The following is a 72,089-nucleotide window of genomic DNA, read 5'->3' on the forward strand; positions in this document are numbered from 1 at the left end:
TGGTCCCGGCAGCACGGCTGTCCTTCCGTTGCAGCTCCCCACTGCTGGTCAGCTGGAATACATCTCATAGTGCTGCGATCTGTGATATCCTTGGGACCTTTAATTGCTGGACAAGATATGTGTTATGAAGAACCTGTTTACTTTCAATCTCTAGTATGTGTGTTTATCTTTTTGGGCAATAAAGTTGTGTGTTTTACTGCACTTAGAAGCGCATTCTGTTTGTTTATCCTTTCTATTTGCTGCCTATTCAAGTGCTTGTGTACTGTTTTGACACTAGACAGTTTCTACCAAACACATATCTGGATAACTGAGGAGACATAACATTGCTCTTTATTTTCCCATGGTCAAGTTAGTCTGACATACAGCTCTGAGTTTTTAGCTCAGAGCTGTATGCTGTGAGGGTTTAGGACACTGGTCAACACTAAACTATTCTTAGCCCTTGTACACACGGTCGGACATTCCGATGGACAATGGCTGACAGGACCGTGTTGTCGGATAATCCGACAGTGTGTGGGCTCCATCAGACTGTTTCCGTCAGAGTATCCGACGGACCAAGTTTTCCAGCTGGGCTATAAAATTTTCCGACAACATGATCCGATCGGACTTTGTCCGATCATGTGTAGAGAATTCCGATCAGACAAAGTGCCACGCATGCTCAGATCAACTTCCTAGACCAAAGCTATTGGCTACTAGCCTGAACATAGTCCCGTCGTAATGAAATAACGTCATCACATTCTGAACGATCGGATTTTCCGACAACTTTGTCCGACCGTGTTTATGCAACAGTTTCGGACAAAATCCGTCGGACACAATCCATCGGACAAAATCCAACGGATTTGGTTGTCAGAATGTCCGACCGTGTGTACAAGGGCTAAGATATTTGGGACCTTCTTTTAAGCAGTAGAAAGCAAAAAGCAAGAGTTTGTGGTAATAGTTTCAGTGTCCTGAAATGATAAATATTATTTAAAACATTTCCAAGAACTCTTTAAAGCTTCTTTGACCTCAGCATTCCTAAAGCTATATATCATAGGATTTAACATTGGTATACCAATACTGTAGAAGACAGAAGCCACCCAGTCCTGATCTAAAATGCTAGAGGATGGTCGAAAATACATGAAGAAGACGGTTATATAGAAGACACTGACAGCTGTTATATGAGAAGTACATGTGTTAAAAGCCTTGTATCTACCCTGGGCTGTTTGTATCTTCAGAATGGCCTGGACAATATTAGTGTATGACACAACAATGAGGATGATGCTGCTTATGCTGACCAAACTACCTAAAATAATCAAAGCAACAAAGTTCATGGATGTATCAGAACAGGACAGCTTGTAGAGTGGTGGAAGGTCACAGAAGAAATGATCGATAATGTTGGATCTGCAAAAATTTAGATGGAATGCGGCCACTGTGTGCACAAGAGAATTGAAAAACCCTCCAAAATAGGCACCAATCAACATCTGGAGACACAAGACACTGCTCATGTGAACCCGGTATAGCAATGGGCTACAAATGGCTACATAACGATCATATGCCATGACTCCTAGAAGAAGACTTTCAGTGCTTGCAAAGGACCCAAAGAAGAAAAGCTGCATGGCACAGCCAACAAAAGAGATGGCTTTGGTTTCACTTAGAAGGTCCCTCAACGCTTTAGGCAAGACCACTGAGGAACATGTGAAGTCCACAAAAGAAAGATTGCTCAAAAACAAGTACATTGGCTTGTGAAGACGTTTTTCTACTATGTTTAGGGACATAAAGCCAACATTACCAACCATAGTTGTGATGTAAACATGAAGAAATATGACAAACAATGGAATTTTCAGTTTGGTGTTGTCAGAGAGCCCCGTGAGTATAAATTCTGTTACAGAAGTCTTATTCATCTCCAATAAGTGTAGATGTTGTCCATCTGTTTAATAAGCAAGATAAATGTTGTAAATACTTGACGAAAAGTATATTATGGTAAAAGATGTTCAAGTTATTCAAATTCTACAGTGCTTTCTTTGTATCATTCACATCAACCCTGACTCACAGGAAGTTACAGTCTAATTACCCTACCACAGTCTTCTAGATGTATAAGACCAGTTATAAACTATTGGACCAGTTTATAGATTGATACTAATGAGCCTCAAATATATTATGGAGTTGAAGGGGTAAAGTAAAAGCACCCAAAGGTAATTAAACCCAGCACCTTACATAGTTGCATAGTTACATAGTAGGTGAGGTTGATAAAAGACACAAGTCCATCAAATCCAACCCATGTGTGTGATTATATGTCAGTATTACATTGTATATCCCTGTATGTTGCGGTCATTTGGGTGCTTATCTAATAGTTTCTTGAAACTATCAATGCCCCCCGCTGAGACCACCGCCTGTGGAAGGGAATTCCACATCCTTGCCTCTCTTACAGTAAAGAACTCTCTACGTAGTTTAAGGTTAAACCTCTTTTCTTCTCATTTTAATGAGTGGCCACGAGTCTTGTTAAAAAAATATATTAAACTCTGTGCTTAGGATCATAGATGGGTTGCTGCCCCCCCCCCAAAAGGCTCCTATAAGGAGCTTACAGGTAATATAAAAGAGAGATGGGGTGAGTGGTGCTACCCTAATGTAATGAGGGGTGATATTACTCTATGACCCACAGCAATATACCATCCTCCCCTTGCTTACACACAGAAGTAGTAAATATTTATATGTGACATAATAATAGCATACTGTAACAAGTATAACACATTGAAAGGTGATAAAAACCATAAAGCCTTAAACTTAAAATTCCAATAGATACCTACATCCCAAGTGTGAGATGCCGCACCATAAAAATTTTAAATTAATAAGAAAAAATATAACAGATATATAATATATATATACAGTGCCTTGCGAAAGTATTCGGCCCCCTTGAACTTTTCAACCTTTTGCCACATTTCAGGCTTCAAACATAAAGATATAAAATTTTATTTTTTTGTGAAGAATCACCAACAAGTGGGACACAATTGTGAAGTGGAACAAAATCTATTGGATAATTTAAACTTTTTTAGCAAATAAAAAACTGAAAAGTGGTGCGTGCAAAATTATTTGGCCCCTTTACTTTCAGTGCAGCAAACTCACTCCAGAAGTTCAGCGAGGATCTCTGAATGATCCAATGCTGTCCTAAATGACTGATGGTGATAAATAGAATCCACCTGTGTGTAATCAAGTCTTTGTATAAATGCACCTGCTCTGTGATAGTCTCAGGGTTCTGTTATAGCGCAGAGAGCATCATGAAGACCAAGGAACACACCAGGCAGGTCCGTAATACTGCTGTGGAGAAGTTTATAGCCGGATTTGGATACAAAAACATTTCCCAAGCTTTAAACATCCCAAGGAGCACTGTGCAAGCGATCATTTTGAAATGGAAGGAGTATCAGACCACTGCAAATCTACCAAGACCTGGCTGTCCCTCTAAACTTTCAGCTCAGACAAGGATAAGACTGATCAGAGATGCAGCCAAGAGGCCCATGATCACTCTGGATGAACTGCAGAGAACTACAGCTGAGGAGGGAAAGTCTGTCCATAGGACAACAATCAGTCGTACACTGCACAAATCTGGCCTTTATGGAAGAGTAGCAAGAAGAAAGCCATTTCTCAAAGATATCCATAAAAAGTCTCGTCTAAAGTTTGCCACAAGCCACCTGGGAGACACACCAAACATGTGGAAGAAGGTGCTCTGGTCAGATGAAACCAAAATCGAACTTTTTGCCCACAATGCAAAAGGATATGTTTGGCGTAAAAGCAACACAGCTCATCACCCTCAACACACCATCCCCACTGTCAAACATGGTGGTGGCAGCATCATGGTTTGGGCCTGCTTTTCTTCAGCAGAGACAGGGAAGATGGTTAAAATTGAGGGGAAGATGGATGCAGCCAAATACAGGACCATTCTGGATGAAAACCTGTTGGAGTCTGCAAAAGACCTGAAACTGGGACGGAGATTTATCTTCCAACAAGACAATGATCCCAAACATACAGCAAAATCTACAAAGGAATGGTTCACAAATAAACGTATCCAGGTGTTAGAATGGCCAAGTCAAAGTCCAGACTTGAATCCAATCGAGAATCTGTGGAAAGAGCTGAAAACTGCTGTTCACAAACGCTCTCCATCCCACCCCACTGAGCTCGAGCTGTTTTGCAAGGTAGAATGGGCAAGAATTTCAGTCTCTCGATGTGCAAAACTGCTAGAGACATACCCCAAGCGACTTGCAGCTGTAATCGCAGCAAAAGGTGGCTCTACAAAAGTATTAACGCAAGGGGGCCGAATAATTTTGCACGCCCCACTTTTCATTTTTTTTATTAGTTAAAAAAGTTTCAAAAATCCAATAGATTTTGTTCCACTTCACAATCACATTTAGTATAAAAAGTCAAAATATGTGTTTGTGATTTTTTTTTTATATATAGGAGCAAATTCATGCTAATCAATAGTCCCACATAAATATTGTGTAAAAGTGCTGTAAAAAGTGCCAATGATTCCAAAGTGACCACAGTGCTCAGCAGATCAGGTGACTCTTGTGCTCCCCAGGTGACTCTTGGGTCTCCACTCACCAGCTTCCACTACCCCTACAGGGGTGATTGGCATGTATAGATAACCAGGGGGGGTTAGATGTCCCTTGCTATATCCTCCAGCAGATTCAACTGGTGTGGTGTCCCCTGATGGCTCATCCGGTCAGTCCTCCAGATCAGGATGTCCAGAACCGCTCTCCTAATCAGAGCTCTCCAATTTCAGTTTCCATAAAAAATTCAATGGTTTCCAGGGATTAATCCTCACAAGAAAAGAGATATGGCTCCCATAGTGTAGTAAAAAGGTAGATTTAGTTTAAAAATTAAAACAAATACAAATAGTAGGCTTCCCACCAAGTGGGTGCAGCCCTTCAAAAACTACCCAGTCAAATACAATGTGTGCAGGTGCCGGTTCGCAGCGTGCACTCCAACTGCATTCCATCTCCCTGCTAGCGCACCGGAAGTAGCGTGAGTGCGTGGCTTCGACTTACGCGTTTTGTCATTGACGTTCTCAAAGGCAGCCAGCCAGCCAGGCAGCCAGCAATCCAACTAGGACTTGCTACTATACTTACCTTGGGTTTATGTGCTACCACTAATGCCCCCAATACTACCTTCTGGAATATGTTCCATGCTGACTAACTCTACCTCTGGACCCTCCCCCCATCGCCTAGTTTAAAAACCCCTCTAACTTTTTGGCCATCTTCATTCCCAGCTGATCTGCACCCTCCTCATTTAGGTGCAGTCCCTCCCTTCTAAAGTACAGGTTATCAACTGAGAAGTCGTCCCAGTCCTCGAGGAACCCAAACCCCTCCTTACTACACCAGCTCTTCAGCCACTTGTTTACTTCCCTAATCTCCCTCTGCCTTTCTGGTGTGACTCAATGTACAGGTAGTATTCCTCAGAATACTACCTTGGAGGTCCTTTTCCTCAATTTAGCTCCTAAGTCCCTAAAATCATTCTTTAGGACACTCGATCTGCCTCTGACTTTGTCATTGGTTCCAATGTGCACCATGACTGCTGGGTTTTCCCCAGCCCCTCCCAGTAATCTATCCACCAGATCTGTGATGTGCCGAACCTGAGCGCCCAGTAGCCAACATACTGTTTGGCGTTTCAGGTCTTTGTTACAGATTGACCTCTCTGTCCTTCTAAGAATTGAGTCCCCTACCACCAGAATCTGTCTTTGTTTTCCCTTTGCTTCTCCCCCACTATCCCTGGAGGAGTTATTCCCCCGGCAGCTAGGAGAGTCCCTCAGCCAATGTCAATGTCAGCAATGTCACTCAATGGATTGGCCTCCCTGGCACTTCCCCCTCTACCCTTCCTGACTGTCACCCATCTACTCTTTGCTAGTGCCTGCACCTCTTTGTCTCCACCCGCCTCTGTGCTGGCCCCAGCCGGCACCTGCCATCTACATTCCTGGCTCTCCTTTAGTATGGAGGGACTTCTCAGTGCTGACAGTTGCTTCCCCAGATTCAGAACCTGGGCTTCCAGGGAAACAATGCTCTTACATTTTGCACAGCAGTATTCACCCTCGATCGGATGATCAAGGAACACATACATGCCGCAAAATGTACAACGAGTCGCCTCTTCACACCCACCGGGCATCATACCTATTTAAGTTAATGAGGATTGGGGATTATACCCTGTCCAAATTACCTAACAACTAGCTTCCTGACACTAATACTCAACAAGACAATACAGAGGTACTCAACAAGACAATACAGAGGTACTCAACAAGACAATACACAGGTACCCTGCAGACCTACATGCACTCGCAGAACTACATGCACTTGCAGATCTACGTTCCCTCACAACACACTGTACATAATACACAAGCACTAACGATCCACACACACTACTCAGACAACACTCATGTACTCACACTACACAGGTACTATGACCCCCTGTTATAATCTCCTGTTTTAAACTCTGTTTTTAACTCACCACTTAGACCAGTTCCACTTGGACAGAGTTCCAGCAGACTCAAGAAGAGCAGGCTCACAATGAGTTCTGCACAAGGCAGTGTTGCCAACCTACCAGATTGAAATTTACTGGCATTTCACAAAAGTAACAAAGTTACATTTTTAGGTACAAATTTCAGTATTTAGGCTACAAACAAGTACACTAGGCAAATAGCAATGTGATTTAAGGTAGATATTAAGGTAAAAAAACATATTTTTGTTATTTTCGATATATAAAGGTGGATTATTTAGTCCAATCACCTCCTGCCTCCATTACCTGTCACAAAAATGAAAAATAAATGCACACCCAGGGATTATCTCCTCTGATTTATTGAAAAAATGAACAGCAACACAATACACAGCTCTCCATTGTTAACCTAACCTCCCCCACATATACCCACCGCACTCCATAAATGAACCATCCCTCCCTCCTACAATTTACAAAAATCACAATCCCATAAAAATCCCCCTCCTTCCCCTCAATATTATGGGACCACTATAAAACCTTTCCCTTGGAGCTGGAACCAGAAGACTGTATAGAACACCCCCAAGGTGGTATCCCTGATAATAGAACCTGTATCCAAGACCCTACCCAAGGATTGATCTAGAATGGAATGCTCCCAGAAGCCTGAAAAGAAAACTCTTTAACTTATACCCACTATGGGCGAATACAGTGGCCTTGACAGGAAATTCTGGGAGACAATCTGACTGGTACTGGCTACCTCTGTTGGAATGCCTCCTATATATGTCACAGAACCTAATCCCAACTGTGCGGGTATGTGGAAGTCCCAGTGAGCCTGTCTGGATGACCGCTGCAGGGAATATAAAGACAGACAAGCTGCTGGATGATAAGGGAAGTCCCTCATTCAAATGAAAAGGCACTGCTGAGCATGGCACGCCAGAACACCCAGGGGTTGATCAGAAGGAGACTGTTTCCACAATATGGATGCAACCAGTCAGTGTCACATAAGAGCATGGACAATTACATCCGATCCAGCCAGTATAAAAGTGGGGTGCAGTGGGTATATGTGGGGGAGGTTAGGTTCACAATGGAGAGCTGTGTATTGTGGTGCTGCTCAAATTTTCAATAAATCAGATATGAGGAGATAATCCCTGGGTGTGTATATATTTTTCATTTTCTTTTTTGTAACAGTTTGATTTTTGTGAACACACCCTACCATTATTTATGGAGGTACCCTCATGTTCTTTACTATATTAGGCTCACAGTTTTTATTTTTCTATTTCCTTTATATGCCTCCATCACCTGTCACCATCACCCGCTGCCACCAACACCCCCTGATTCCAACACCCCCTGCCTCCAACACCCCCTGTCTCCAACACCCCTTGCCTCCAACACCTCCTTCGGCCTGCCACCAACACCCCCTGCCTCCAACACCCCCCGTGGCCTGCCTCCAACACCCCCTGTAGCCTGCCTCCAACACCCCCTGTGGCCTGCCTCCAACACCCCCTGCCTCCAACATCCCCTGCGGCCTGCCTCCAACACCCACTGCCACCATCACCCCCTGCCACCATCACCCCTTGCCTCCAACACCACCTGCCTCCAACACCCCCTGCTTCCAACACCCCCTGCCTCCAACACCCCCTGCCTCCAACACTCCCTGCCACCAACACCCCCTGCCTCCAACACCCCCTGCCACCAACACCCCCTGCCTCCAACACCCCCTGCCACCAACACCCCCTGCCTCAAACACCCCCTGCCTCCAACACTCCTTGCCTCCAACAACCCCTGTGGCCTGCCTCCAACACCCTCTGCCTCCAACACCCCCTGCCTCCAACACTCCTTGCCTCCAACAACCCCTGTGGCCTGCCTCCAACACCCTCTGCCTCCAACACCCCCTGTCTTCAACACCCCTTGCCTCCAACACCCCCTTCGGCCTGCCACCAACACCCCCTGCCTCCAACACCCCCTATGGCTTGCCTCCAACACCCCCTGTAACCTGCCTCCAACACCCCCTGTGGCCTGCCTCCAACACCCCCTGCCTCCAACATCCCCTGCGGCCTGCTTCCAACACCCGCTGCCACCATCACCCCCTGCCACCATCACCCCCTGCCTCCAACACCCCCTGCTTCCAACACCCCCTGCCTCCAACACCCCCTGCCTCCAACACTCCCTGCCACCAACACCCCCTGCCTCCAATACCCCCTGAAGCCTGCCTCCAACACTCCCTGCCTCCAACACTCCCTGCCTCCAACACCCCCTGCCACCATCACCCCCTGCCTCCAACACCCCCTGCTGCCTTCATCAGATATTTATCATTTCATTATTTAAAAAACAATATGGAATATGGTAGTATTCTCCTCTAATACTGCATCATATCCTACAGCTACAGTGATAAAAATTATAAGAATAACGGTAATGCTCTCAAATGAAATGGCAGAAATTATTGGTTGAAAGCCGTATGTGCAATCAGAGCATTATTTTTATAAGGTTATATACAGTACCTCTTGGGGCTTAGCTCTTGCTATTGTTTTTACATTTGATCAGTATCATTTTAATTGAATTAGATTAGCTTTTAATTTGATTCAACAAACATTCATTAAATGATTGATAATTGCAGCAGCACCTATATATATATATATATATATATATATATATATATATATATATATATATATATATATATATATACAGGTGTGCTCATAAGTTTACATACCCTGGCAGAATTTATGATTTCTTGGCCATTTTTCAGAGAATATGAATAATAACACAAAAAAATTTCTTTCACTGGTGGTTAGTGTTTGAATGAAGCCATTTATAATCAATCTACTCTTTTTAAATCATAATCACTCCAGAAACTACCCAAATGACCCTGATCAAAAATGTACACACCCTGGTGATTTTGGCCTGATAACGCGCACACAAGTTGACACAAAGGGGTTTGAATGAAGGGGTTTAAATGAAGGGGTTTGAATGAAGGTCCGAAGAAGGAGAAAAGGAGTATCGTTGTTATGGCAGTAGTTAGCTGCCATAACCCCAATATCCTCTTCTTTAGTGAGCAGTCTGGTTTAAGATAAAAGTGGTCTCTGCGGCGGATCCACCTCAAAATCACTTTTATCGGCGTGGGAGAGGGCCCCCCTCCCGCCGCAATCCAGTGCCCCCCGCCACTTCCCGGAGCCATCAGCAGCGGCCAAGGCAATCGGATCCTTCCTGTGGCCTGACATGGAGACGAGTGAGGAGAAGACGGCCCCCACCCATCTCCAGATCATCGCAGGGTGGAAGCGACGTCAACACTTCGCTTCCGCCCATAGCTCTTAAAGGGCTTCTTTTTTTTTTAAATGACAATATATATATTTTTTTATTGCATTTTAGTGTAAATATGAGATCTGAGGTCTTTTTGACCCCAGATCTCATATTTAAGAGGTCCTGTCATGCTTTTTTTCTATTACAAGGGATGTTTACATTCCCTGTAATAGGAATAAAAGTAACACATTTTTTTATTTTTATTTTTTTAAAACAGTGTAAAAAGAATAAATAAAAGGTAAAATAAATAAGAATAAAAATATTTTTTAAACGCGCACCATCCCGATGAGCTCGCGTGCAGAAGTGAACGCCTACGTGAGTAGCGCTGGCATATGAAAACAGTGTTCAAACAACACATGTGAAGTTTCGTCGCTATCGTTAGAGCGAGAGCAATAATTCTCTGTAATTTAAAAAATGCAAGCTGTAGAATTTCTGTAATGTTGCCTATGGAAATTTTTAAGGGTAAAAGTTTGTCGCCACGAGCGGGTGCAATTTTGAAGCATGACATGATGGATATCAATTTACTCGGCGTAACATTATCTTTCACAACCTAAAAAAAAATTGTGCTAACTTTACTGTTGTCTTATTTTTTTATTTAAGAAAGTGTATTTTTTCCAAAAAAATGCACTTGTAAGCCCGCGGCGCTAATACGGTGTGACAGAAAGTATTGCAACGACCGCCATTTTATTCTCTATGGTGAAAAAAAAATTTATATTGGTTGGGGGTTCTAAGTAATTTTCTAGCAAAAAAAAATGTTTTTAACCTGTAAACAACAAATCTCAGAAAGAGGCTCAGTCCTTAAGTGGTTAATCACCATTACATGGGGGATGATGGATCTAGTAGTTTACGCAAATAAGATAATTAATAATATGTAATACTATCTTTTTCATCTCAAAGGAAGTGACAAAGGAAGGGACCTGGCCATACATGGAGGGAATTTCATCCCGTTCCTGATGAACTGGGCGAAATGTGCTCCGTGGGTAGCCCTGTCAGCACCCTCCTGCCCAACTTACATTGATTTAAATATGAAAAGAGGAGGGGGGAGTGGGAGGTCGGGGATTGTTGTCTGAACTGCCCCTGCATTTAATCAAACGCCGGACTGTTTGTGGATTATGACAGCTGATGGCGCTGACTATCAGGATACAATAGTTGCAGCGGGAGAATCATCCATCCGCATGCTAGATTTCTTTTTGTTTTTTTCAGCCAAAAAAAAACCTAATGGCTGTTTTTTAAAATCAATTAAAGAGCTATTAATTCCAAAAGAAACTGCATGTGCATTCATTCTATACAAATTTGAGAAAAATATATTGTTATTAGGATATTTTCTCTCTAGGTCAAATGTTATTCATTCACACAGACTACAGGGAATGAGGAGAATGCCACATTATGGCCCCTAGATGGAAGTAAATATTTATTCACTATGATTGTCAGCTCCATCTAGTGGCCATAATGGGGTGTTTTCCTAATTCATGCTATTCTTATGAATAAAGAAAAAAAAATAAAGGATATCTGACCCTGAGAGAAAATAGCCTAAAAACATTTGATTTTGCTGGCATGCACACAGAACGAATGTAGATACAGTTTTGTAGGACAAGGCATATTTATATAAATACACCCCTAAGTGTGATGGTCAGCTGTAGCCTTGTGCTTCTGTTTATATCTTTCCTGCATTCAAGTAAAAGGTTATCTGAAGTAGAGCAAGGTTTCTCCTACCTTCACACTGTAGCAGTAAAAAAAAACAAAAAAAAAAACAAAAAAAAAAACGTTATTGATGAAGATGTTTTTGCTCACAAATGCAACAGTATCACCTGTTATTCTCCTATAATACCGCACTGTCTCCTGTTATAAAACAACTGCAGGGAAAGACTTACTTACAAATGCTGGTTTACGCTCAATGTTATGTTAGAAATTCATAGCTTCCTTTTATATATTTATTATTCTCTAGAGGCTCAGTCCTTGTCGCATTGTAGATTGTTATAAAATTATTCTAAATCTCTGAGGATTTGTAAATAAGCTCAATGTTAAAAAAAAAATAAAAAGAATTATGTAATGAAAATCTCAATCATCCCAATATTTGTTAACAATAATCAATGTTCCATTTTGGATTTGTCATTTTATCAGGCCATTATTTGTAGTATGGTCTGAAGATCAGGGGTCTCCAAACTTTCTAAACAAAGGGCTTTAGGGGGGGGTCAGACTGTGACCATTGGGAGTAAAAAATGCCCCATCATTGGTATAATTAGGGGGGGAGTATTACCCCATTGTTGGTATAATAGGAAGGAACAGTGCCCCATTCTGAGGGTTAATTATACAGGTTAACCTTGACATCAGTTTGGCTGAGCTGTGTTAGAAGTTCTGCTTGGTCATGTGTACAGTGAAGTGCACATGACAAGTCAGAACCAGACCTGGTTGGACGTTTGGTTCCGAGAAGGCTCATACCCAAATCAGTGGGTGTGCCGGGCCCCACTGAGTAGTCTGAGAAGTGGTACTTAAGATGTGGAGGTCACGTGTTCAAGAGAGGAGTTTGTGAGGCCCGTGTGGTCTGTTCTGGTTCCAGGGCCAGGGGTCCCGGTCACGCGGTGTTCGACATCCCGCAACCTGCTTCTGTTGGTTACCCCCAGTAGACCTACCTGGTCTGGGGTAAGGATCCGTCTGTTCCAGAGTCTCGGAAGCGGCTGGTCCGAGGCGCAGTAACTGAGGGAGGATTCAAGGTGTCCGGGTGTGCTCTCGGCTTGGATGGGCACCACAGCTCGTGAAAGTGACCAGGGGAGGACTCTTCAGAGGAGGGCCAACAAGTGGCCTCCTGAGAAGTGCCTGGTTACTGAGTTGGGAAGGATATTGACAAATCCACACTTTTTCCAGTACTATCAAGGAGACAGAGAACGTTCCAGGTACTGAAGAAAAAGGTTCCTGTCCACCTCCAGTTATAACTTGTACACGTTCAGAGGTTTTGACAAGTTCCGGATCAATGTGCTGATTGCCATGGTCTCTGGCTAGAGATCTGTTCAGCCGTGAGGTACCCAGCTGCGAGTGGCTACTCTCTGGGTGATATTAGAGACTTTGTTGTGTCTGCAGTTCAAGGTGCCTGAGTTCTTCACCCTTGCCCTCTGTTCCTATACGATGGGACAGAGGATGTTACCCCTGCAAAATAAAACCTTTCAAAAGGACTTTATTGGTTTCAGCATCCAAGTTGTTGGGTATCAACCCTGGGAACCCTTAGGCGTGGAAGAACAAGTCAAGCGGAGGTAACCGGTAAGCCAAATAAGTCAAGGCCGCCTTACAAAGGGTTATGGCCGCTACACACTTTTTCTAGTTAGCCTAGTAGTCCGTTATTTCACTTGGAAAGCACGGTGTCAGGTCTGCACTCGGCATTATTATTATTTTATTATTATTCAGGATTTATATAGCGCCAACAGTTTGTGCAGCGCTTTACAACATGAGGGCAGACAGTACACTTACAATACAAATCAATACAGGAGGGACTAGAGGGCCCTGCTCGTTAGAGCTTAAAATCCTTCCTGTTGGGGTGTGGTGTATAACATTCTGCAGGTGACAAGCGGAGTCGGGGGGCTTGGTTGAAGGCGTGGAGGGGTTTCAAGCCTCCCTGACTGCCATGAGTCTCTTTCCCGGGTCTGTCTCTTATCACCCTAGATTTTATCATTTATGATTCATTTTTAATAAATGGCTGCGTACATAGGTGATGGGTTGTGCCTTTTAGGCCCTCTCTGCTGCTTTATGTAAATAGTTTTCTAAAAATGTTTTGGTAATGGACTATGTATATATTGTATATATTCTGAACATGGATGTGTTTTCCTTTGTTTTCTGTTGAAGTTTTATACTATGGTTTTGTTTTTTACTTTTGTATAAAATTGGTCCCTTGATTCTTTTTCAATAAAAGATCAATAGTGCCCCATCATTGGTATCAGTGGGAGGAACAGTGCCCCATCATTGGTATCAGTGGGAGGAATAGTGCTCCATCATTGGTATCAGTGGGAGGAATAGTGCCCCATCATTGGTGTCAGTGGGAGGAATAGTGCCCCATAAATGGTGTCAGTGGGAGGAATAGTGCTCCATCATTGAATTCAGTGGGAGGAATAGTGCTCCATCTTTGGTGTCAGTGGGGGGAATAGTGCCCCACCCATCATTGAGCACAGGTGTGTCAGGTGGAAGGTTTGTCTGTGGAGCTCCTCCAGGTGATCGGTGTGAGAGGGGAGTGGTGAGGAAATCTCTCCCAGCTCTCCTGGTCCCTTTCTGGGGAAGCCATGGAGGCCAGCAGGGCCTCTCCTGCTGGAGGTTCTCAGCCTTCTCCTGGGCCGTCGGGTGACATGCCTTCTGGTGGAGTGGTGGTGGCTGGGGAGCGAGTGGTGTGAGTGGTGGCTGGGAGCGAGTGGTGGCTGGGATAAAAGTCCTGAATCGGGAGAGGGATAAGCTGTACAAGCTGCGTGCGTAGCTGAAGCGCCTGAGAAGGCAGCGTGAGGGCTTACACAGCCAGAATCGAGGATCCATGGATCCGGAGATCCAATTGGCTAAAGTGCGTGTGGACCACCAGGAGACCATCGTGGCCATGATGGAAGGTAGAGATGGGCCCTTCAAGGAAAAGTTTGGTAACGACAGGAGGTTTGGAAGGGTGACAAAGGTGGAGGTGGAGGAGGAGACCGCCAATTCCGCCCCCCTGCCCCCCCAAGGAAAGGTAAGCAGCCCCATGCCTTCCCAGGACTCAGGAGGCATGCTGAGGGCCATCCAGGTAATGGAGTCTCCTATGCCGGGGGATCGTTTGGTATTCAATGAGGAGGACATTACAGACAATGTACCTGATAATCTAAAGCCAGTGAAGCCCCATGTTGTGGACAAGACTGTGTTTGTGTCTTTTACTGATAATGACAATGTGCCTGATAACAGTCAGACTGCTGATGTTGTGTGCAGCCCTGTTGTGCCGGATGATGTTGCAATGCAGCAAAACTTACATATAAAAAGTGTTATTTCTGTGGATGAACTACAGGTGTCAGCAGAGCCAATTAACCCTTCTTTAGCAGAGTCCAAAGCTGTTTGCCCCACTGCTGCTGAGGACTCTACAGCGCAGCATCAGGAGACAGCTGGTACTGCAGCAGAAGCTATGACCATTCCTGATGAGAACATTTCTGTGACTGATAACAATCACCCCAGCACCAGTGTGATGGACAATCGTCCGGCTGCGGATTCTGCTGATCAAGTTCAGACAGTTGATGATGCTAATAATTTAAAGACCAATGTGACTTCAATGTGGAGCCTTGGCCCTGATAAACCCACATTTGCTCAGGTGGTACGCTCAGCTCCTGGTAGCTCCGCTCCCAAGCGGGGTTTTCCCCTACAGCCTACCACTTTGGGCACCCCGGGATCTGGTCTTGGGTCTCTGGCTTCTGCTGGGGGTCCCAGATGTAATGTAGTGATTCTAAAATGGGAAGGTGGTGCAGTCCCTCCAGCGCGGCGTGCGGTGGTGGATCTCATTTTAGAAATGGGTTTTGGGGCAAATGATCTGTATGCCTTTATACATGTGTCTGGGACGAGGGATTATACAGTTAGCTTCACCAGGCCAGAGGGTCTTGACCTGTTCTGGGAACGATATGAGGCTCGGTGCAGGTCAAGACCTGAATGGGAAGGTCTGGCCCCAGTTGCAATCTCTCAGAGGTCAACTGTTAAATCACCATCATTCTGACCAATGAGAGCATCGCTGCTCGGGATTTAGAGGTTTTGATTAAGCCCAGCAAAATCCTTGATGAGCGTAACATCTGGACTGGGGGTTGGTCAGTAACAGTCAGGTTGGCCAGGGATGGGAATGTTGTCCGTCACCTGCCCTCCTCGGCTTTTATAGGGAGGGATATGATGACTATTTTCTACCCTGGTCAGCCGAAGCTGTGTCACCGCTGTGGAGAAAAGGGACATTTGAGCTCCTCCTGTTCAGCCTTGATATGTTCAGTGTGTCGGGGTCAGGGTCACATGGCCAAGGACTGCACTGATATGATCAGGTGCAACCTGTGCCTGCGCCTTGGCCATCCCTACAGCAAATGTCCTGAAGCCTGGCACAATATGGAGAAGGAGGTAATGAATGACTTGTCAGGGCTGGACGGGATGGAGGGTGAGGCCCCTGGTGTACCATCCTCCTCTGCGGTGACTGACTCCCCTGGTCCTGCTCAGGATCCCTCTCCAGTTCCTGTGGCCACCCCTCCTGTGTCTGTAAGTATTCCTTCTGTATCTGTCTCTGTGTCCCCCCAGCCTACTGTATCCTCTCCTCTTGTGTCAGAACCTTCCAAGTCTGTGCCCCCCGTGTCAGTTACCCCCCCTCTAAGTCTGTCTCAAAGGGAACACCACCCCCACCAGGAGTGGTAGTAGGTACTAAAAAGGTCGTTTCTTCCTCTATAAAGGAGTCTTCTGTGAAGACTCCAAAGAAAAAAAAACAGAGATGATGGCATCTCTGAAGCTGACCTGCAGTACCTGGAGGAGAGAAGGAAGGTTGGGAAGCGGAGGCAGGCGGTGAGGACGGAACGGGCTCCAGTGCCTGTCTCCAACCATCGTAGGTCCTCTGGATGGTATGTTTCTTCATCTGGAGCTTCTTCGGAACGAAGTTCCGATTCTGAAATGGAGTTTGAGGCTGCCTCAAGAAAGAGAGAGGCTTCTGGTGATGAGCAGCAGAGGGGAGCTAAGAAGCAATCCACCCAATAACCCAAATGGCGGTTCCCCCTCCATTAAAAATGGTGACAGTAAATGTTGCCAGCATTAAGTCAGTAAGAGCTCGTTCCATGGCCTTCTTTTTGTTCAGCCAATTAGACGCTGAAATTTTATTTTTGCAAGAGACTAGGCTCACCTCCTTGGCAGATATTCATATGGCTAAGAGAGAATGGAGGTATGGTCCATCTTACTGGCCTCTTGCGGCCGAGCCTTACGGCGGTGTGGCGGTGTTGTTTAAAACCGGTATGGTAAATGTCCGGCGGGTTATTGAGGTGGAGATTGGGAGATGTATGGTCTTAGACGTCCTTGTGGGGGGGTAGGACCTGCGCCTAATTAATGTTTATGGGCCGCACACAAAGTGGGACAGGAAAGGCCTTTTTACAAGGATCAAGCCATTTCTTTTTACATCCCGGCAAGTGGTCTTTGGAGGTGACTTTAATACAGTAACTAGGCCCAAGGACAGGAAGGACTTCAAGGACAGGCTGGGATATGATAGCATTTTTTTAAATAGTATGGTTAGGGATGCTGGTCTTGTGGATGTGCACATTAAGCACCTCCCGGATGACACCGGGTTCACCTTTCATCGAGGTAGTAGTCAGAGTAGGATAGATAGGTTTTTTTTGAAGGAGACCTCTGCTTTCTCGCCCCCAGTGGTGCAGGCAGTAGAGTTCTCTGATCACTGTATGCTATCTGTGGTCCTGAATGCTTCAGACGCCCCTCAGAGAGGCAGGGGCATCTGGAGATTGAATTCGACTCTACTCAAGGAAGAACATGTTAGACAATCCTTTGAGGAATTCTTTCAGGCTCAGGTGACCAACCTGGACTTTTGTAGCAGCAAGGCTGAGTGGTGGGAGCTGACCAAAAAGAGGATCGCTGGATTCTTCAGGGGCCTAGCCAATAGAAAGCAGTTTAATAAATACATGACCTACCAACGTTTACGGAGGAAGCTGGATATTCTTGTCTCGAGAGGAGGAGATCCTGGGGAAATCTCTGAAGTGAAACTCCTCCTCAGGAAGTGTCAATATGACCGGCATGCCTCTTTGGTTCTGGAGAGGGACTATGGGAAGTACCACTCGCCTGACCCTTACCAGAACTGCAAACAAGGTGTAGCTGTTAAAACGGTTGTTGGCCTTAAGGACAGTACAGGTTCCTTGACAAAGTCCAGGTCAGGGATCCTGGAGGTCGTGAGGTCTTTTTATGCTGACCTTCTTGGGAGGAAAGAGCTTGACCGTGACAAGATGGACAGCTTTTTGGACTCTACCCCAGGTCTAAATGGTGGAGATGTTCCATTGATGAATTTGACAGAGGAGATCACAGTTGAAGAGGTGATGAGGGCGATTGATCAGCTTGCCATCAAAAAGTCACCTGGACCGGATGGCTTGACGGCTGAGTTTTACAAAGCCTTTAAGTCTATTCTGGCACCACATTTGGTAGAGGTTTTTAACAAGTGCCTTGCTGAGGGGGTGCTTTCCCCTTCCATGAGGCACTCGGCTGTGATTCTTCTTTCAAAGGGTAAAGATCCTTCGATGATTGAGAATTGGCGTCCCATCAGCCTTCTTAGTTTCGATAGAAAGATACTGGCAAAGATTCTTTTCTGGCGCCTATCGTCAGTAGCAGAGTCTTTGCTTTCTCGCCATCAGCACTGTTCGGTCCAGGGTAGAAGCACCTTCACAGCGGTTTTAGCTGTCCGGGAGGCCTTGGAGCGGTGCAGGGCTGCAGGCTGGGGAAAGTTTTTGCTGACATTGGATCAGGCAAAGGCTTTTGATCGTGTTAACCATGAGTACCTGTGGTTGCTCCTTAGTAAGTACGGTCTGCCGGGTGGTTTTGTCGATTGGTTAAAGGTCTTGTATAAAGGGGCAGAAAGCTTTCCTCTTGTTAATGGTTGGGTTGGGCAGTCCTTTGAGGTTGGCTCCGGGGTGCGCCAGGGTTGTCCTCTGAGTCCCCTGCTCTATGTGTTTGCAATCGACCCCTTCATCAGGAGGCTAGAGAGCGGCATGTTGTGTGGGGTGCCAGTGGGGCTCCCGGGTGAGCCGCCTTTGAGGGTTGTTGCCTATGCGGACGATGTGTCGGTGATTGTCACTGGGGCAGATGAAGCAGAGGAGGTGGTCTCTCTGACATCACGGTATTCTGAAGCATCAGGCTCCAAGATCAATCAGGAAAAGAGTGAAGTTTTTTGGATGGGAAAGGAAAGTGAGGGGTTTGATCTCCCGGACACCTTTCAGGTGCCCCAGGAAAGAATTAAGATTCTAGGCATTGAATTTGGACCCAGCGATTATGGCCTCAAAAACTGGGAAGGCAGACTGGAAATTGCCAATACTAAGGTGATCAGCTGGAAGAGATGGAAGTTATCTCTGAGGGAAAGGGTTGATCTGATTAAGACTTACCTGATTCCGATCTTCTTGTATGTCAGCTTTGTCTGCATCTTGCCAGTGTCTCTCTATGCTAGGGTCAGTAGTGTGTTCTTCCAGATGCTGTGGGGGAACAGACTGAACCCCATCAAGAGGAATGTCACCTATCTATCCAGGAGGGAGGGTGGCTTAGGTATGGTCAACCCAGTTCTTTTCTTTTCACTGCTATTTCTCAAATTTAACATTGGTAATATGCTTGCAGTGGAACCTCCTGGATGGGTAGGCATATTTAGATCTTGGTTTAGGCCTTTTCTGCGACTTTGGGAAGAAGGTGGCCAAGTGAAGAATCTCAGGGGTCATCGTGGTCAGCTACCAGCCTATGTTGCTCCGTGCCTGAAGTTACTGCGGCAGTGGCGATTGTCGGCTGAAGATCTCAGATCGGTTCAGAGGAAAGTCCTTATGAGTCGAGTCTTGAGCGAAGTCTTTCATGACCCACTGGCCTTAAGGGATTGCCCAGGCCCAGTTTTGAGGGTGGGGTTAAGATTGATTAATTTGGACAGAGTGTCCCCTAAATTTAGGGATCTGGCCTGGTTGTGCTTCCATGGAAGGCTCTATGTTCGGGGCAATTTGAAATTCCGCAGTGGGGTGGATCGTAGCTGTCCTCGTGAGGAGTGTGCAGGTGAGGAGGAGACTATGGACCATTTTCTGCTTCATTGCCTCTTTAACATAGAGGTGTTCAAACAGGTGGGGCGGGCCCTCGGTGTCCCTTTCCTCTCCAGGCTGGGTTATGCTGAGTGGGCGTACGGAGCATTCAATACTGGTGGGGTTTTTTGTTTGGATACACTTTTTCTAGTTTGCCTAGTAGTCCGTTATTTCACCTGGAACGCACGGTGTCAGGTCAGCATTCGGCATAAAATCCTTCCTGTTGAGGTGGTGGTGTATGACATTCTGCATGAGGTGGAGAAGATTTGGGTGCTTGAGAGAGACAAGCGGAGTCGGGGGGCTTGGTTGAAGGCGTGGAGGGGTTTCAAGCCTCCCTGACTGCCAGGAGTCTCTTTCCCGGGTGTGGCTGTCTGTCTCTTATCACCCTAGATTTTATCATTTATGATTCATTTTTGATAAATGGCTGCGTACATAGGTGTTGGGTTGTGCCTCTTAGGCCCTCTCTGCTGCTTTATGTAAATAGTTTTTCTAAACATGTTTTGCTAATGGACTATGTATATATTGTATATATTCTGGACATTGATATATATTCCTTTGTTTTCTGTTGACGTTTTATAATATGGTTTTGTTTTTTACGTTTGTATAAAATTGGTCGCTTGATTCTTTTTAATAAAAGATCAATAGTGCCCAATCATTGGTGTCAGTGGGAGGAATAGTGCCCAATCATTGGTATCAGTGGGAGGAACAGTGCCTGGGCCGATCCTAGGGTCACATGCGCCTGGGTGCAGAAATATTTCTGGTGCCCCTACAAGGGTGTGGTCACCTTATCAAAGTTTCTATGGCAACCACTCAAACACAGAGATGCTCCCCTAAGGAGTCATCTTTACCCTGGGATCCTCCCACAATCTCTTAACAATAAACAAAATACAGTAAGAGAAGCAGAGTACTCTAATTGGACCTGGAGGGGGGTCTCTCAACAGAGAGTGCCTCTGGTAGAGAGAGTCTGTTTAGAAAGAGCTCCCAGACATAGTACAGGAGATGGTCAGAGACTGCGGAAATGATACAAGAGATCAATGCAGCCTCACCAGTGAGCATCAAATGCAGCCTACCAGTGCCCACCAAATGTAGCCTTACCAATACCCACCAATGTCAGCCTTATCAGTGCTCACCAATTGCAGCCTTTTCAGTGCCCACCACCAAATGAAGCCTTATTAGTTCTCGCCAAATGCAGCTTACCAGTGCCCACCAAATGCAGCTTACAAGTGCCCACCAAATGCAGCCTTATCAGTGCTCACCAATTTCAGCCTACCAGTGCACCTGGATCACACAGAGGAGCAATATCCTGCTGTCACAGAGCTTGGATTTGAATCGCCCGGGCAGCCACTGTGACAAAGTCCCGCCTCCTAAACCAGCTCCTATGGTACAAGTCACACTGATTCAATTTCACGGCATTGGCTCAGTGTTCTATCTATCACAAGAGCTGGTTTAGGAAGTGGGACTTTGTTACAGCGCTGCTAGACATTTCAGAGCACTTGAGACACATGGAGAGAAGGAGGAAGAATAGCACTCATGGCCGGTGCAAGGATTTCTGACTACAAAGGCAAAGATGCATTTTGCTAATCCCCAACCCATCCACAGCTTCATCTTGCTACTCCCTGTCTAAAATCGAGCTGGTACCTCCTTCACAGTGTACCAGTAATGTGATGGGGCGTAATGTGAAGGATGTCATATACCATTGAAAATAGACCTTCCACTAAATGCAGTGTGTAATGAGGGGGTGGGGTTATGTATTTCTTGCTTCCCCTCACTGGCCACAGGCAGCTGAGGCCAACTAAAACTTCCAATGGTTGGGTTCCCCCCATAAGCAACTCCCAGATCACACCCCCCCAGATACTCCCACTTTGATCACAGCTCTCCAGATTCCCCCACCCTAATTATACCCCCACTCTGCTCGCACCTCCCCAGATACCCCTACCCTGATTACATCCCCAGATATCCCCCACTCTGATCACACCCCCAGATAACTCACCCCTCCCTGATCACACCTCCCCAGATACCCCTACCTTGATTACACCCTTAGCTACCCCTCTACACATTGCAGAACACTCCATCTCTACTAATGAGAGAGGGGGTCTGACAGAGCAGACTCAGAGAGTGAGGAGGGGCTGAGGGAGATGAAGGTGGACAGAAAAGGGGGCTGAGAGAAAGGTGAGTCTGAGAGAGAGAGGTGAGGCTGAGAAAGAGGGGCTCAGAGAGAAATAGTGGACAGAGGGGGGGGGGATGAGAGAGAGATGGGCTCAGAGAGAGGACAGTGGACAGAGAGGTGTGGCTGAGAGAGAGAGAGAGAGGGTAGTGGACAGAGAGGTGGGGCTGAGTAAGAGGATAGTGGACAGAGAGGGGGGCTGAGAGAAAGGGTAGTGGACAGAAAGGACGGCTGCGAGAGAGGGTAGTGGACAGATAGGGGGCTGGGAGAGAGGGTAGTGGACAGAGAGGGTGGCTGAGAGAGAGGGTAGTGGAGAGAGAGGGCGGCTTAGAGAGAGGGTGGTGGACAGAGAGGGCAGCTGAGAGAGGGGGTAGTAGACAGAGAGGGCGGCTGAGAGAGAGGGTAGTGGACAGAAAGGGCGGCTGAGAGAGAGGGTAGTGGACAGAGAGGGCGGCTGAGTGCGAGGGTAGTGGACAGAGAGGGCGGCTGAGTGCGAGGGTAGTGGACAGAGAGGCGGCTGAGTGCGAGGGTAGTGGACAGAGAGGCGGCTGAGTGCGAGGGTAGTGGACAGAGAGGGGGCTGAGTGCGAGGGTAGTGGACAGAGAGGGGGCTGAGTGCGAGGGTAGTGGACAGAGAGGGGGGGCTGAGAGCGAGGGTAGTGGACAGAGAGGGGGGCTGAGAGCGAGGGTAGTGGACAGAGAGGGCGGCTGAGAGAGGGGGGGCTAAGAGAGAGGGAGGGGCTGAGAGAGAGGGTAGCAGACAGAGAAGGCGGCTGAAAGGGGGGACTGCCAGAGACCGCTAGCCCTGTCCCCATCCCTATCTGTATCTGTAGGTAGGTCTGTGTCAGTGATGCCAAGTGCCTTCTTGATCTGGGAGGTGCTCTGCTGCTTCTTTCAGCAGCACCCTGGCAGTTTGTGCCTCCCGCTCGTCTGATGCTGAAGCAGAGAGGAGGTTGGACGAGACGGAGTCCAGGCTTTGAGACTCCGGGGAAGCTTCTGCGTGCCACCTCAGGAGTCAAGGGGGCTGTGAAGCTCTTCTCTCTCCTGTGCTCCCAGCTGCCCTCTGTGTTCACCTTCCATGTGGACGCAGCCTTATTCTGCGAGGCTGCCCACTCACCATGTGGAGATGCTTGCACCCTGAGGATGCTATCGCGTCACGTTCCCACCTGACTTTACAACAGGGCTGGTGCAAGGATTTTTGACACCCTAGGCAAAACCTTATTTTGCAACTATGGCTCATGGAAGGCAGGAAGGAGCACTATGGTACATGGAACACAAGAAAAGTATGGCACATGGAAGGCTGGTAGACTATGGCTCATGGAATTCAGGAAGATTATTTTGCGTGGAAGGCTGGAAGATTATGGTGTGTGGAAGGCTGGAAGATTAGGGCATGTGGAAGGCTGGAAGATTAGGGCGTGTGGAAGGCTGAAAGACTATGGCGCATGGAAGGCAGGAAGACTATGGCGCATGGAAGACTATGGTGCATGGAAGGCTGTAAGATTATGGCATTTGGAAGGCTGGAAGACTATGGTGCGTGGAAGGCAGGAAGACTATGGTGCGTGGAAGGCTGTGACACATGGAAGGCTGGAAGACTATGGCGCATGGAAGGCTGGAAGATTATGACGCATGGAAGGCAGGAAGATTATGGCATGGGGAAGGCTGGAAGACTATGGTGAGTGGAAGGCTGGAAGATTATAGTGCATGGAAGGCAGGAAGGCTTATGGCGCATTTAGGGAAGAGAGAGGGGAGAGATCACTCACCCCAGGCTGCATTGTCTTTGGAAGCATAGGCAGCGACTTCAGGGCAGTGTCACTGGTCTGGCTGCTTTGAAATCTCCCGCCCACACTCCCTTCCAGGCAAAGATTGGCTGTACGAAGGGGTTGTGGGTGGGCACAGGGGGGCATGGGGAGGAGGTGGGGCAGACCTAACTTACCTCCTCTTGCCTCCTTGTACGGATACAGCAGGCATTGGACGGGGGACGTGGACACTGCAACGGGCATGCCGGTGGGCGGGTCAGTGGGGGGCAATGACGAGGTCATGGCGCCCTCTCTGACATGCGCTCTAGGATGATACACTGGTGCCCAGCCCTGATTACAACCAGGAGCAGCTCCTGTGGGCCGCAAGGCACAATTCCGACTCGATGGCAGCACACTTGGGACCAACGGTGCCCTGGCACTTTGGAGCTTCCTCCCCTGTGGTGCTCGGGTACAGTGCACCCCGTGCACCCACCCAGGATCGGCCCTGGACAGTTCCCCATCATTGGTGTCAGTGGGAGGAATAGTGCCCCATCTTGGATATCAGTTGGAGGAATTGTGTCCCATCATTGGTATCAGTGGGAGGAATAGCGTCCCATCATTGTTGTCTTTGAGAGGAAAAGTGCCCCATCATTGGTGTCAGTGGGAGGAAGAGTGCTCTGACATTGGTGTCAGTGGGAGGAAGAGTGCCCCATCATTGGTTTCAGTGAAAGGAATAGTGCCCTATTGTTGGTATCAGTGACAGGATATATGAACCATCATTGGTGTCAGTGGGAGGAATAATGCCCCATCATTGGTATCAGTGGAATTGCCTATAATGTCCTATTGTTGGTATCATTGACAGGATGTATAAACCATCATGGTGTCAGTGGAAGGAATAATACCTTGTATCACAGTATCAGTGGAAGGAATAGTGCCCCAAGGGCCAGTTAAAGGCAAGTGAAGGGACACATCCAGCCCTGGGGCCACAGTTTGGAGACCACTACTATAGTGTATGTACACACTAATAAATCAACCTCTCCTAATTGGTCCCTTTTGATCTGTTAACTATACCACTCAAAGAGTTTTGTTATACAACATATCTGTTCGATAAGTACAAAAACGCATTTGTTGATCCTGCCAGATATCTCATGAGTTAAAGCAGATCTTCAGTCATTTTTTCATCTTTCCATCTATTAAATCTTCTGCCCTTGTTTTAACTTTTGATATTAAATTTTTTTTTTGTTTGCCAGTAAATACCTCATACAGCCCACTTCCTGGCTCTTGTCTGGTCATTAGCCTAGGCTTATGACACCATGCACAGCTCTCACTCTCACTCACTCTGGTGAGAGTTTGCCAGGAAGGGAGGGGGGGGGTGAGTCATACTAGGGCCAATGAGAGCTGCAGAGCCGGAGGTGTGCCTCTGTGTAAATCCAGGAAGTGAACAGGCAGCAGCTTCAGCTGCCCACTTTAAAATGGTTACAGCAAGACTCGGTGGAGGGAGATTTCTGCAGCATATTTGGCAAATACAGAATCACAGTATATATAAAATATAAATATAAAAACTTTGTGGACAGCCTTCCCAGAAGAGTTGAAGCTGTTATAGCTGCAAAGGGTGAGACCACTCAGTATTGAACCCTATGGACTAAGACTGAGGTGCCATTAGAGTTCATGTGCGTATAAAGGCAGGTGTCCCAATACTATTGGTAATATAGTGTAAAAGCATTTTCCCAAAACTAAGGTGAATTGAAGAATTCAGGGACTATAAGAATGTATATAAATGCAGAGATAAAATACATTTAACCCCTTCCCGCCGAGCGTACGCAGATCTGCGTACTCGGCTTCCGGGGGGTATACCGGGATGATGCCCGCACCTGCAGGCATCATCCCGGTGCCGTTTTGTTCAGCGGGCGATTGGCTTTCCAGCCATAACAACCGATGCGGCTAAAAGCCGCTCGGCTGTTATGCCGGAGGAGCGGGAGGGGACGTCCCCCCCTCCCGCCGCCTCTCGCCGCTATTACCGGTGCTCCCGCTCGATCGGGAGCACCGATCAGTGGTCCGACGCCTCCGGCTGCTGCGGAGGAACTGGAACGAAGCCGTAATCGGCTTCGTTCCAGTCTCCTCATCGTAAACACGGAAGCGACGTCATGACGTCACTTCCCGTTTACTCGGCTGCCAATGGCGCCGGTTTTAAAAAAATATCCGGTATTCAGAATCGCCGTTTTCGGCGATCTGAATACATTGAAGTGTAAAGGAGGGGTGGGGGGTCTTTTAGACCCCCGATCCCTCCATAAAGAGTACCTGTCACCACCTATTACTGTCACAAGGGATGTTTACATTCCTTGTGACAGCAATAAAAGTGATCAAATTTATTTTATTTTTTTTAAAACAATTTAGTCGTTTTAAAATAAATTAAAAAAAATAAAAAAATAAAAAAAAAATTTTCAAAGCGCCCGCCGTCCCCGCGAGCTCGCGAAGCAAAGAAAACGCATACGGAAGTCGCGCCCGCGTATGTAAACGGTGTTCAAATCACACATGTAAGGTATCGCCGCGATCATCAGAGCGAGAGCAATAATTCTAGCAGTAGACCTCCTCTGTAACGCTAACCTGGTAACCGTAATTTTTTTTTAAAGAGTCGCCTATTGAGATTTTTAGGTACCGTACTTTGTCGTCAATCTACAAGTGCGCGCAATTATAAAGTGTGACATGTTTGGTATCTATTTACTCGGCGTAACATTATCTTTCACATTACGCAAAAAAATTGGGCTAATTTTACTGTTTTGTTTTTTTTTTATTCATGAAAGTGTCCCTTTTCCCAAAAAGTTGCGTTTAAAACACCACTGCGCAAATACCGTGTGACATAAAATATTGCAACAATCGCCGTTTTATTCTCTAGAGCCTCTGCTAAAAAAATATATATAATGTTTGGGGGTTCCAAGTAATTTTCTAGCAAAAAATATGGATTTTAACTTGTAAACACCAAATTCCAAAAATAGGCTTAGTCATGAAAGGGTTAAAATCCTCATAAGCAGCTGAATTAAAACGAGGAGTATAAAGCCGCGTACACACGGGCGGACTGTATGGCCTACTTGGTCCGTCAAAACACATTTCAGTGGACAGTCCGCTCGTGTGTGGGCTTCAGCGGACTTTTTCAGCGTGCAGTCTGGCGTACTAAGTATTTCGGAATTTCCGTAATATTGTCCGTCATACTTTGGTTTCAGCGGACAATCCGCTCGTGAGTAGGCTAGTTCGACGGACTAAGAATGGCGCATGCTCAGAAAGGATTTACACGGCGGAAGGTTGCATTGCTGTGTATTGGACTTCCTATTTCTAGTCCCGTCGTACGTGCTGTACACGTCATCGCGCAAGCTTTCGACGGACTGTTTGTGCATCCGTGTGTGGTCAAGTCCGTTCATTCGAAAGTATGACGGACTGTCCGTCGAATTGTATGACGGACTAAGTAGGCCATACAATCCGCCCATGTGTACGCGGCTTAAATGATTCACGTTCTGGCAAGTTCCGGCAGTAAACACTGAACCTGCAGAGCACATGCGCTGCTGATGTCAGCGGCTACATGCGGGGTCAATATCTCCTAAACCGTGCCGGTTCAGGAGATATTCTTTTTACCTACAGGTAAGCCTCATTATAGGCTTACCTGTAGGTGAAAAATGTCCAAGCAGGGAATACAATCGCTTTAAGGGAACGTGTTTATATATTATTATTAAATTTTTGATACTTTTTTTAAATACTGTAAATGTATCAGACCATTGCATCAGACGACCATTCATACAGTATATCACACAAGTAAGTACACCCCTCATATTTTTGTAAATATTTTATTCTATCTTTTCATGTGACAACACTGAAGAAATGACACTTTGCTGCAATGTAAAGTAGTGAGTGTACAGCTTGTATAACAGTGTAAATTTGCTGTCCCCTCAAAATAACTCTACAAACAGCCATTAATGTCTAAACCGCTAACTTTTCACATATTTTCCTGTAAAAAATGTTTAAAACCATTTATCATTTTCCTTCCACTTCACAATTATGTGCCATTTTGTGTTGGTCTATCACATAAAATCCCAATAAAATACATTTGTTTCTGGTCGAAATGTGGAAAATCTATCTCAAGGGGTATGAATACTTTTTCAAGGCACTGTAGCCTCCTAAAAAAGGTCAACAATGGCTAAACATTACTTGTGTCCTGTTACTGAATAAGTAAGCACGCAGGATATGGACTGCAAGGATTGTGGGAGGTAGAGTTCTGACACACTGTAAATCCCATAAGGCACTGGGGCAAAGAGGAGAGGTAGTTCACTGCTGTTTTCCCGGGCTAAGGAAGCACCTGGGAGAAAGGGAGACACAGTGGCAGCCATTCCAGAACATCAGAGGATGTCCTAGATGCTGGTTGAGTCTGCTGCCTAATCAGGGAGTCAGACACTGAGGACACTGACCTTTGTACACTTTGCCAGTAAGCAGAAGGAAATCCCCTGTTGACAGAGTGGTATGAGGCCACTGACCAAGCCTGTTTTACACCTTGATAAAGCAGGAAGAGATTTGTCTGTAAGAAACACAGTGGCATCAATTGTTAATGGGACACTGCCTTGAGTGCTTCACTATAAAGGTTGGACCCCAACAAGCTGGCCAGCAGATGAAATAGGGTAGCATAGTATTGACTGCTGAACTGCTTTTGGGGTATATAGCTGCATCACCCCTAGTAAGGGTTGCTCCATATAGGGTTCAGGAGGGGTTATGCTTTAAATCAATTATTAATTTTATTTATGCAGCATATTGCTACTATTGATTAATCATTGCAGTATATTTCCTTTGCTGTTTAACCACTTAAGGACTAAGCCTCTTTTTGAGATTCGTTGTTTACAAATTAAAATTCGTTTTTTATTTATTTTTTGCTAGAAATTTACTTAGAACCCCCAAACATTATATCTTTTTTTATAACACCCTAGGGAATAAAATGGTGGTTGTTGCAATACTTTATGTCACACTGTATTTGCGCAGCGGTCTTACAAGCGCAATTTGTTTTGGAAAAAATACACTTTTTTTAATAAAAAAATAAGAAAACAGTAAAGTTAGCCCAATTTTTTTTTTATATTGTGAAAGATAATGTTACGCTAAGTAAATTGATACCTAACATGTCACGCTTCAAAATTGCACCCGATCATGGATTGGGACAAACTTTGGCACTTAAAAATCTCCATTGGCGACGTTTAAAAATGTCTACAGGTTACCAGTTTTGAGTTAAAGAGGTTCTAGAATGATTGCTCTCGGTCTAATGATTGTGGCGATACCTCACATGTGTGGTTTGAACACGGTTTTCATATGCCGGCACGACTTACGTCTACACGCGAGCTCGACGGGACGGGGTGCTTTCAATTCTAATTATTTTTATTTATTTTTTCTTATTTATTCTACTTTTGATTTTTACACTGTTCTTTTTAAAAAAATGTTTTGGGCCACTTTTATTCCTATTACACGGAATGTAAACATCCCTTGTAATAGAAAAAAAAGCTTGACAGGGCCTCTTAAATTTGAGATCTGGGGTCAAAGAGACCTCAGAGCTTATATTTACACTAAAATGCAATAAAAAAATAAATGTCATTATTTTTTACAAAAAAAAAAGAAAAAATCCCTTTAAGAGAATTGGGTGGAAGTAACGTTTGATGTCGCTTCCACCCTCCAATGCTATGAAGCCGAATGGGGGCTATCATTTCCTCACTCGGCATCCAGGCTGTGAGGGGAGCAGACACGATAGTCTCCGCCGCTACTGACCGCTCCGGTAAGCGGCAGAGACGACCAGAGAGAAGCGGGAGTGGGGGGGCCTCTCCTGCCCCCGATAAAAGTGATTGCAGTGTTTATTGTTACCGGTAATGGGTATCATGTGATCACTATGATTGCCTTTCCATTCATGAACTGCTTGCTTACTGTTGTGATCTGTGATTGGCCCACAGCAATCAAATGCCACCTGGCTACCTGTACCATGTGATCAGCTGTAGCCAATCACAGATCACAATCATAAGCTATCTGTTCATGAACGCGAAGTCCATTCATGACAGCTAAAATTATTGCTTATGCAGTGATCATCACCATATAAGTAATGTAAAAAAAGAAGCCCGAAGGCTAACGCTGCGCTAGAATCAACTATCAAAAAACTATATGTGAATATATATATATACTGTAAATACACCTGCCAGCACCTTAAAGTCTAATACAAAACCTCAAACAGATATATATATATATATATATATATATAGATGCACTTACAAGATAAAAGACATGCTGCTGTATTGCTTGTGAACGGCTTTTATCTTGTAAGTACAACCCACTTATTTTATTAAAATTCATCTTATATATATATATATATATATATATATATATATATATATATATATATATATATATATATATTACTACACTATGGGAGTAATTCTTTTTTATATTTTCGAGTGTTACCACCATAGCTGCAGTTCCAGATAACATTAAGGGTCCTGGGGAGACCGATTTCTCTGAGCTTGGGGAGACTACTACTTTAGTGGTCATGGAGAGCTGGTATGCAGGCTATTTACTCACTTGGGTGTGGAGCTGAATGCACATTGTATGAAGGATATTTCACAGTTTCCTCCTATGCAGTTTATCATCTATACCTTACATGGATGGGTGTTGTCAATCCTTCATTTATGGACTGGAATTTTATTGGGACTCTGCTTTTGTTTTCCTTTTTTTCACTGTATAAGCAGAAACAGTGTAAAAAAAATCCCTAATCATCCACCCCAGAGTAGTACAGTGTCTCTATAGTGACAATGAATCTGATGAAAGGATGTAAAAGAAAATCAATTAAAAAAAATGTAAAGAAAAAAGAAAAAAATGTAAAAAAAAAAAAGAAATAAAAAATGATTTACAATTTTTTTTTTTTTTTTTACATGCTGTCACCAATCAGTATCCCTGATCACTGCCACACCAGTCATATGATGACACTTTACTTGGGACAGTATATATAAAAAAAAATAGTGGAACTAATTTTATTGACTTTTTTCCAAAATATAGTCACAAAAAATTACAATTTCAAAAAAACTCGCCATGCCTTTTGTGGCCGGCATGTTGGGGTCTCAAGAAATTAGATATGCCAGCAGTACATCAAGATTGATCAATTTTCAAATATACAGAATGTACCATAGTTTGGAGACGTTATAACTTTCACACAAACCAATTATTATACACTTATTGTTTTTTTTTTTTTTTTTACTAAAGGCATGTGGCAGAATACATTTTGGCCTACATTTATTAAGAAATATTTTTTTTATTGGATATGTTTTATAACGGAATAAAAAAATCTTTTTGTTTATATAATAACAAAATAAAATACCAGGTGGTGATCAAATACCACCAAAACATAACTCTATTTGTGTGAAACAATTATATAAATGTAATTTGTGTACAGTGTTTAATGACCTCACAATTGCCATTAAAAATAGCGCAGTGCCTAACAGCAAAAATGCTCTGATCGTGAAGAGGTAAGGAGGACAAGTAGTTAAAAAACTTTAATCTTGGAAAAAAAAAAACTTAAAAAAAAAAAAACACCCCCAGTAGTTCTACTGTGGCCATTTTCAGTAAGGGCAGATAGTTCACGTAGCATTTACTTCTTGGAATCCGTTTGCAATTATCTCAGACATGCAGGCAGGAGGGTGTGCTTAGCTAAGAAAGCCTCCCCTAGCATGAAAACTCCTGGGATGTGTAACATCATTTTGGCCTAGACCAGAAACCAGGAAAGCAACTGAAGAAATGTAAGAAGTTTAAAACAAGTAAAATAATATACCTTCCTATCAGTATTTACTAATGTCTATTCACCTTGAGCCTTTGGGGTGTATATACAGCTACCCGCAAAAGGTGGTGTACAGACTTTTAGGCAGAGTGGCCAGGTAGACCCTAGAGCAGTGATGGCGAACTTGGCACTCCAGATGTTTTGGAACTACATTTCCCATGATGCTCAACTACACTGCAGAGTGCATGAGCATCATGGGAAATGTAGTTCCAAATCATCAGGGGTGCCAAGGTTGGCCATTACTGCCCTAGAGTATAGTTGGGAGGAAGATCAGAAATGGTACTTATGCTTTGAAGAGTGTTTCCCCCATTTCTCACCTGTCCCTTGCCTCCCTTTGTTTGGTGAACAAACGTGATATACAGTACACAGTGCCTTGAAAATGTATTCATACACCTTGAAATTTTCCACATTTTGTCATGCTACAACCAAAAACATAAATGTATGTATAACAGGTTTTCTTCTAAAATTGCCCTGTATTTGGCTCCATCCATCTTCCCATTAACTCCGACCAGCTTCCCTGTCCCTACTGAAGAGAAGCATCTCCACAACATGATGCTGCCACAGTCACAGTGGGGATGGTGTGTTCAGGGTGATGTGCAGAATATGTTTTCCGGCACACATAGCGTTTTGCTTTTAGGCCAAAAATTTTTAATTTTGGTCTCAACCAAAGCACCTTCATCCACATGTTTGCTCTGTCCCCCACATAGTTTCTCGCAAACTGGACTTCTTATGGCTTTCTTTCAACAATGGCTTTCTTCTAACCACTCTTCCATAAAGGTCAGATTTGTGGAGTGCACGACTAATAGTTGTCCTGTGGACAGATTCTCTCACCTGAGCTGTGAATCTTGGCAGCTCTTCCAGAGTTACCACGGGCCTCTTGGCTGCATCTCTGATAAATGCTCTCCTTGCCTGACCTGTCAGTTTAGGTGGGCGGCCATGTCTTGGTAGGTTTGCAGTTGTGGCATACGCTTTCCATTTTTGAATGATGGATTGAACATTGCTTCATGAGATGTTTAAAGTTTGGGATATTTTTTTATAACCTAACCCTGCTTTAAACTTCTCCACAACTTTATCCCTGACCTTTCTGGTGTGTTCCGTGGCCTTCATGATGCTGTTTATTAACTTCTACGGTTCTCTAACAAACCTCTAAAAGGGGCTACACAAATACAGCTGTATTTATACTGGGATTAAAATGCATAGAGGTGGACTCTATTTACAAATTAGGTGACTTTTAAAAGCAGTTGGTTCCACAAGATTTTAGTTAGGGGCATCAGAGTAAAAGGGGCTGAATACAAATGCACACCACACTTTTCACATATTTATGTTTGTAAAAAAATGTTAAAATCCATTTATAATTTTCCTTCCACTTCACAATTATGTGCCACTTTTGTGTTGGTCTATCACATAAAATCCAAATAAAATACATTTACGTTTTTGGTTGTAACATGAAAAAATGTGGAAAATGTCAATATGTAGGAATACTTTTTCAAGGCACTGTATGGATGTAAGGATATTTTTCCAGAAGATACACCTTGTATTTTATATTTATTATAGGCTTGTAAATACCTTTCTGGATTCTTATGGTTGTTTTTCTTGAATAAAAAGAATTGAAACACAATTGTGCTCACTAAATTGCTGTTTTCATGTATTTTTAGGGTATTTAAAAGGGGGGGGGGAGGTAGTTAGGTTAGTTTAGTTAGTTTAATTTAGTATTATTTTGTGTTTTGTATTTTTACCTATTTTTTTGCATCATTACTTACTGTGTACTATCACTTTAAGTTTGTTTTACTTTTTTCTAGTTTTTTTTCTTTCTGTACAAATAACATAAAATAGTAAGGCCAATCACAGGAAATTTTGTTGGCCACAAGAATGGCTCCTAGATGGTTTAAATGAGTTTTCATTACCACCAGGAGCTGTTTAAACTCAAATGCACTCTTCCAAATCACCAAACACACCTTAAAGTGAAATTAAAGTTTTTTTTTTTTGTTTTTGTTTTTTTGTTGTTTAAAGATAACAAACATAATATAATTACCTGTTCTCAGCAGTGGTTTTGCCATTGGCTCAGCCAATGAGGAGGGAGAGCCCCCAACAACCGAGGCTTTCATGCAACATCGCTGGATCGAGATGGGCTGCTGCATACAGATTTTTTTCCCTTAATGCATAGAATGCATTAAGATAAAAAAAAAAAAAAAACTTCCGCCTTTAGAACCAGTTTAATCTCACTTTTCTAATTGATGCCCATATATTTTCCAAAACTGTGAAGTTGTTCAGAAATCTCCCAATTTCTGACAAATTTTGGGGAAATAAGAAACTCTGTTTCACCTATCCATAATAATTATAATGCTTTCAAATATTTCAAAGAACTCCTTAAAGCTTCTTTAACCTCTGTGTTCTGAAGACTATATATCAGAGGATTTAACATAGGTATAATTATACTGTAGAACACAGAAGCCACTCTGTCTTGCTGTAAAGCATAGCTGGTAGATGGGCGAAAATACATAAAGAGGACAGTCCCATAGAAGACACTGACAGCAGTCATATGAGAAGCACAAGTGTTAAAAGCCTTGCATCTACCATGGGCTGACCGGATCTTCATAATAGCCCGGATAATGTTGGTGTATGAGACAAGAATGAGTAGGAGGCAGCTCAAGGTGACCAGACCACCTAAAATGATCAGAATGGCTAAGTTCACAGTTATATCAGAACAGGACAACTTGTAGAGTGGTGGGAAATCGCAGAAGAAATGGTCAATAGTGTTGGATCTACAGAAGTTAAGACGAAAGACACCAATGGTGTGCACAAGAGCAGTCATAAATCCTCCGAAATATGCAGCAGCCACCATACGGAAACACAATATGCTACTCATGAGACTCTCGTACTGCAGTGGGCTACAGATGGCCACATAGCGGTCGTAGGCCATGATTCCCAGAAGAAGACATTCGATGGTTGCAAAGGACACAAAAATATACATCTGCAGAGCACAACCAACAAAAGCGATGATCTTAGCTTCACACAAGAAGTCATTCAGCATTTTAGGAGTGACTGCTGAAGAATAAGTCAGGTCTGCAAAAGAAAGATTGCACAGAAACAAGTACATGGGCTTGTGAAGACGTTTGTCCACCATACCTAGTGTAATAATCCCTACATTGCCCACCACAGTTACGATGTAAATATGTAGAAAGATGACAAACAATGGAATATTGAGTTTAGACTGGTCAGTGAGCCCAGTGAAAATAAATTCCAGCATGGAATTCTTGTTTAATGAGAACATATTTGACTGTCCTGAATTTGTTAGATAAGAAATGGAAATAACATTCACTGTCCTTTATATTTAAACAAAAAGAGAAAGAAAGGTTAAGTCACAGGCACTAATCACAGGAAAAAGCACATAATGCAATATATGTATAGCTGAACCGTGCTGCTGTTTAATGGCAAAGGATCAGACGCTGCAATGCTGAAGACAAAAAGGGTCGACAGAGCTCAGGAACTAAGCTGGAATTGATGGGTAATGGCTGCAATGAACCACATGTATACTCAAAAAGGTTGCTGGTGATTTATTCCAAAGATTAAAACAGTACAAAATAACAATGTCATTCAAATTTGTACTGTTTTAATCTTTGGAATAAATCACCAGCAACCTTTTTTGAGTATACATGTTGTTCATTGCAGCCATTACCCATCAATTCCAGCTTAGAATCTGAGCGCTGTCAACCCTTTTTGTCCTTTATATCTGAACACCCCGCTGAAGTGGCAGCACAATTTCCAAGATGTCAATACTTCAATCTTCATATATTCCTTGTTTTGCTAAAAGCAGCTTTAAAATAATATTTTAAAATTTAAAGATTTAAAAATAACAAGAAGTTATTGTATTAGATTGTCTGGGCAAAAATAAAATTTTGTTACATATCTGCAAATCATGCACATTTTCCCATGGTTTCACTTTAAAAACTGTACAGAAAAATGCCTGTTGATCGGCTAGAAATTGAGCAAGCTCCTAACTTCCTGTGACCCAAAAGTCCAACTAGACTGCTGAGTGCAGGCAGGGTCAGGGAGCTCGTCCTAGCTCCAAGCTGCAGCAATGTCAAAGGAAAAGATCCATAAGCCGCACATTATGAAGCAGACCCATGTGCATGAAGTGACATGAATGGCAGCCTCAGCACAGAGTCCATTCCAGTCATGCCTCCAACGCATTTCACGTCACACCTTGGCATACCTCCCAACTTTCTGGGATGGGAACGAGGGACACTTATTAGCAAAAGTTTGTAGGCATAGGACACACCCCATACCACACCCCCTTAAAGGAGAATTATACGAAAAAATGATTAATGAAACTGACAAGTGTTTTTTTTTTTTTTTTACCACTACTATTCCATTATACTGGCTTCTGGAATTCACAAATGCAGCAATTTAGAAATTGGATGAAAGGTTTAGTGCTGGGAAACACTTTTTGAAAGATAAAAAGTCAATTTTATATACAACTATATAGATCAGACCAAAATGAGGGGGAAATGAGGAGGGAAGAGGGACAGAGGGACTTTGTTCCAAATCAGGGAAAGTCCCTCAAAATCAGGGACAGTTGGGCGCTATGCCTTGGAGCTTAATAAAGGGATGGAGCAATATGCATTGGGGCGTGGCCTGACTTGGGTCTGGGCTGAGGCTGTCATTCATCTCACTTCATGCACATGGGTCTGCTTCATGATGTGTGGCTTATGCATCTTTTCCTTTGACATTGCTCCTAACTTCCTGTTATAAGCTTCATGCCGCCTCTGCTGCACTCAAATCCTATTGTTTGTTTTCATTGCTGTCCAGTTTACTTCTGAAGGATTACAGAAATAGTTCCCTGCTTCTTATCTTAATTGCATAGAGGAGGTATTATGTAGTGCTTCCAGGAGATCTCTGCAGGGCTGACAACACTGTCTGTGATTTTGGTATAGCTGAGGCAGTGTTGTCACCTCACTACATCAAGTTGGGTGTTCATTGGATTCCTGGCAGGAAGAAGAGGCATTTTCTTTACTTTTAAAGAGTCAAAACATGGGAAGATCTGCATGTACTGCCACATAGCCGATATAGGTCATAATTCTCAGTACACAAAGATACCCATCTGTAGAGCACAGCCACCAAAAGAGATGACCTTATTTTATATAAAAAGTCCTTCAAGCATTTTGGAAGTGACTGCTAAAGAATAAGTCAGGTCAACAAAGGAAAGATTGTACAGAAATGAGTACATGGTCAAAATGTTTGTCCACCATACCTAGAGGAAGAATATCCACATTGTCCACCACAAACATGTAGAAAGATCACAAATGTGATGAATACACTTTCAGATCCCAACATTGTGACCAGAATATGACTTACTGCACACTTTTCCAGCTCTGAGACAACAATATTGGCACCAGCAGACTGAGAGTAATATGACATGTAACTACGCAATTAACCCTTTTATATACACATACAGTAACTGCTACCACGTTTTAAAAGAAACACACTCCATTTATGATACCTGCTATTGCGTTTCTGACCTTTTAAAAGAATTGTCTGTATCACTTTCTACCACAATTAGAATTGTAACAGAGTTTATAATATAGTAGCTTTGTTCAATGAGGCAAAAAAGTTCTTTAAATTTCAGATTAGTGCATTTAGAGATTTAGCGTAACAATTCTTAAATATTGTTTTTAGCAATAAAAAAGAAGAAAAAATTGCGTAAGAAAATAATTGCAGAAAAATAATATTACAAAACAGACAATTAACAACATTAAAATAAATGGGATTAAAAGTAAAAATTCTTAGCAAAGTTTGTCTGGTCTTTGGGTCCCTGCGGCGTCCAGTTCCCTTGCAGGGTAGTCAAAGGGTATATCAGAGTCACCGGCTTTCATAAATGGCTCCTACAATTCTTTCATAGTTCTGATGGTAAGCATAAACTGCTGAGCTGCAAATTAAGCCATCTTTTCTGGTCCCTGGGGAGGGCGTTTAACTAATTAAAGGGTCTGCGGAGTGTGCTAAAGGAACTAGAGTATCAGCAGGCACACCCCCTAATCTCAACTTTTCAAAATACATATACTATATTTGCATCTGCCTAGGTTTAACAACCAAATATTCAACATATTATTGAGTAAAATGATATCATGATTTGTCAGAAACTAAACACAATATATTTCAGAGGTATGTTTTTCTTAAGAGGACCAATCTAACCCATCCGTGTTCACTCTTTGATGTCTTACTGATTGTTATTTAATCATACTAGATTATAAACTCAAATGAGCAGACCTCTCTGATACCTCCTGTATTGAATTGTATTGAACTGTACTGTCTGCCCCCATGTTGTAAAGTGCTGCACAAACTGTTGGCAATATATAAATCCTGAATAATAATGTACTTTAGTGTAACCACAGTTTATGAATGTAATTTCATCACAGCAGGAATTATGGATTATGGTGCATAGGGTTTGTCTTTATGGTGCATAGGTTACAGTGGTGTGAAAAAGTGTTTGCCCCCTTCCTCATTTCCTGTTCCTTTGCATGTTTGTCACACTTAAGTGTTTCGGAACATCAAACCAATTTAAACAATAGTCAAGGACAACACAAGTAAACACAAAATGCAATTTGTAAATGAAGGTGTTTATTATTAAAGGTGAAAAAAAATCCAAACCATCATGGCCCTGTGTGAAAAAGTGATTGCCCCCCTTGTTAAAACATACTATAACTGTGATTGTCCACACCTGAGTTCAATTTCTCTAGCCACACCCAGGCCTGATTATTGCCACACCTGTTCACAATCAAGGCATCACTTAAATAGGAGCTGCTTGACACAGTAAGGTCCACCAGAAGATCCTTAAAAGCTACACATCATGCCGAGACCCAAAGAAATTCAGGAACAATTGAGAAAGAAAGTAATTGAGATCTATCAGTCTGGAAAGGGTTATAAAGCCATTTCCAAAGCTTTGGGAATCCAGCGAACCACAGTGAGAGCCATTATCCACAAATGGCGAAGACATGGAACAGTGGTGAACCTTCCCAGGAGTGGCCGGCCGCCCAAAATTACCCCAAGAGCGCAGCGACGACTCATCCAAGAGGTCACAAAAGACCCCACAACAACGTCCAAGGAACTGCAGGCCTCACTTGCCTCAGTTAAGGTCAGCGTTCATGCCTCCACCATCAGGAAAAGACGGCAAAAATGGCCTGCATGGCAGAGTTCCAAGGAGAAAACCACCGCTGAGCAAAAAGAACATCAAAGCTCGTCTCAATTTCTCCACAACACATCTTGATGATCCCCAAGACTTTTGGGACAACATTCTGTGGACCGATGAGACAAAAGTGGAACTCTTTGGAAGGTGTGTGTCCAAGTATATCTGGCGTAGAAGGAACACTGCATTTCATAAAAAGAACATTATACCAACAGTAAAATATGGTGGTGGTAGTGTGATGGTCTGGGGCTGTTTTGCTGCTACAGGACCTGGAAGACTTGCCGTGATAAAAGGAACTATGAATTCTGCTGTCTACCAAGAGATCCTGAAGGAGAATGTCCGACCATCTGTTCGTGTACTCAAGCTGAAACGAACTTGGGTTCTGCAGCAGGACAATGATCCTAAACACACCAGCAAGTCAACCACCGAATGGCTGAAGAAAAACAAAATTAAGATTTTGGAGTGGCCTAGCCAAAGTCCTGACCTGAATCCTATTGAGATGTTGTGGTATGACCTTAAAAAGGCCGTTCATGCTCGAAAACCCTCTAATGTAACTGAATTAGGACAATTCTGCAAAGATGAGTGGGCCAAAATTCCTCCAGGACGCTGTAAAAGCCTCATTGCACGTTATCGCAAACGCTTGGTTGCAGTTGTTGCTGCTAAGGGTGGCCCAACCAGTTATTAGGTTTAGGGGGCAATCACTTTTTCACACAGGGCCATGATGGTTTGGATTTTTTTTCACCTTTAATAATAAACACCTTCATTTACAAATTGCATTTTGTGTTTACTTGTGTTGTCCTTGACTATTGTTTAAATTGGTTTGATGTTCCGAAACACTTAAGTGTGACAAACATGCAAAGGAACAGGAAATGAGGAAGGGGGCAAACACTTTTTCACACCACTGTATATCACGGCAGTCCCGCCTCTCCAAGAATGTCAGCCATTGCTGCCAATCCCCATGGCCTTCTTCCTCTATGTCTTGTAATTTATTTAACGATTCTTCCATTACCCTAATTTGCTCCACCCTCTGTACCCATTCCGTTATTTTTGGGATCTGTATAGATTTCCAATAGCGAGGGATCAGCGATTTGGCTGCATTCAATAGATGCGGGACTATCGTGTTTCTGTATTGAATTACTCCTAACTCGGTGTCATGGAAGAGGCATGTCCAGGGATTTTTCTTGATCTTCTTACATGTCACTACACTTATAATTTCTACTATTTTGTCCCAGAAAGGGGTTATTTTCGGGCAGTCCCACCAAATATGTATTAGGGAGCCCTCTTCCGAACACTCCCTCCAGCACATTGCCTGCTCTGCCCCTGTAAACCCCTGCATTCTTTGGGGGGTCATGTACCATCTTGATATTAATTTATAGGACATTTCTATCATGGGGACTTCTCTTGATATTAAGTGTGTCGATTTAAGTATTTTTATCCTATGCTCCTCATTCTTTAGTGGTCCTAAATTCTCTTGCCATTTCCCTAAGTATATTGGGAGTTCTAAATCAGCTTCATGTCTTAATATTTTATATATTTTCAATACTTTTTTAATTAAGCACTTTCTTTCCTTCAATAAATTCTCCAGTGGTCTCAAATTCTCTAATCCCCGTAGCGGCTGTGGCAAACTTTGGGTGAAGTGTAATATTTGAGCGTGCCTCCATTTATCTAACGGTTTGTGCCCCCACTCTTGTGTGAGTTCCCTATGTATATAGTCTATTTCCCTTAATAATTTCTCCTAATTTTATTTCCTCTTTACTTGCCCATCTACTAAAATATAACCGTTCCTCCTTACCTGGCAAAAAATAATTTGTGTCCAAAAGTGACATTAGTGGCGAGTTGTGAGTCCAATTGTGTACCCTATTAATATTATCCCATAATCTTAATGTATGTCTTGTTAAAGTGCTCGTGTCTGCTCCTAAGTTCCGCTGGTGAGATGGTATCCATAACATTTTATCCAAGCACGTCCCACTCAATCTTGTTTCCAGGTCTACCCAACCCTTTTCTTTCTGATTGTGTATCCAATCTGCTACTCTAGATATTATTGCCTCGTAATATTTTTTGAATTCTGGTAATGCTACTCCTCCCCTCTCTTTTTCCTTCACTAACACTTTATATGCTATACGCGGGCGTTTCAGGGGCCATATAAAAGCCATGGTCAATGATTTTAATTTCCTGAAGAAACTCATTGGGACCGGAACAGGTATCATTTGGAATGTGTAGTTTACAATTGGCAATATAAACATTTTTATTACATTTACTCTACCGATCCAAGATACTGCTTTATGCCTCATATTTTTCATTAACCCTTTCACTTTATTTAATAGGGGAATATAGTTTGCCTCATAAAGCCCATGCCTTAGTGCCGTTAATTTGATCCCCAAGTAGTTCAATTCTCCCTTACACCATTTGAAAGGTAAACTTGTGGAAAGGGTACTTTGTTCTACCTCAGTTAAGTTCACATTTAATATTTCTGTCTTCGAAAGATTTATCTTGAAATTTGATAATTTTCCATAATAATCGAGTTCTTTCAGAACCAGCGGGATCGATGTTCTAGGGTTAACTATATATAATAGGACATCATCTGCAAATGCAGATAACTTGTACTCTGTCCCTCCGACCCGGATACCTTGAATATCCTGGTTCCTACGAATTGCTCCCAGGAGGGGTTCGAGGCTCAGCACAAACAACATCGGTGACAAAGGGCATCCCTGTCTCGTCCCTTTGAACAACTCAAGGGGACGAGACAGGGACCCATTAACTCTTATTCTAGCAGTCGGCTGGGTATACAACGCCTTGATCCATCTCATCATTCTTTCCCCTACCCCCTTATAAATTGGGATCTCATGCATGAACTACCAGTCGACCCTATCAAAAGCCTTTTCGGCATCAACTGACATGAGGACTGTTGGAATCTTCCCTTTAATTGCCTCTTGGATCAGAATGATGGATTTCACAGAGTTGTCCCTTCCCTCCCATCCCTGCACGAATCCCACCTGATCGGTGTGGACCCATACGGGGAGAAGTGCGCTCAGTCTCTCAGCTATTATTTTTGCATAGATCTTTATATCAGAGTTCAATAGTGATATCGGGCGATAACTCTCTAGGGCAGCTGGGTCTTTTCCCTCCTTCAAAATTAAGGCAATATGGGCTAGAAGTGTCTCTTTGCGGAAGCCCTGTCCCTCTCCAACTGCATTGAAGTACTCACACAGTCTTGGTACCAAGAGACTCTGAAATCTCTTATAGTACAAACTGGAGTATCCATCTGGGCCAGGGCTACTCCCCAGTGGCATTTCCTTAATTGCTCTCTCGACTTCTCTTATCGAGATGGGAGCCTCTAGGGCCTCCATCTCCTCCCTCGCCCCTCTTGGGAAATCGAGATTCCTAAGATACTCTCTTATAGCTTCCTTCCTGTTTCCTCCCTCACTACTTCTTCCTCCTATCCCATAGAGAGCACTATAATAAGACTGGAAATTCTCTGCAATTTCTGGGGTGGCAAACTTCAACTTCCCCTTCTTATCTCTAATTTTGGGTATAAAAGTCCTATTTTTCTGTTCCTTTACTCTTTTTGCAAGCCATTTGCCTGATCTTTTCCCCCATTGGTATCTCTCCTTATTTATCTTATAAAACACTGTTCTCCTTTCTTGCTCTAAATGCTCTTCCAGCTCCCTTTTTTTTTTTTGTAGGTCCTGACTCTCCTGGATCCCTCTAGATCTTGTTTTCCGTTCTAGTTGTTCGATCTCACTATATAGTTGGATCTTCCTTTTCTGCTTTTCCTTCTTTATTCCTGCTAAAATGTTTTATTGTTGAAGTTTTTGCTCATAAATGCAATGGTATTACCTCTTATCCTCCTATAATATAATACTGCTCTGTCCCCTATTAATAAACAACTGCAGGAAAAAAAACCTACTTGTGCAAATGATGGTTTATGATGAAGATTAGATATTTAGATTAGATATTTAGATTAGATATTCAGAACTGAAAGAGATTCTTATAGGAAGCGGATTGCATTTATATTATATCATTATTATTCTCAAGAGACTCAGTCCTTGTTGCAATATAGATTGTGTTACAATTATTCTAAAGCCGCGTACACACGGGCGGACTGTCTGGCCTACTTAGTCCGCCGAAACACATTTCAGCGGACAGTCCGCTCGTGTGTGGGCTTCAGCGGACTTTTTCAGCGTGCAGTCTGGCGGACTAAGTATTTCAGAATTTCCGTAATACTGTCCGTCGGACTCGCATTTCGGCGGACAATCCGCCCGTGTGTGTGCCAGTCCACCGTACTTTTGAAATGAGCAGACTTTTCCTGCCCGGCGAAAAGTCCGCTCATTTCGAGCGGGTATCCAGGTAGGCGAGGCCCGCGAAGGAGACGTCGCTGGCCCCGCCGCCTGGTATGGACTTGAAATGGAACCCCAACGCCGAAAAAAATCGGCGTGGGGGTCCCCCCAAGTCCACAACAGACCCTTGTCCGAGCACGCTACCCGGCCGGCCAGGAAAGGGGGGCGAGCGAGCGCCCCCCTCCTGAGCCGTACCAGGCCGCGTGCCCTCAACATGGGGGGTGCCTTGGGGAAGGGGGGGCCGCGCGGCCCCCCCACCCCAAAGCACCTTGTCCCCATGTTGATGAGGACAAGGGCCTCTTCCCGACAACCCTGGCCGTTGGTTTCGGGGTCTGCGGGCGGGGGGCTTATCGGAATCCGGGAGCCCCCTTTAATAAGGGGGCCCCCGGATACCGGCCCCCCACCCTATGTGAATGAGTATGGGGTACAATGTACCCCTACCCATTCACCTGTAAAATAAATGTACAAAAAAAAACACAACACACGAGATAAAATACTTTATTGCACAGCTCCGGGGGTCTTCCGTCTTCGGGGGTCTTCTCGCCGGACTCCTCCGCTATCTTCTTGTAGCTCTTTTGCTAGCGGAGGAGTCCGGCTTTCTTCCTCGCCGCCGGCCTCTTCTTCCGACTTCGGGGGTCTTGTCCCCCTCTTCGGTTCTTCTGCCGGGCCACCGCGCCTTCTTATAGCTCTTTTACAGGCGGTGGCCCGGTCTTCTGTCGCCGCCGTCGCCGCCGCCTTCCGTTCTTCTTCTTCTTCTTCTTCTTCTTCTTCTTCTTCTCCAGGAGATGTTGCCTCGACGATCTCTCCGGCCGGAATGCCAGGGACGCACTGCGCGGCCACTTATATAGGGACAATGGGGCGGTGTCACATGGCTTTATGTCACATGGGTTGGTGTCACATGGTGACCCCGCCCCCTTACGATGTCATAGTCCCCATGTGACATCAACCCATGTGACCAACCCATGTGACATAAAGCCATGTGACACCGCCCCATTGTCCCTATATAAGTGGCCACGCAGTGCGTCCCTGGCATTCCGGCCGGAGAGATCGTCGAGGCAACATCTCTTGGAGAAGAAGAAGAAGAAGAAGAACGGAAGGCGGCGGCGACGGCGGCGACAGAAGACCGGGCCACCGCCTGTAAAAGAGCTATAAGAAGGCGCGGTGGCCCGGCAGAAGAACCGAAGAGGGGGACAAGACCCCCGAAGTCGGGAGAAGAGGCCGGCGGCGAGGAAGAAAGCCGGACTCCTCCGCTAGCAAAAGAGCTACAAGAAGATAGCAGAGGAGTCCGGCGAGAAGACCCCCGAAGACGGAAGACCCCCGGAGCTGTGCAATAAAGTATTTTATCTCGTGTGTTGTGTTTTTTTTTGTACTTTATTTCACAGGTGAAAGGGTAGGGGTACATTGTACCCCATACTCATTCACATAGGGTGGGGGACCGGTATCCGGGGGCCCCCTTATTAAAGGGGGCTCCCGGATTCCGATAAGCCCCCCGCCCGCAGACCCCGAAACCAACGGCCAGGGTTGTCGGGAAGAGGCCCTTGTCCTCATCAACATGGGGACAAGGTGCTTTGGGGTGGGGGGGCCGCGCGGCCCCCCCTTCCCCAAGGCACCCCCCATGTTGAGGGCACGCGGCCTGGTACGGCTCAGGAAGGGGGGCGCTCGCTCGCCCCCCTTTCCTGGCCGGCCGGGTAGCGTGCTCGGACAAGGGTCTGTTGTGGACTTGGGGGGACCCCCACGCGGATTTTTTTCGGCTTGGGGTTCCCCTTTACAGGCGGCGGGGTCAGCGACGTCTCCTTCGCGGGCCCCGCCTACCTGGAGACGCGCTCAAAATGAGCGGACTTTCCTCCGCGTGTGTGGGCGAGTCTGTTCATTTCAAAAGTAGGGCGGATAGTATGGCGGACTTAGTACGCCGTATTAGTCCGCTCAAAAAGTGCCGTGTGTGGGCAAGTCCGTTCATTTGAAAGTATGACGGACTGTCCGTCGGATTGTCTGACGGACTAAGTTGGCCAGACAGTCCGCCCCGTGTGTACGCGGCTTAAGTCTCTGAGGGTTCCTAAATTAGTTTCATGTTTAAAAATATGTTTATTGAAAATCTCCATCATTATATTAAATGCACCATGCATGTAATAGAAAGTTATAGTCAATATTTGTTTATATTTATCACTTAGCATCACATTTGTGGTATAATCAACATATTTAAACTCCAACAATGAACTTCTACTATTTGGCTAATCTTTAACCACTTGACCTCTGGAAGATTTACCCCCCCCCCCCTTCATGACCCGGTCATTTTTTTGTGATACAGCACAGTGTTACTTTAACTGACAATTGTGCGGTCATGCCACGCTGTACCCAAATAAAATGTATGTAATTTTTTTCCCCACAAATAGAGCTTTTTTTGTTGTATTTGATCACCTCCACATTTTTCATTTTTTGCGCTATAAACAAAAAAAGACAGACAATTTTGAAACAAATAAAATAAAACAATATTTTAAATTTTTTCTATTAAACACATAAAATCTAAATTTAAAAAAAAATCTAGATTCTTCATAAATTTTGGTCAAAAAGTATCCTGCTCCATATTTTTGGTAAAAAAAATCCCGATAAGCGTACATTGATTGGTTTTCCAAAAGTTATAGCGTCTACTAGGGGGTCAACCGATTATGGGCGTGGCCGATGTTCATTATTTTGAAGAATCTGTATCGATAACAAATTTACCGATATTACCAACCAGTGGCGGCTGGTGCTCAAAAGTGTTGGGGGGTGCAAAGAAACTGAAAAATACTGAAACCCCCCACATCAATAGCAGCCTCACTGTACCCATTGAATGCAGCCATTGTGCCCATCAAATGCAGCCACTTGTGCCCATCATATGCAGCCACTTGTGTCCGTCATATGCAGCCACTTGTGTCCGTCATATGCAGCCACTTGTGCCCATCATGTGCAGCCACCTGTGCCCATCATATGCAGCCACTTGTGCCCATCATATGCAGCCACTTGTGCCCATCAAATGCAGCCACTTGTGTCCATCACATGCAGCCACTTGTGCCCATCATATGTAGCCATTGTGCCCATCAAACTCAGCCACTGTGTCTATCAAACGCAGCCACTTGTGCCCATCACATGCAGCCACTTGTGCCCATCATATGCAGCCACCTGTGCCCTTCATGTGCAGCCACTGTGCCCACTGACCCCCCCCCCCCCACTCGCAGCTCTGGCAGCACCCAACCCCCAACCCCCATGCGTCTCTGGCGGCAGCACCCCCCACGAGCATGGCTCTGGCAGCACCGAACCCCCCGCACAAGCGCAGCTCTGGCAGCACCAAACTCCCCCCGCATGCTACTCTGGCAGAGTGGACTTACCACAGCAGCTCCTCCAGCGTGTCTTCCCCGCTCCTCTTCCTAAGCTCCAAGCATCCAATAGGGTAGGCTGGCACTTTGGCCAATCAGGAAATGGGTCTGCCGCCCTGCCTCCTGATAGGCAGGGAGGAAGGTTAATGTGAAAACAATGAAAATGAAATCGCTATCATCACACAATTGGGTGGGATCAGGGTGCACTCTCTGCTCCCCGAACCCACCCTATTTTGAAGCCTATTAGAGCCTCTGGCACTAATCGAATGCTTCAAAAAGTACCACCCCCACCATAGGAATCCATGGGTCCAGCGTTCTGAAAGGGGCCAGGAGCATGGATGGGGGGGCGGCGCCCTCACGCCCACAGTGCACGGGTTGCCACTGCTATCGCTTTAAGTGGTTGTACCAGGGTAATCACCCCGGTACCATTCTTTAGAGCAGACAGTCAGCTTACTTGTAATAACAACTGATGTGGCTAATCAGTCTCTCAGCCGTTATTACAAGTAGTGGGAGGGGACTCCCTCCCCCCCCCCCAGCCACTTTCTGTCACTTAGCCCCAGCCTCTCATTCCACCGGGGGGGGGCAGCACCCAGGCGACAAAGTTGACTGCATTCTTGGGGTCTCTTGTCTAGTAACCCAGAAGCGATGTCATGACATCACTTCCCAATTACTCTCACCCTAAAGGCACCAGTTTAAAAAAAAAGAAGTATTCAAAAACGCAGATCTTGGCGTTTTGAATACTTTAAAGTACAGTGGAGGGGTTTGGGGTCCTTTAGACCCCAGATCCCTCCATAAAGAGTACCTGTCACTGCCTATTACCTTCACAAAGGGATGTTTACATTCCTCGTGACAGCGATAAAAGTGAAAAAGAATGGAAAAAGTGAAAAGTGAAAAAAGGACAATGTAAAATTAAAAACGTTAAATCTACAGAATATCGGCACCAGATGTTGGCCTTATAGGCAGCTGAAAAATTGGTATCGGCCCTGAAAAAACCTTATTGATCGACCCCTAGCATCTACAAACTATAATATATATACTGGAATTTATACATATTTTTTTTTTATACTAGTAATGATCAGAGACTTATAGGAGGACTTATAGGGGGACTGCGATATTGCGGCAGACAACTAACACACTAAAGCCCCATACACACTATCAGATTTTCTACTGATTTTTGTCTTTAGATTTACCAAAACCGGTTTGCATAAAAATTGAAACTCCTAAGGTTTGACCTCATATTATATGGTTTTGGTAAATCTGAAGGAAAAAATCAGCAGTAAAACTGATCGTGTGTATGGGGCTTTACTGGCACTTTTGACCCTTGTGGGAACCAGTGACACTAATACAGAGAGCTGAAAATTCGGTATCAGTATTGGCCCTGAAAAAAAGATAGCACAGAGCAAGGCCCATAAAGACATGGATGAGCGAGTTTGGGGTGCTTCTGGAAGAAGAGTCAAACATTCCCATAGACACACTCCTAAACCTTGTGGACAGGCTTCCCAGAAGAGTTGAAGCTGTTATAGCTGCAAAGGGTGGACCAATTCAATATTGAACCCTACGGACTAAGACTGGGATGCCATTAAAGCTCATGTGCATGTAAAGGCAAGTGACCCAATAATTTTGGTAATATAGTGTATCTATCTATCCTTTTCTCACTACGTTTCTACTAACTTTTTAGAGAAACAGATCAGCCTTTTCTGATGTTATTCTCTGCCAATTTTTAATGAAGTTCTGTTTATGTCTGGCCTCTTCTCTAGAGAAGGTGATCTCAGCGTGTAGTGGGACAAATCAGTCTGTTTATTGACACCTTGTAGCCAGAATAGTAATATCTCCTTTGGGCAATATGCTATTTATGACAGGAGAGTTAATGAATCATATGGGATCTAATCTGCCATTGTCTCTCTGCAGCGGCAATCTTTAGCTGGATGCATAAGGTGGACTCTTAACTGATATTGAAAAAAAAACAAAAAAAAACATTTAATGCAAATACGCGTCTACTAAAAATCATTAAAGTGTATGTAAACCTTAAAGCGGAACTAAGCTCTCTGAACCAACATGAATTGTTTTTAATCCTTATGCTGCTATTATTAGTAAATAGATAGGAAGATATATTATATTTACTGTTTTTTTTTTTTTTTTTTTTTTAACAATAACATTTTTATTAAAGTATTTAAAAGATATACAAATTTTCTCCATAGACAGAGTATAAACAGTACATCTTAACAAATAAACAGCATTTGTTCACGTTGATCTAGATCTAGATCTATCTGATACAGTTCAAATCTTGGTGAAACTTCAATCAGGGTAGAATGATATTAACCCCACCTTCAATGCTTATATAATGGAAGAGCTGGGTGTCCCCCGACCCCACACCCCAACTGGGATCACACTGTGTAGGGCCAAGAGGACTCCCCACCCCTCCAGTTGCCTTTAGTGTTCTATTGGTTGTGTAAGACCTTGTCACTGATAACCTTCAGTATCTTCGACCTTGTATCGAATGTGGGAGCAAATGCAGTACAATTTGAACCCAAATTCAATACAGATTTGCAAAAACAAGAGATAGAAGAAAAACACAGAAAAAAGAAAAGGGAAAATAAAATAAAAATACACAGTCTTTTGTGTCCGTTGTTGGTGTGTAATTCACATCTATTACCCAAGTAATCAAAAGCCCTTTTAGGGATGTTGCTCTGGTCTGTACCAGTCAGTCCACGGTTTCCATTGTGCCTGTGCCATCGGATATTTTCCTTGGGATGAGGCAAACAGAATTTCATACGTAGCATGGATATTAGTGGTAGCTAATATTTCTCCCAGATCAGGGGGATTGTGATCCCTCCAGTGTCTCATGATCACCAGCCTAGTGCTCAGTAAGATGTGTGTAGCTATTACTCTTGCTTGTTTGGGTAGTGTATCTAAGTCAAGTGAGAGAATGGCCATACCAGGGTGTTTGATTATTTGTAGCTGTAGTATGTTCTCAATCGTATAGAACACTTTATCCCAGAGTGTTTGAATGCTAGTGCATTCCCACAAAATGTGAAAGAGCGTGTCTACACATCCGCACTGCCTCCAACACAGTGGGGATGTTCGGTTATCGAACTTGGACACTCTGTATGGGGTTAAATACCACCTCAGGAGTATTTTTTGTGTCAGTTCCCATGGGTTGATACACATGGTGGCAGAGTACATCAATTAAAGTGCCTGTTGCCATTTATCTGATGAGTATTGGGATCCCCAATCACGTTCCCAGGCCATAATATTAGAGCTTTTGGTGAACAATAATTTATCGTTTAATGAGTTGTAGAACAGGGAAATTCCTTTAATGTTGGTGGTTGTATTATTTAAGTAGAGGAAGACCCTCCACGGTAGCTGAATCGAGATAGGGGAGATATCCTTGAGAAAGTGTTGTATTTGGGTATACCTATAATGGTCAGAGTCTTTAAGGTCAAATTCGATTTGTAGCGACCTGAAAGGTTTTCATAGAGGGTCCTATGATTAGTTCAGTGATGCTATTAATCCCTTTCCTGATCCAATGCGTCACCTGGAGACCAGGTATGATCTCCGATAGGCATGCAAGAGGTATCTGAATTGAAGACAAGGGAGTGTTGGTGTGAGGAGTATCAAGTAAGAGTTTCCAGGCCTGTAAGGACGCACGGATTGTTTGGGCTAGGGAGACATCAGGCATCCGTTTGATAGTGCTAGCCATTAAGTAATTATAGGTGTTGGTGCCTGAAATCTGGAATTCCTCCAGCTCCTGCCATTTCGTTCTGGGTGAATTTGGAAACCACGATCTCAGTTGCGCAAGAACCGAGGCCGTGTAGTAATCTTTAATCAGTACATTTCCCACTCCTCCAGCTCTTCTCACCGCTATCGATTTCTTAAAGGCCCACCTTGCTTTCTTTCCTTTCCATAAGAATTTATTAATTATAGATTGCATTTTGGTAAAATATGAGTTGGGGATCAGGATGGGTAATGCCCTGAATAGATAGATGATCTGTGGTAAGATCACCATTTTAAACGCTGCCAAACGCCCTGACCAAAGCAGCTCAGCCTTCACTAGATCTTGAAGTTTCAACGGCAGAGAATTAAGAAAGGGCGTATAGTTGGCTGAGCAGAGTTCTCTAGTTGAAGCAGTCAGGAAGATCCCAAGGTATTTGACCCTATCTTTGCTCCAGGCGTATGGAAACCGTGAACTGAGCTCTCTCTGTAAACCTGGTGGTATGCCCATTCCCAGTACATAAGATTTGCTTTCATTCACCTTGTAATAAGATATTTTATTAAACATTTGTAGGACTGCATGTACCGAAGCCAGGGAAGTTTCAGGGTTCGTAAGCATTAGAATAATATCGTCTGCAAATAGGCTGATAACATGTTCAGATTTGTGGGTATGGAAGCCAGTAATGTCAGGATGCCCTCTAATAGGGGTGGCTAAGGGCTCCAATATTAGGTTAAAAATTAAAGGGGAAAGCGGGCACCCCTGATGGGTGCCATTAGTGATTTGGAACGGCTTGGAGAGAATGCCCGAGGTGTACACTCGGGCAGACGGCGTAGAGTATAGGGCCAATATCGCCTGCAGCATATATCCCTGAAAACCATATCACCGCAGGACCATCTCCATGTAACCCCAACGTACCCGGTCAAAGGCCTTCTCCGCGTCCAATGCCAGCAGCAGAGAAAGCCTCCTCCCAGCCCCAGCCAGATGAACAATGTTCGTCAGTCGCCTGGTGGCGTCTGAAGTTTGACACCCCCTAGTGAAACCAGTCTGTTCTGGGTCTATTAGAAGTGGCAGAACATCTATCAGGCAGTTTGCTATCAGTTTAGCGTATAATTTCAGATCAGTGTTTAACAAGGAAATAGGTCTAAAATTTGCAAGCGTATTTGGGTCTTTCCCTGGCTTCGGCAATGTCACAATTAAGGCTTCGAGCATTTCAGGGGGGAAGGACGAAGAGGCAGCGGCATCGTTGAAAATTTTACCCAGGTAAGGTTCTAAGATGTCTTTAAAAATGTGGTAATATTCCCCCACAAAGCCATCCGGACCTGGGGATTTGTTAATTGGAAGTGTATCAATTGCTTCACGTATTTCTTCTATAGTAAACGGTGCGTTCAGGGATGCTATTTGTTGTGGTGTTAGTGTTGGTAGTGAGATTTTCAGCAAAAAGTCATTGATCATGTCAGTGGTGGGTTGTGGTGTATCTCTGTCTTCTTTAAGGTTATAGAGGGTGCTGTAGTAGTGGCTAAATGCGTCTGCTATGTCTTGTGGATGTTGCATTTTCAGTTTAGTGGTGGGGTGTAAGAGGAATGGGATTTTGGTTTTATGTCTATGCCCTTTAATTTGGTGTGCTAACAGTTTCCCTGCTCTATTACCATGTGCATAGTATTTCATTTTAAGTCGTTTGGTATGCTTCTCAAAATCCTCCAATAAGAGTGTTCTGAGGTCACATCTTAGTTGGGTTAGCATCTTGGAATTGGAGGGGGATGGTTGGTGTTTGTTTTTTGATTCTAGGTCATTAATTTTAGATGTGATGTCATGGATCTTTCTTTGCCGCTGCCTTCTCGCCCCCATTTGGATAAGAATTCCCCTCATATACGCCTTGTGGGAGTTCCACAAGGTGAATTGATTGCACACCGATGGTTCGTTTAAGGCAAAAAACTCTTTCAAAAGTTTCTCCATGTGCAGCCTACACTCCGGTTGTTGCATAATAAAGGAATTAGCTCTCCAGACCGGGGTGGAGCCCACCATGGAAGTGTCAGTCAATGAAAATTTTATAGAAGCGTGGTCAGACCACGTGATATCTTTAATATCAGAAGAGATGGTTCTGGACAGAGTCCTTTGGTCTACCAAGAACAAGTCGATCCTGGAGTAAGTTTGATGTGTCGCCGAAAAGAACGTGTAGTCCTTTCCTTCAGGGTGTAGACAACGCCACACATCGAACAACTCCTCCCCATGGAGTGTTTCAAGCAAGAATAAACTTGTGCGGGTCGTCCTTGCTGTGGAATCCACCGTGGGGTCAGGCACCACATTAAAGTCGCCACACATTATCAAGAGACCCCTTCTAATACTGTTGATCCTTTTCATGAGCTTATGGAAGAAACAAAGCTGTCGTGAAATAGGGGCGTACACGTTGACAATAGTATACGTTATTTGGTTAATGTCGCAAATGAGTATGTGGAATCGACCATTGGGGCCCTTGTGTTCTTCTTGTAAAGTAAATGCAACAGTGTCCCGAATTGCAGTTAGCACCCCTCTAGTTTTGGATGTGGAATTAGCTGTAAAAACATGTGGATATTGCCTATTCCTGCACGGTGGAGCCAACGCCTCGCAAAAGTGAGTTTCCTGGGCGCACAGAACGTCACTCCTGTTTTGTAAGGCTTCAGCCCACAGAGATTTCCATTTCACCGGGTGGTTAAGGCCCTTAACATTAACCGATAAAAAGTTTATAGCCATAGGAGCAATAGTGTGCTATGAGGTCGTTGGCGTAATTGCCTCAGTGGGAGCAGCTTAACACATACCCACTCCAAAAATGGTAAATGTGACCCTGCCACAAGAAAATCACATTTACTCACTGTGATTACAGGTCTAGTCCGAGAGGCAGGACGTTGATTCCATCCCATAGCTTCATAGGATCTTGTGGGAGAGAGATCTCGCGGCAGATCGTGTCCGACTGTGACACCAGACTGTGTGAGGGCGAAGGAAATAAGGACAAACAAAACAGATAAAAATATAAAAAGTTGAACAAAAGCAGAGGTGTACTTGCCGATGGATAATACTGTGACCGTGTTACTGTAGAGCAAGGGGCCATCAGCAGAACGACATCTAAGTGGTTCTAGGGGGAATATACCCGGGTGCAGCTATACGCTGCTCAAGTAAGCAGGGGGTAAGTTCAAGCCTATTATTTGGTCCGGGGATCCTTAAGTGGACAAGTTGGAGTTCCCATGGCCCAAAGGGAGATAAACTGATAGTTAATGGTGGGACCTGGCATTCCTCTGCGTAACAGTTTTCCAGTCTTGGATATGTTCCAGTTTACTGGAGGTGGCGACAATGTTGCCATTCTTTAAGTAGTAACAACCCTTTTTCCAAGGAATCTACCACAAAGAGTTTATCTTGTTTTGTAATAACGATTTTGGTCGGTTAGCCCCATCTATAAAGGATGCGATGGTTCCTCGGTGCTTTCGTTATAGTGTTCAAGTTCCTACGCTTTTGCAGAGTATGTTGAGACAAGTCAGCATAGAATTGTAGGTCTTTGTATTGGGGTAGGAGCTGATCACGGTTGCGCACTATTGACATCAATTGCTCTTTTATGTGAAAAAAGTGGAAGCGTAAAATCACATCCCTGGGGATGTTTTCTGAAAGATGAGAAGGTTTGGGCAAACGGTGTATTCTGTCAATAGTAAACTCTATATCGGGTGCTTCAGGTAGGAGGGAGGTAGGAGGGAGGTGAACAGGGCTTTGGCATAGGATCTCAGGTCTGAAGGTGTGACCGATTCGGGGATCCCCCGTATTTTTAGGTTGTTCCTCCTGGATCTGTCTTCAATGTCCGCTAATTTACTTTTCACTCATGCTGAGTCTCCTTCTCGCTCCTCATTAGCATCCACCAAATCATTAATGGTGGATGCATACTCCCCCATATTCCTCTCAATGTGATCCACCCAGCCGCCTGACAAGTCGCACTCCGTTCTGTACTATGGAACTGTTCTAATAGGAGCGACTCAAGTCGCTCCGACTTAGAGAAAAGGTTCCTGTACTATTTTTGGGGCGACTTCAGGCGACTTGCATTGACTTCTATACAGAAGTCGTTTTGCAAGTCGCCGCTGATCGTGTGCAGGTCGCGTCTGTGAGTCGCGCTGCAAGTCGTGCCGCCCCTGTGTGAACCGAGCCTAAGTTAGAATAAGTACAGACTGATAAAGGAGATACATTTATTGTGAAAATATTTGATTCCAACAATAATGGATAGTGTTATTTTTAAATGAAAATATTTCTTTTTGCATATCCAGGTACCTGACTGACTGATTTTTTGTTTAAGATAACAAAAGAAATTCTGAACTACTCATTTTAGAACACTTTGTCATCAAACTTCTGAATATTGTTTTATTTGTATTATTAAAGTATTGAGGGATTTGGTAAATCTATATAGATTGATTATATTAGTTTTTTTCAATTGCTACAGGAGGATACAAGGATGTTTTTTTTGATAAATTAATTGAGGTAATTCTAGAAAAAAAAATATTTTCTAATAAAAGCTAAATTGTTGTGAACTTATGTCATATTCCATTCGGGTTGGATTTCAAACCATGGAATCAGTTATTTTTTAAAATTTTATAGGACAGGTAGTGAAGGACATGTATGCGATTTTAGGTTTAGTAAAGTTTTTGTTTCTTATCATCTTAAGTACTCAGGTATTGTAGAACCTATGAATAGTATTGGGTAAGATGATTCAAGAATAAGGTAAATATTGGGTGACTTATTTACCTGCTGTAGTTTAAGTTAAAAACGTTATTATTTTCTAAACATAGGGTTTGTTAACTTTTTGAGTTAATGACAGTCTTTTGAGATTAGCATACCTAGTTTTTTTATATAATCTGTAGTATAGAAAGTAGTGTGGTTGCAAATTTTGCAAAAAACAAGTATAGGTATTTTAGAAGTTTGTTCACAAAACATGGCTAGGCTTTTGCTAAATTTAAATAGAAATGATGTCTTGAATGAGATTTCTACTTCCAATGAGTATGTTTAGTAATTTATTCTAGTAGCTAAAGTTTAAGTTAAGAATCATAGATCTGAAGGTACCGGGGAAGCCAACAGAGATGTCCACTGGAATATCAATTGGGAAGATTATTTTGTTATTTTTAAGGTATATTGGGATTATAGTTTTTTGTTTCAAAAGTATTGGTAAAAATAAAAATAATTGGTAAAAATAAGAATAAAATGGGTAAACACAGAAAGGATTATCAGTCTAAAATGGTTTAAATGTATTCATGAAAATTATTTAGGAAAACATAATTTTTAAAAAGAATTTGATACTTGTTTTCATTTTCTTTTATAGATATGTCTTTTGTTTCTAAATTTAAAGAAAATTATTTTATTTAATTTTTTTATTTAGTTTTTTAAATTCTTCCATGACAATGCAACAAGCACAACTAAATTTCTATTTATTGTTACTTCTCGTTTTTTCAAAAAAATATTATTTTTTGATTATGTTATCAAGGACTATCATTTTTTGGTGAACTTGCATCAAAAGCGACATATTGATCGGTCGATCGTTATGTGAGGGGGAGTTAGGATGTGATTCTCATACAAGAATTTTTTTTATGAATTATCTGAATAATGATGATAGTGATAAGATAATAGGAAAGACAAAAAGGTATAATTAGAGTATATGAAGAAAAGGATTTCAATTTTTCTAAACAAAGTTATTGTTGAATTAAAAAATTTTAGAATGTTGAAAAAAAAAGAAATAGAAAAAGTTTCTTGCTGGTCATGGATAGATGGATAAATAAATCGAAAAATAAATAGAATGATAGATAGAATATATAAAAATATGACAATCAAATAATGGGAAAGTTTTTTGTTTTTTATGTATCTACAGACAAGTAGATTACCTATTATGTTTAAAATTGTTTAGTGTCAAGGATAATATATAAAAACTTATATTGTAGAAGTTATTTAGTTATCAAAATTTCCAGGAATGGAAGAAATTTTATTTATTAATTAATAATTTATATTACAAAGCGATGTAATTAGATATCGCAAAGATATTTATTTCTTCTTTATATTAAAATAGTTAAATGATATGATTAAAGTTATACGAGTTTCACAAGAAGTTAAATAAATTTATAAAATTGAAAAAAGAAAATCTTTAATATTACATGATTTAGATGGAGAATTAATTAAAATGAATAAATATAATAATTTATACTTTCTCAATGGAATGAAATAGTTAAATATTTTTCATAGAAATATCTCAGAGTTTTGGAAAATGTTTATGTACAATATCTGACACACTAAAATGTATTAATGTGTATTGTATTAATGTTTATTGTATTGAAAAAATAGAATCAGAGACATTTATTATTTAAGATGAATGTGCTCATTATATTTGTTGAATATAGTGCATTGAGGGGGAATTGTTAGAAGTTTTTGAGTTAATTAATATATTAAGTGATAAAAGTTTCTGAAAATATATGTAAGTTATATGTACGGTAATAAGTGATGGTCTCTGAAGGTCACAGAACAACACAGAGTACAGAGAGGAGTGGTTTTTCTGAGTAGGTACTTCTATTTTTGAGACTATGTCAGGACAATGGGTGGAGTTATGCTACTTATCTTTAGACTGAACCATGTTAGGTATATATGCAAATATGGGTGTTATTAGAATATGCTGACATAACATCATGAAACAGTATAAGAATGGAGTAGGATTATGAGAGTTAGGAAAGAGCTGGGAAGAGAAAGAACTCTACACTTTGGAGAATGTAGATCAGATGCCCCTTTTCCTCCTTCTGAAGCCATCACGATGCCATATGTTACCAGATGTCAGTCTTGTCTTTGCTTATTTTTCTGAACAATAAAACAACTATTGTTGAAGTATTGAATGAACGAAGGATTCTTCAATTTCTACTCCTGAATGTACGTTGCAAATGCGGCCTTGGATAAAGACATACGTGTCGGCCTAGCAGTCCCGGGGATGACGTAGGAACGCTCTAACGGGAGGGAGGGGTTATGAGGAGGCTGAGTAGGAGAAGGCGTGCGGCGTGCGGAAGAGGAAATACAGAGCGGGAATATGCCGGAGGGTGAGAGGCTCCAGCAATGAAGGACACCGCTGCAAGAAGCCGCTCCGGAATCTGCCTTCCCACCTGCCATAAATAACAGCTGCTACTCGTCTCCTCTCTGCCGCCCCCCCCCCCCCCCCCAACCTCTCTGGATCCGAAGGGAGACACGAAACGGAAAGCAACAGATAAGCTAAGTGCTGTATTCCTGTGCAAGTCTGAGTTGTCTGAAATGATCAAATGATAGTATATCTAAACTGCCAGGGGTAAAGAAAGGACTGTAATAGCAGTAAAGGGACAACATGAATGATGATGTACTTTCTCTCTGGGACAGATAATTCAGACCAACACTGCGCTTGCTACTGGAACTATCTATAAACAGACATAAGATATAAAGACACCAGGCTGTATTGTCTTAGAAAAATTGTATGATCACTATTAATGCACTGAAAGTGTTCAGCGGGATATCAGACTTCTCCCTCTACCTCTCTGGAAGCAGCATAACAGCAGTTTCTTTTTTTGTAGGCTGGGACGAACTAAGGAAGATAAACGAGTGCAGGAGATAAGATAAGTGCTATCTATCTCTGCAAAACTTAGTTGCCTTAAATAAGAACATGCCTAAACTATCATGGGTAGTAAAACTGGTGCAAAAGTAAAGAGATAGCACGAATGATGACATACGCTGTTCCTGGGATATATAATTTTAGATTAATACTGTACTGGTTGCTGAGACTTTCTGCAAATAGATATAAGATACCAGGTGGGAATGAGGGAAATGCGCAGAGAAATAGCCTGAATATTATTAACTAGACTGAAAGCGGCCAGTGAGGATGAAATAAGCATGATATAAGATATACATGATGGAATGAATGAACAACTCCTTAGCTGCCTGCTTTCAGAAAATCAATCCGGATCTTTAAATGTAATGATAGGTGGTTAATATAAGGTAACCCCCCGGAAAAAAATCGCATGGCACTCCTGCATAGCCACTCAAAAATCGCACATTTTCCAACATATGAGTAGTGATGCAACTCGGTTGAGTAATACATCTACAGCATGTAGGAAACTGCATGAAGGAGAGCACACGCATGGAAAGCGATCCCATTTTTTCATCTGCATATTTTCTAGGGAGCCCAGCAGGAATTTTCCAGAGTAAACATAACCATACATAGTAGAAGAAAGAACTGAGAATCAAGAACAGAAGTTAAACAAAGTACAGACGCAAGTTAAATTAATTTCTCAGAACCAGAGAAGAATTCTTTATCGACTCGAAGACCAAGAAAATAGAAATAGAAGACTAAACCTGAGAATAAGAAATGTCCCAGAGAACAAGAAAGAAGATCTAAGGGAGGTTTTGAAAGATATACTTCGCCCCATACTAGACAATGCAGAGGGGGTACCCCCTTTGTTAGAGAGGGTGCATCGGGTTGGGAGGATAGGACTGGAAGAAACAGGAAGAGGAAGATCCCGCGATATTATCGTAAGGTTTGAACAGTATGAGGATAAAGCGGAGATCTGGAGGAAATTAAGGGGAAAACCCCCATTAAAATATGCGGAAACAGAAATACAAATCTTCCCGGACCTAGCATTTGAGACCCTATCCAGAAGACGTCTCCTGAAACCTCTCTTGGAACAGATGAGAGTACGGAACATTAGATACAGATGGGGCTTTCCGGCTTGCCTGTTGGCATTTAAAGATGGAATAACAGCTAAATTAAGCTTCCCTGAAGAGTTAAGAGAATTCTGTGAAAAACTGGAGATCCAAACTCCAAGTCTACCCGGCTGGACAGACGAGCTTGAGGAAATGCCTTAAATGTCACCCAACTTAAATGATAAATCAGAAGTGGAAGAGACAGGGATCTTGGGGGAGACGGGGGGGGGGGGAGGGGCGGAGAGGTAGGGGGATATATGTGGTCTGACCAGTTGGGGGGGCAGTCCCATTCCCACCCCTATGAGGAGATACATCAAAGTAGGGAGGGAAAGGAGGCAACAGGCGAACCCCACCTTAGAGCACTAAGACTTAGAAATGGCCAGAGATTTGAGGCCAATTGATAAGTCGAGGGCCGTAAGATGGCCAAAACAGGGGGGGGGGGAGGGGGGGTGGTGGGAGGGAAAGTGGGATATGGGAGGAAAGGGGAGGGAGGGAGATGTCAGTAGTGAAACCCTGTGGGGGAAAAAGAGAAAAAAAAAAAAATATGGTCATGATAGAAAATACAGATAAAAAGAAAATGGAATTAAATTTTCTGTCTTACAATGTCAGGGGGCTCAACACAGCAAAAAAGAGGCATAAAATCCTAGTAGAATTAAAACAGCTAAAGGCAGAGGTGATTTTTCTTCAGGAGACGCATATATCACATACGTCAAGGAGTAGGCTTTACTCGAAAGACCATCCGAAATGGTACTATGGGGATACGATTTCAAAGAGGGCAAGAGGAGTAGCGATAGGATTTGGGAAAGATATCCGATTTACCGTAGAAGGAAGAGAGGCAGACCCAGAAGGAAGATACTTATTTCTGAAAGGAAAACTAGGAAATATTAGATATACATTGGCTAATATTTACTCCCCAAATAAAAATCCTATAAATTTTTGGAGCGGAATCTTAGCCAAAATACAAGAGTTTAAAAATGGCCATGTAGTCATAATGGGAGATCTGAATCTCTGTCTAGACCCCGTACTTGATAGCTCGTCCCGAGTGCTGGGAAGGACTAGTACTCAATTAAAAAGGTTAATCCAAAACCTAAATAAAAACCGATTAGTAGATGTATGGAGGGTACAACACCCTAAGATAATGGATTATACATTCTTCTCCCCAGTACACGGGATGTACTCAAGGATTGACTATATCTTAGTAGAACACAGAGCCCTAGAGATGGTACTGGAAACAAGCATAGAAATAACAACACAGTCAGATCACGCGCCTATAAAAATGAAAATGCAGATTCCCGGACAGAGTAAGTGCGCCGCTAGGTGGCGATTAAATGATACGCTGATCCTTGATAAGGAGGGGGGGGGAAGCAGTGAGTAAGGAATTAGAGAAGTACTTTCTGATTAATGAGACCGAAGGAATCTCCGGGCAGGTTCTGTGGGATGCCCACAAAGCGTATAGTCGAGGGATCTTGATTGCACGAGGCGCACAGAAAAAAAAAGAACGCGTAGAAAGAAGTAATAAACTCAGAGAGGAAATCCTTAGAATAGAACAACAACATAAAAAGGGGTTCTCAGATAAAAAGTTATATCAAAAATTAATGTCCAGGAGAGAAGAACTACGGGGGCTAATGGAACAAGAAACCAAAAAATATTATAACCAGCTCAATAAAGTGAGGTATCAAGATGAAAATAAACCCACTAAATATCTAGCTAGGATGCTTCAAAAGAAAAAAGCTGTGAACTACATAGAGAAAATTCAAACAGAAACCGGGGACATAGTATATTCCTAAAAAGAAATAGCCGAATCATTTAAAACATATTACGGGAAACTATATGCGGTAAAAAATAATTGAATAAATAAAAAAGATAAACCAAAAGAAATTGTTAAATATCTAAACAAGGCGAGACCAGGATCAGTGAAATTGAAAAAGAATATCTAGAAAACCCTATAACGGAAGTAGAAATAAATGAGGCATTAGCGCAATCAGCCCCCGGGAAAAGCCCTGGACCAGACGGTCTGACAATTAGTTATTACAAAAGGTTCAAGAATATTTTGACACCGAAACTCTGTAAGTATATGAACGGGATTGGGACAGAGTACGCTATGAGTAAAGAGGCGTTATCTGCCTCAATAACGATCATACGGAAAGAGGGAAAAGATGAGACCAAGTGTGCCAGTTATAGACCAATATCACTCCTAAATGAGGACACTAAACTGTTTGCTAAGGTATTAGCAAATAGAATGAAAAAAGTAATGAATATACTGGTACACCCGGATCAGACTGGGTTTATCCCTGGGAGAGAGGGAAAGGACAATGGGGTGAGAACTTTGCTGATTCTGAAGAGGACGGAACCCCCGGCTCTGTTATTGTCAACAGATGCCCAAAAGGCCTTTGATAGAGTCGATTGGGGATTCATGTTCCAGACAATGGATAAAATGGGCATCGGCCTCAGGATGATCAGTTGGATTAAAATGATGTATGAGCACCCTACAGCGACTGTAAACATTAATGGGTTGCCCTCCTCTTCCTTTGAGATGGAAAATGGGACCAGACAGGGATGCCCACTCTCACCCCTTCTTTTTGTGCTCTCGTTAGAACCCCTACTCGCGACAATTAGAAACAACCCGGAAATAATCGGAATTAAGGCAGGGCAGGAGGAACACAAACTTGCAGCATATGCAGATGACGTATTGTTTTATATAAGTAAACCTGAAGACTCTCTGCCTAAGATAACAAAGGCCCTGGATGAGTATGGGAAATTATCAAATTTCAAAATTAACCAAACAAAATCTGAAATCCTTAATATAAATGTAGGCCCGCTGGAAACACAAACAATCCAAGAACAGTGTAAATTTAAATGGACTAAAGATTTGAAATATCTTGGAGTAAAATTGGCAAATACTCTGGATAAGATATATCTCTTAAATTTTATCCCTCTATTAAATGAAATAAAAACTGAACTCAGAAGAGCAAGTAATAGACCGATTTCGTGGATAGGTCGAATAAATGTGTTCAAAATGTTTATTCTCCCAAAAATTGTATATAAATTCCAGATGTTGCCGATTGAAATTCCATCCAGCTATTTCAAAAAACTAAAATCAATAATGAGTAAATATATATGGAACAATAAAAAACCCAGGATCTCCCACGGGGTTTTAAAACAAGAAAAAGGGAGGGGAGGATTAGCGGTCCCTGATTTACAATACTACTATCAGGCGGTAGTTCTATCAAGAATTGTCGAATGGGTGAAAGGAAAAAAAAAAGAGGAAAAAAGATGGGTCAATTTAGAATATATATACAGTAACGCACAATTAAATAAGATAATATGGAACCCTCCAAAAAATAGGGCACTAGATATAGACACAAATAAGTTAACACAGATTGCACTGAAGATATGGGATAAAGAGTATAAAAGATTAAATGGACACTATAATTCACCGTTGATAACTCTAAAAGATAATGAATACTTCCCCCCGGGCAGAAGGGTGATAGGAGGGAATTGGATAAGACTCGAGGGGTCACAAATAAAAGATATAATTAAAAAAGGGAAACTTCTTTCACATGAAGAATTAGTGCACATGGGATTAATGAGAAGGGATAGGTGGCGATACCTCCAGCTGACCCGTTTCATTGGAAAATTACCCCAGCCGATCAGATCTGAAGAGGATCTGACAGGGGTGGAACAACTATGTATGGCCGACAGAGCAAAGGGTATAATCTCAAAGCTATATGGGCTATTGATACGGGCTAGCTGGAAAGAAACGCCGCCATATATAAATAAATGGGAAAGGGAGCTGGGGTCACAAAAGGGTAAAGAAACAATAAATAAAATACTGAAAATGACACACTGTTCGGCAAGGGATAATAAAACAGCTGAGATGAACTACAAACTCATCTCCCGTTGGTACAATACCCCGGATAAGTTATCTAAATACCAACAAGGCGGGACCGCCGAGTGCTGGCGGGGCTGTGGAAAAATAGGTACCATGACACATATGTGGTGGGAGTGCGCCAAAATTAAGGCATATTGGGAAAAGATCCTCCAAATGATAAAAGAAATAACTCAAATAACATTGAAATTAGACCCTTGGATAGTACTCTTTCATGGTACGGAGGGCGGGGTTAAACAATATCAGGAAACAATTATCCCGCACCTATTAAACGCCGCAAAAAAACTGATCCCTAAAAAATGGCGAGAGGTAGAGTGCCCAACAACATGGGAGTGGGTAGATGCGGTTGAGGAAACATATAATATGGAAAGCCTGAGTTTGAGAGAAGAAGAGGAAAGAGAAACATTCTTAAAAAAATGGAGAGGTTGGAAACAATTTAAGCGAGACTGGAGTTACTCCGCACAATTAAGACCATAAAGATTAGGATATTAGGAGAAGGGACACTACTGACATGGGGACAATTGGGAGGAGGGGGGGTAGCATAACTTTAGTGAAAAATTGGGAGTAAGGTGCAAGAATAGTTTTAAGAACATGAAATAAAAGTTTTATAAACATTTTTATTTAACTATATAAGTAAGCAATAAGAAAACAGGCACAATGATGTGAAGATTAATTTTAAGAGACAATAATGAACGTCAAGTTGATTCATAGTCTCGGGTGAAGATTCGCTGATGTGGCAAAAAAAAAAAAAGAAAAAAAAAAAAGACATACATGTCTCTGCTACACACCCTTTAGGAGAAGGGATACTGATTCACATATTACACAAAGACTTTGCTATTCATTCAGAAACGCCCCTGTGAGTATAGTAGAATACTAGAGTAATATGTATTTTACTAGGAAACGTAGTGTATGTAGTTTTTACTACTCTCTACGTCTTTCTTTCAACCCTAAATAGTGCTTGTACTGTGTGTATACCAAACCCACTTATAATCACTCACTATATTAATATCAATCTGCCATATCTTGTATTACAACATATAAATAGTGATTACTCAAGGGAACTCCCCCAAAATATACAACAAAATCACTGTTCCTGTTGATAATATAAATCACAAAATTAGTGTATATCTCATTAAATCAAAGTCCTTATTATGCAATGGTTCTTTAAACCGGATCAAGCTGCTTCCACTCAGGTCCAATTCACCCTCTGATAAATGTTCCACACGTGTCACCGAAAAAAAAAAAGCCAAATCATGCCACCACCACCTTATAGAATGGCCACTCACCAGACTTCACCGTACAATAAGCCTTCGGTTTATTCAATGGATAACCACTCCTCAATCCACTCTCCTGTTAGCAATTCCTCAATATCCGTGTATTCATACAAAGGTAAATGAAACCAACATAGTGTAAAACTGTTTCACCTTTAATTATGAAAATTGAAAACATTTTGCTCACAAATTTCAGTGTGTCTCCTAGCCGACACCAAGCTTATCCAGCCATAATTAAACAACATGGAATCGGGAAAGCCAATGATGTTCCGCAGGTGGTTCTTTCCTCCCTCCATTCAGCCAACCTGTTCCTGGCTCCTCCTTGAAAGAACTGTATCTCCCACAGCTTCTACGCATTTTGCAGTTTTTGCGTCGTCAGGAGCATGTTTGCCGGCGACACAATCTGCCAGTCAGATGTCTTATTTGCGATTGCTCGACGCGATGGAACTCAACCTTCTATGTGCTTGGTAGGCTGCTCCAGCAGAAACCTGCAGTTAACAACTACCTGTACGAAGTCTGCGGCAGAACAGGTTCTGGGGAGCTTGTTTTTTTTTCACCGCACCAGTGGCTGCTCATGCGTGATGCATGCAGACCTCTGTGGCCATTTGATGAGATCACCAAACTGGTCAGTAGCAGCCTTGGCGCCATCAGTGACATTGTACCTTATGCCCACCTTATTGCGTTGTGTCATTGATCAAGCCGTGGAGGAGCAGGAAGATGAGGAAGCCGCAATGCTGGATGAATTCCCGGGGGGCTACTCTATCTGAGACAAGTCAACAACAGGAGTCTGAAGAGGAGTCAGAGGAGGATGGTGCCGGGGCGGATGAGAAGGAGCAAGAAGAGCATGCTTTAAACCTTTCTGGGATCCCTGTTGTTCTGCATGGATGGGGAGAGGAGAACGAGGAGGACGACATTATCCTGGATGATGAGCAAAGCCAGGCAACCACACCGCTTCCAGTTTAGTGCAAATGGGGGCCGTCATGCTCCAGTGTTTTACCAGGGATCCCTGTATAAAAAGCATAAAGGTCAAGGACCAGTACTGGGTGGCAGCGTACTTAGACCCCCGGTACAAACATAAAATGGTGGAAATGTTACCACCATCACAGAGGGCTGTCAGAATAGAGCACTTCCAGGCCTTGCTTCGAGAAATGCTGCATTCTGCTTTTGCGTGCACTGGCAGAGGAGGAATTCCCACTCCCAGAGAAAGAGTTGCAGATACCAATCCAACAGCGGCTGCAAGAAGAGGGTGGTTTGAAGATGTGTTGGTGACTTCTGATATGAGGTCATACTTTTAGCCGACCCATCGACAGTTGTCATCCGGATCCAGCATCAGGGAATGCCTAGACCGACAGGTGTCCGACTACATTGAGTTACCGGCCGATGTGGACGCTCTGAGAAGTGATGAACCCCTGGATTACTGGGTGGGCAGGCTTGACCTCTGGCCAGAGCTTGCACAATTTGCAATTGGAACTGTTGGCTTGCCCCTCGTCCAGTGTCCTGTCCGAAAGGACGTTCAGCACAGCAGGGGGGATTGTGACAGGCGCACTCGCCTAGCTCACGGCAGTGTTGACTACCTCACATTTATAAAAAAGAATGAGGCATGGATCTCGGAGGAATTCAACACATGTGACCAGTAGACCATGTATATGCATAACTCCTATAAACGATTTATTTAACCTAGCAAACTGACCTTTTTTATACCTTTTGGCTCACTTCCTTGTACAAAAAAGTACACCATACTATATGCTTGTACCCTCCTGTTTGAAGAGGTTGAGCGGTGTTATATTTTTGGGTCCCGCAGCGAGTTGCTGATATCAGTGCTGTTGTCAGTGCTCTCTTTCTCGGTGCTGGTGTGGTGTCAGTGCTCTCTATCTCGGTGCTGGTGTCAGTGCTCTCACGGTGCTGGTGTCAGTGCTCTCACGGTGCTGGTGTCAGTGCTCTCTATCATGGTGCTGGTGTCAGTGCTCTCTATCATGGTGCTGGTGTCAGTGCTCTCTATCATGGTGCTGGTGTCAGTGCTCTCTATCTTGGTGCTGGTGTCAGTGCTCTCTATCTTGGTGCTGGTATCAGTGCTCTCTATCTTGGTGCTGGTGTCAGTGCTCTCTATCTCAGTGCTGGTGTCATTGCTCTCTATCTTGGTGTTGGTGTGGTCTCAGTGCTCTCTATCACGGTGCTGGTGTCAGTGTTCTCACAGTGCTGGTGTCAGTGCTCAGTCTTTATCGCGGTGCTGGTTTCAGACAGTGAGGGAGATAGCAGCGGAGAAGCCAATCAGCAGGCAGTTCCAGCACCATGGCTGAGGATCAGCACTGGGCTGGCACCTCCGGACCACCGCAGTGGTGCCCTGCATAGGTGGGGGGTAAGGACCGGGCAGAGGGAGGGGCTCAAGCACAGGTTGGCACACTGGGACACTGGCACAGGACTGCGCTGCCCTGACTGTGGCACTGATCATTTCCTGCACCCCCTTCATAGCCTGCCCTGACCTTGCCTCTCCTCCATGGCCGTCATGCGCTCCTCAAAATTTCACAGATAAATAAAGAATGCTTGTCGTTTTCCATCCCAGATTCACTTAATACTTTTGTTATGCCAGTGTCCATGTTGTGGGACTATGTGTGCACAGCTAATAAGTATTTTGTGGCTGAAAATATAACCTGGAGGTTTTTAAGGTTCGCCTGCCATTAAAGTCAATGGGGTCCGCCGCAAACCTTGCAAACTTTTGGCTGCGTTTGCGTTCGCAAAACGTCCCCTCGGAAGTTCGTCCATCACTAATTGAGACATGGATGGATGGGGGAGTCTGCTTTGAATATTAAAAATGAATTAAATCATGTTTTGAGTTTGTGGTGGTCAGATACAGTTAAACTGTTACTAAACCCAGGACCCTGCATTCACTATATATATATATATATATATATATATATATATATTCATTCACTATATCTGGTCTCCCACAGTCTACACAACATGGAAATGCAATTACTTTAGTAAATCGAAACTGCTAAATACCTTTTCTCATCAGCAGTATATAGCAGTCATGTGACTTCTATCAGTGTCCAGCTGAGCATGGATTAAAGCTTGTGGGAGGAGTTTTCATTCTACTCTGACTGTCTTATGAGGCCACAGGACCCCTGAATTTCTGTCTGGACAGTGCTGATTTCACAGTCTAAAAAGTCATGATGTGTCGGTGTATCTTTACAATATGTACTGTCAGTATTTATATATCTGTCATGTTATGTCACTTTTAAAATCTGAGTGATCGGAAGGTAATGATTATGTCCCCCAGGTGTTAATTGTGTGTGTGTGTATGTATATATATATATATATATATATATATATATATATATATATAGAAAATGCAAAAAAGTATAAAATAGAACTATCTGCTCTTCTTTAGTGGACTTATTGTATGTAAACGTCAACCAGTATGTAAGTACGACATGTATCCAAGCTGAAAATGTAAGCTTGTCCTTAAAGTAAAATGAAAAGGAGAGGGACGCCAACACCTTGATTTACTGTAAAAGGAAAGGTGCTGTGCGGGATCCCTCACGTCCAGTTGAAGCTACGTGACAATGATGTTGCGAAACGTGTCGACGTAACAACGGATGGTATGCTCTCACTACACCATTGCCATCAGGGAGAGTAAACATCTGTTTGATTTGGAGACCATTCGGCCTTTGAATTGCTGAGTTAGCTCTCTAATATGTTTGGTGCTTGCATTGGAACAACACAGGCTGCTTGATTGTGGAATGACACAACTTTAAAAACAAGCTATACCGATGCCGATAACGACCGACCTAGACATCGCCACTTGGACTACGAGCCAAGCTAATATATATCCTGTTCAAAGAGTGGGGTGTTGATTTAATCGGCTGATAAGTGGGTCTGTGTATGACCGTGGATTGTAACTGGTATCGTACACGAGAAAGGTTGGCTATCGGGATATCACTGACTGATTTACATCATTGAGGTGAAGCGGTCTGTGAAGAACTTGGATACCTTTGAAATCTGCAAGCAGTCTCTTGAAAACCATCTGAATGCTATGTACAAAAAATCAATGAACATTGATACATTCAGCTGTGTATGGTATGCCAAATGAAACATTGTGCCACATGCTTGTTAGCGGTGCAAAAAGGTTTCTTCAGATGTACTTCAGTGCGTTATCTTGATAACTAAAGAAAATACTGACTGATATTATAATTTTGCAATGGAAAATCTGCATTTGCTTTGAGCAGGGGACTTGGGTTAAATTGAGGATTTCCTAAAAGTGTACTCAACGTTCTGAAAAACTGAAAACCAACTGACACCTGAAGAGTATTCAATTTTAAAATAAAAAAAATAGCTTTCAATAGAGCAGAAATTCCCTTCTTTTAAGAAGAAGTAGACTAGTAGATCTAACTCAGGGAATTAATAGATATATGTCCAGACATCTACTATCCCAGGGAAATCCATGCGCTGAGACTCCAATTATATTGAATTATTATTATTTATTTTTTTTATACATATAAAGGGACTATTGTGCCTCTTGGAGTCTCAGGATATGGTTGGTGTGTGAGGTACCTCCGTCTGTGTATATGTTTTATGTTGGTCTATTGTTTCTTATGTGTCGTTTTAATATTGGTTGCAGGTTTATGGAAACATTTTTGAATAGTCACATAGGTGGTGTGAAGTCAATATTGTATATCAAACATTTTAGGATTACTTATGAACTAGTCATTGCACTTTATGAATTTTTACAATTATGGTATTTTTCGCTATTTAAATAAAGAACGTTATTTATTTATTTATTTATTTATACCTATTTATTGCAGCCCAAAGTAGCTATCTGCTTTTCTCCCTTGTTCTCTTTGGAGGTGAACCTTCCTTATGTTCCCCCCAAGAGAGATATAGTTTTATATGCATCATTTTTGGCTACGGCAGCAGCCTTTATATAAGGAGAAGGGATGTTAGGTAATTAGATTAATACCCACATATGGAGTCAATTTAAAGCGGGGCTCCACCCTAAAGTGGAACTTCCGCTCATCGGAACCCTCCCCCCCTCCGGTGTCCCAATTGCCACCTTTCAGGGGGGTGCAGATACCTGTCAAAGACAGGTATTTACACCGACTTCTGGGCATAGACTCCCACGGGAGTCTATGCTGTTTCCTGTCCCTGCGCGCTGTCTGCTGGGACACACACGGGTCCCAGAGACAGCGCGGACAATTCCTATTGCGCTGCGCGACTCGCGCATGCGCAGTAGGGAACCGGGAAATCGGCCCTGTGCTGATCACATGCACTCTCTCCCCTGCCCCCCCCCCCCAAAAAAAAACTCTACCAATACACATCAAACTGAGCATGTGCAGATTGCCCCCAAGGCTCTGTACTATCATCAGATGGATTGGTGAATGTGGAAGAAGGGGAGGATCAAGGAAGACAGAATCAAACAGCCTTTCCCTACTTTATCCAACATGAATATCAAGGTTTTGCTTTTACCGTATCTCACAAAAGTAAGTACACCCTTAACATTTTTTGTAAATATTTTATTATATCTTTTCATGTGACAACACTGAAGAAATTACACTTTGCAACAATGTAAAGTAGTGAGTGTACAGCTTGTATAATCATGTAAATTTGCTGTCCCCTCAAAATAACTCAACACACAGCCATTAATGTCTAAACCACTGGCAACAAAAGTGAGTACACCCCTAAGTGAAAATGTCTTAATTGGGCACAAAGTGTCAATACTTTGTGTGACCACCATTGTTTGCCAGCATTGCCCTAACCCTCTTGGGCCTGGAGTTCACCAGAGCTTCACAGGTTGGCACTGGAGTCCTCTTCCACTCCTCCGTGATGACATAATGGAGCTGGTGGATGTTATAGACCTTGCGCTCCTCCACCTTCCATTTGAGGATGCCCCACAGATGCTCAATATGGTTTAGGTCTGGAAACATGCTTGGTCAGTCCATCACCTTTACCCTCAGCTTCTTTAGCAAGGCAGTGGTCGACTTGGAGGTGTGGTTGGGGTTGTTATGTTGGAATACTGCCCTGCAGCCCAGGCTCCAAGGGGAGGGGATCATGCTCTGCTTCAGTATGTCACAGTACATGTTGGCATTCATGGTTCCTTCAATGAACTGTAGCTCCCCAGTGCTGGCAGCACTCATGCAGCCCCAGACCATGACACTCCCACCACCATGCTTGACTGTAGGTAAGACACACTTGTCTTTGTACTGCTCACCTGGTTGCCGCCACACAGGCTTGTCTAAGGAAGAGCTCATGTAATAACTGCTTGCTAAACCAATTGTTATATTTTTTTTTTTTTCTTTAAAGTTCCCCCGATGGTTTGGCACCCCGATCCTTGATGTGATCTGGCTCCCTGGTAGCAACTTATGACCAGGGTTTGGTCCAATTGAGTGGGAGTTTATATCAATGCTTGGGGCGATTTCCCAAATATAATTGATTCTATTTAGATGTGTGACTCTGCTCTGTGGTGGCATCCCTATCCCTATCATTGTTCCCTTTATCTCCATTTTTTCCCCCTCTGACAATGGGGCAGTTTTGCTCTTGTGTAATTATCCAGCTTTTAATTATATCCCTCCTAATGTTATAATATTGTCCTTCCCCCTCCCTCTATATCCTTTTTTTCTTTTATTATTGCAGCCCCACTCATGTGATTATGGCTGAGGAGGTTGATTAATTGATCTTCAAAAAATTGCAAGTGATTTCCCTGTAGCAATCTATTAAGGACTGCTTGCATTCCCTGGTGGTTATCTGGATGGGTAAATGGATTAAATTACTGAGGGTAATCCCACTGTGGCTTTCCTCCCCCTCTTCAGCCCTACAAACATTGTGGTGTTCTCCTTGAACACCAGACAGTGATTTCAAGTGTATTTGGTTAATTTGTGGTAATCGTAGTTAGGGAATGGGGAAGATCCAAAATAGCCACGGCTGTTTCGCACAAGCTCGGCTCATTTGTCCATTTGTGGTAATCGTAGTCAACCATGGTTCATTTGTCCATTTGTGGTGTCCATTGTTAGGGAAGGGGGGAAGAACCAAAATGGCCACAGTGGTTTTGCTCAATCGCGGAACGTCAGAGCTTAGGTAGAAGGAAAATAGAACTTAGTAAGGGAAAAACAGAGTTTCAAAAATGGCCGCAGTGGGTTCGCGAATGCACGGAATGGTGCCGCAGGCGATTACGCGTTCTGTCGATTAGCCAATGATGGCTTCTATCCCAGCGGTGACATCAGACACCGCTGGGATTAGGTGGGTATTTAAGAGCGCAAAAGCTAGGAGAGATTGCTGTGGCCGATCACCTTGTTACCTGCAAGATCTTTAAACCAAGTTAAAAAGTAAGTTAACAACTGTTTGATTCTGGCACCTAGACGTTAGCTCTTTGTCGAAGATAATTCACAACTTTAATACTTACCTGTTATTCCTTTTTAGGGGTTAATTTCTTAGGATAGACCAACTATTTTGATCTTCCCTGGTTTAAAGTTAACATATTGATACCAAATTAAGGAACATTGGTACTCTCAAAGAAGAAAGAGCTCATGTAATAACTGCTTGCTAAATCGATTGTTATGTTTACTGGGAAAGGTTCAAGATTTATATAGAGGATCCCCTTATGAATTATGTTTTGTAGATGGCACAGTCCCTTTGAAGTTTGCTGCCAGCACATGATGTTTGTGTCTTTGAGAGGATATTAGTATCAGTCCGTCAATTCATTAACTTCTCACTATAACAGGGTAGGTTTCAGTTGAATCAGTCCAAGCTGCAAACAATTGACTACAAGTGATACCAAGATTGATAGATTTCAACCATATTATTTTGCAGGCGTGATTACAGGGTTATTGTTTCCCCCTAATTTTTGGCACACAGACACCTCATTGGACCTCTTGGCGGGCCCTGAGGATTCTTTGGAAGCGTGATCATTTAAAAGGGTGAGAGTGCTTCCATCAGACGATCTATATGTCATGCTAATTATGTAAATATATGATTTGTTGAACCCGATAAAGACCTTTTCGAGGTCTTTATATGTATTATTTTTTTTATTATTAAAATTAAAAATGTATTTTATTGTTTTTTGTTCTAGTGTAATGTATTAAGGTCCTACAAAAGCTCCAGAACAAGCCAGAGTTGTGGTGAAACATGTAGAGGCAACCATTATTTTGTATTGTGACCACTGATCTTTCTTATTTCTTATTTGTCTGTTTAATAAAATTTATATTTTTGTAATATCAATTTCCATTGATTGTTTTAACCTTTAATCCTGCCTTGGTCATTTTTGATATCGCAACACAAGTGCTCACAAGAACAGTGGATCTGTCAGTGGTGGTGGGGCTGTGAGATCTATCGCTTGGCTGTGTAATTGATCTGCCGGCTGTGAGTTTTATCAGCCAATAGATCAATCACACAGCCCCACCAATTCTGACAAATCCACCACTATTGTGAGTGCAATGAAAGGCA

The 72,089-nt window shown here is 43.1% G+C and overlaps 2 protein-coding genes across 2 annotated transcripts in view; both read right to left on the reverse strand.

Annotated features, from left to right (window-relative positions):
- LOC143930653 (olfactory receptor 5G9-like) overlaps positions 1 to 11,623 on the reverse strand; it is an 11,907-nt gene extending 284 nt beyond the window's left edge. The window contains exons 1-2 of the mRNA XM_077455149.1: positions 11,613 to 11,623; positions 1 to 1,903 (exon numbers count right to left, since the gene is read on the reverse strand). The exon at positions 1 to 1,903 is cut by the window's left edge and continues 284 nt beyond it. Coding sequence (XP_077311275.1) covers positions 960 to 1,877 — 918 coding nt within the window. The 5' untranslated portion in view covers positions 1,878 to 1,903; positions 11,613 to 11,623 and the 3' untranslated portion in view covers positions 1 to 959. The remainder of the gene's footprint in view (positions 1,904 to 11,612) is intronic.
- Positions 11,624 to 33,160: 21,537 nt separating this feature from the next.
- On the reverse strand, positions 33,161 to 34,542 carry LOC143930654 (olfactory receptor 8U9-like). The gene has a single exon (XM_077455150.1). It carries the CDS (start codon positions 34,492 to 34,494, stop codon positions 33,559 to 33,561), a length of 936 nt encoding a protein of 311 aa, XP_077311276.1. The 5' UTR covers positions 34,495 to 34,542; the 3' UTR covers positions 33,161 to 33,558.
- Between the last annotated feature and the right edge of the window lie 37,547 nt (positions 34,543 to 72,089).

The sequence above is a fragment of the Lithobates pipiens genome, unplaced genomic scaffold, assembly GCF_037356315.1.
Source record: "Lithobates pipiens isolate NorthernLeopardFrog02 unplaced genomic scaffold, aLitPip1_a1.2 Scaffold_25, whole genome shotgun sequence".
NCBI lineage: Eukaryota > Metazoa > Chordata > Amphibia > Anura > Ranidae > Lithobates > Lithobates pipiens.

Coding starts and splice junctions, on each gene's coding strand:
- LOC143930654 (XM_077455150.1), bottom strand. CDS start 34,494: ATGTTCTCATTAAACAAGAATTCCATGCTGGAATTTATTTTCACTGGG.